This window comes from Rhinolophus ferrumequinum, chromosome X (assembly GCF_004115265.2).
Source record: "Rhinolophus ferrumequinum isolate MPI-CBG mRhiFer1 chromosome X, mRhiFer1_v1.p, whole genome shotgun sequence".
NCBI lineage: Eukaryota > Metazoa > Chordata > Mammalia > Chiroptera > Rhinolophidae > Rhinolophus > Rhinolophus ferrumequinum.
This window is the reverse complement of record NC_046284.1, coordinates 52118947-52191035: the sequence shown is the minus strand read 5'-3', so window position 1 is coordinate 52191035 and position 72089 is coordinate 52118947. Positions and strand designations below refer to the sequence as shown.

The 72089-nt window shown below is 40.6% G+C and overlaps 2 protein-coding genes across 5 annotated transcripts; both read left to right on the top strand.

Moving 5' to 3' along the window:
* Positions 1-13955: 13955 nt before the first annotated feature.
* ARMCX5 (armadillo repeat containing X-linked 5) lies at positions 13956-17520 on the top strand. The gene is made up of 2 exons (XM_033103713.1): positions 13956-15661; positions 17384-17520. Exons 1-2 carry the CDS (start codon positions 14204-14206, stop codon positions 17405-17407), a joined length of 1482 nt encoding a protein of 493 aa, XP_032959604.1. The 5' UTR covers positions 13956-14203; the 3' UTR covers positions 17408-17520.
* Positions 17420-59635, top strand: GPRASP1 (G protein-coupled receptor associated sorting protein 1). 4 transcript variants are annotated; one of them, XM_033103575.1, is made up of 4 exons: positions 17420-17547; positions 53883-53950; positions 54285-54361; positions 54669-59635. In XM_033103575.1, exon 4 carries the CDS (start codon positions 54974-54976, stop codon positions 59273-59275), a length of 4302 nt encoding a protein of 1433 aa, XP_032959466.1. In that variant the 5' UTR covers positions 17420-17547; positions 53883-53950; positions 54285-54361; positions 54669-54973; the 3' UTR covers positions 59276-59635. The 4 variants fall into 4 exon arrangements, with proteins under 4 accessions (XP_032959466.1, XP_032959455.1, XP_032959476.1 ...); XM_033103564.1 differs by lacking the exon at positions 54285-54361; XM_033103585.1 differs by lacking the exons at positions 17420-17547; positions 54285-54361 and adding an exon at positions 53034-53311.
* Positions 59636-72089: the final 12454 nt, after the last annotated feature.

The window sequence follows — 72089 nt, the reverse complement described above, 5'->3', positions numbered from 1 at the left end:
CCAATTTACAAATGACTGGAAAATTGTATTTTAAAATTTCCATTTGTTATTGTCTTGAACATCTTTCTTTATCAATAAACATTAAACTCCCTTGTTCTTTTGAACATTTCTATTTTTATGTTTTGAATTCTAGTGGTCATGAATGCTAGTAATAGACGTTTTGGTTTTTAACAGGTCTTTCTTCCTTATTACACATAGTGTTCATTCTGGTACATGTGTCCCAGCAAAAAAGTGGTATAGATTTAGCGGTGGCATAGTGGTGACATGGTCAGCATGTCTGTACTGTGGCACTAATGGAGATAACCTGTTCTTCCAATCCAGGTGCCCTCAGGACAAAGAATAGAACTAAACCACAGCAGATCACATCTTCACTATGTTTAAGGTGAGGGCTGGATATCAAGTGGGTTAAAGATGGATGTTTATGGGTCTTTGGAAAGGCCACGAAGGTGGAGGCTAGTGCCCTGGGAATGAAACTCAGAGAACTGGCTCTTCTGACATCCCGACTTCTCCCCTCCAGACCAATAGCCAGATCCCAGTGGAGGCCTTCAAACAAATCCCCTAAAAACAGTCCTTGGATGTCATCTTTGTCTTTATCTACATCGTCTTGGTTTCTCTTTTCTCCAGCCTAAGGCCATACCCATGACTGGGGTTGGAGGCCTGGCTGATGGAGAAGCTGAAGTTATCTAACTAAGTGAGGGTCAGTTGTTCGGTTTATTTTCTCCACTCATGATTGCTATTTATTTTCATAATAAAGAGTGATGTTACACATTGTATGTTGTGTGTCTTGGATCACTCTTCCCCTGCCCAACCATGAGCTAATGGGTCCAGGAATGAAAGCCCTTGCGCTCTCTAACCCACAACTCCCCCATTCACCCTGGCAGTCTCTAGCAGATACATCAGGCTTGACTCATAGATAGTTTGTCAATAAATTCTGATGAAAAGGGATACACGTTGCTTCCAGGGATATTGGCCTTTAGAGACTGTGTGACTCAATCAGATGTTCTACCTGGAGGCCTGCAGAAGCAGGTATGGGACCTGGCACAAAGGGGCTTAGCCAGGGCTGCCTAATACAACATGTAGGAACCTTTAATACATTACGTTAAGTGAATGAAGTAAATCACAAAGGACCACATATTGTATGAGTCCATTTATATGAAACATTCAGAAAATGAAAATCTATAGATATAGAAAGCAGATTAGTGTCTTCAAGGGGCTGGAGCAAAGGGGAAATAGAGCATGACTGCTCAATAGATATAGGGTCTCCTTCTGGGGTGATAAAAGTGTTCTGGAGCTAGATAGTAATGATGCTTGTACCCTCATTAATGCCATTGCATAATTAGAAATATTCCAACAACAGGGCCTCTCTCACTGTCTTCACTAAATGGTGGCCCAGCTTGGAGTCCAGGAGTTGGAGCATTTCTAAAAACATGCGGATTCTAAAGAAAAGAATAAGTGAATGAACTAATCAGAAACTGTTTGGGAGACAATGAGGAAAAACTGAGGGTTGCTAGATGGGCGGGGGGAGTGGGGGGTGGGGGGGAGGGTGAGGGGATTGGAGGGCAGTCGGTGACCACAGGATGGCCACGGGGTTTGAAAATTAATCTGGGGAACGTAATTTGGTGGTTACCAGAGCGTAAGGGGGTTGGGGGGTGGGGGATGAGGGTGAGGGGGATCAAATGTACGGTGATGGAAGGGGAGCTGACTCTGGGTGGTGAACACACAGTGTGATTTATGGATGATGTGATTCAGAATTGCACAACTGAAATCTATGTAATTCTACTAACAATTGTCACCCCAATAAATTAAAAAATAAAAAAAAAAAAAAGAAGTTACTTTAGGAAATTCAAATAAACTATAATAAAAGAAAAAATAATGGAAAAAAAAAAAACATGTGGTATAAACGTTTAAAATATCCTTTGATTCTAAGGCATTAAATTGAAATTTATATGTAGATACTTAATACAAACATGAGCTTCAAAATCAAAAAGCACAAAAGTTCATACACATAAGTCTCCAAGTCTCCTTTCCATCTTTGCCAATTGGTTAGTCTTCAAAAAAGGCTGCCAGTTACTTGTTGATATTAACAGAGATATTCAATATCTAGATATATGTAATAAAGTATTATTAAGTAAATGAAAGCACACTAAACATTGTTCTTCACCTTGCCTTCTTCACCTGAAATGTGTTTTGGAGATCATTCCATATCAGTATATATATATATATATGTGTATATATACACATACATATATATATACACATATATATATACACACACACAGGGTCTGATGATTAAGTTCAAGAACTCATCCTAGAAAAAGTGCTACATACCACATTGCTGAATATCACTATGGTCACCTTCAAAGTACTCCCTTTAGGAAGCTATGTATTGAAGCCATCGCCTACTCCACCCTTCAAAGCAATTTTGGAACTCTTTCTGGAATAGCCATCAGAGCTGTCGTCGTATTAATCTTGATGTCCTGAATGCATCAAAATGGCTTTCTTTCAATATTTCCTTTATTTTCAGGTAAAGAAAGAAGTCATTGGAGACCAGATCAGGTGACTAGGGAGGGTGTTCCAATACAGTTATTTGTTTAATGGCTAAAAACTCCCTCACAGACAGTGCTGTGAGAGCTGTGCATTGTCGTGATGCAAAAGCCATGAATTGTTGGCGAAAAGTTCAGGTTGTCTAACTTGTTCTCGCAGCCTTTTCAGCACTTCCAAAGAGTAAACTTGGTTAACTGTTTGTCCGGTTGGTACAAGCTCATAATAAATAATCCCTCTGATATCAAGAAAGGTTAGCAACATCGTTGCAACAAGTTCGTGAACTTAATTGTCAGACCTTCGTATACCTGCTCTTTCTTTTTAACAGCTGAATATTTCATTGAGATACACCATAATTTATTTAACCTGCCCCATCAATGATTAGAGTCTTTCTAATCATTCACTATTAAAAATATTCTGTAGAGAATAGCCTCGTATACACAGCATTTTGCAATCTCAAAATATTACTTTAGCTTAGATCCTTAAAGTACAATTGCTGCTTAATGGCTTTGTGCATTTGTACTTTGATAAATATTGCCAAATAACCTTCATAAAGAGTGTAACAATATATATTCCCAGTAACAATGTATAAGAATCCTAGTTTTCCCACCTCTTTACTAATACAATTTTTTTTCAAATTTTTTGTTCTTTGCCAATATGATAGATGAGAAACAATATATCATTGTAATTATAATTTGCACTTCTGTTATTATCGGTGAGATGAAACTTTTTCTCAAACATTTAAGCAACGTTGGGTGACGTCATAAAAATGGCAGCATGAGGTGAGCCTCTGGAAATCTTCCCTGGAATTTACAACAAATTGAACAACTATAACTCCACAAAGGACTCCCTGCACAGCAGACAGAAAAGATGAAGAGGCTCACTACTGAATTCACCTAAAGGTGGGAAAATTGTGCCAGCAGGGGAGGAGGGAAGGGAGAAGTGCGGAGATGGAGCCACGCGGGCCCAGGATGCATACCTAGTTCGGTGCTCTGAGCTGACCACATCCCAGAACTATCGCAGTTCTGGGAGAGGAAAGAACTCGGACTGCTAAGGCTCTGTTTCTGGCCCACAGGGCTGAGGGGACAGCATATAACATGACTGAACTGAACGCTCACGGCAGAGACCTTGGCGCAAAGTTGAGGGAGGAAGGCTGAAAACGGTGGTTTAAGCCCTCACTGCTGAGCAGAGAATGGAAGCCTTAGGCACTGAGCCTAGCCACCCCCTCCTTACCCTCCCAGAGCTCACCCTGTCCCCACCTGCCAAGAGCTAGAAGCAGAACAGTAGCAGTGTCAGATATGAAGAACAGAATATTTGTAGTTCTGAGAACTGTGGTCCATAGACACGGACTCGCAACCCAACTAGTTCTGGCAAAGGGGAGGGAACCGTGGAAACAAGACTGGCTGTGGTGGTGGTCGATGCCATTGCTCTGAGCCACCTCTCACAACCCACCCCGCCCCTGTTCCCACTTATCTGTATGGATCCCTGCAGGATTAAACAGAACTGCTGAAACACGCGGACTCTGAATCTGGTGCAAGAAGAGCTTTGGAAATTCAAAAGCTCTCTGCATCCCCACATGGACACGGTGCCCTATGACCCAGGCGAACTGTTCATAGAGGAGAAGCCCGCCTTCCAGGGAATCCCCCCATTGTGTGAGAAGCTGGAATAGTGCAGACAGAACATAACACCACAGTGTGAGACAGAATAAAAGGCTTCAGTAGGGAAGAAAATAAAACATTCTACAAACACCTACTGGAAAACAAAAGAAAGACATCTTCCTATCAGCCTGTTGCAGAAACCACTCCTGCAGATGTCTAGGAAAAGAAATAATAAATCATTAATTGCCATGAATAACCAAGGTAACAAGACAGCTCAGATACAATATGAAAAGTCTCCAGAAAATGAACTTAAATATATGGAAATATGTGATTTAAATGGCAGAGAATTCAAGATTGCAGTTCTGAAAAAACTCAACGAGATGCAAGAAAACACAGACAGGCAGTGTAATGAACTCAGAAACAGAATCAAAATGAACATTTTACGAAAGAGATTGAAATTTTCAAAAAGAACGAAATAGAATTTCTGGAGATTAAGAACTCAATAGAATAAATGAAGAATGAAATAGCCCACATAGGTAGTAGAGTTGACCAGATGGAGGAAAGAATCGGTGACATCAAAGATAGAAAACTGGAAATTATACAGATGGAAGAAGAAAGAGACTTGAGACTTAAAAGAAATGAAAGAACGCTACAAGAACTTTCTGACTCCATCACAAAGACCAATATAAGAATAATACAGATGCCTGATCACTGCACTGTACACCTGAAGATGAAGCTGAACAATAATGAATGTCAACTACAAGTTTATACATATATGTGTGTATATATATATATATATATATATATATATATATATATATATATATATATATATATAATATATATATATATATATAGTTACAAGACGCAGAGTACAGCATTAGGAATAGAGAAGTGGAAATGTAATGGCCGTGTGCGATGTCAGAGGGATACTGGATGTGGGAGGGGGGTTGACACAGTGTGAGGGATATACATGATAAATGTCTAACTATTACATTGTTTTGGGTACCTGAAACTAATTTAAAAAAAAAATAAATAAAGGAATAATGGGCATACCAGAAGGGGAAGAAGGAGAGAAGGGAACAGAGAATATATTCAAACAAATTGTCGATGAGAACTTCCCAAACTTGTGGACAGAATTGGATCCTCGAATCCAAGAAGCAAATAGAACACCTAATTACCTCAATCCCAACAGGCCTTCTCCAAGGCACATTGTATTGAAGCTGTCTAAAATCAACAACAAAGAAAGAATCCTCAAGGCAGCCAGGGAAAAGAAGACGGTAACCTACAAAGGAAAGCCCATTAGATTATCATCAGATTTTTCAGCAAAAACTTTAAAAGCCAGGAGGGAGTGGAACCAAATATTGAAACTATCGAAAGAGAGAAATTATGAGCCCACAATAATATATCCAGTAAAGATATCCTTTAGATATGAAAGAGGAATAAAGACCTTTCCAGACATACAGAAGCTGAGGGAATTTTCTATTACATGACCTGCACTACAAGAAATACTAAAGGAGGCTATTTGACCACCGTGAACAGGTACAATATCTGGCAACCAAAACATAAAAAGGGAGAGAGTAAATGTAATGGCTCTGTGCGATGTCAGAGGGATAGTGGATGAAGGGAGGAAGGATCACACAGTGTGAGGGATATAACCAATAAACGTCTAAGTATTACTTTGTCTTGTGCACCTGAAACTAATAAAAAAAAAAAAAACAAAGAAAAAAGAAGGGGGGGTGAGAGTAAAGGCATGAACAGGAACATGGGAATGGAGAAAGTAAGCATGCTGAAGAATATGGAATATTCTAAATATCAAAATTTCTTTTACTTCAACTTACGGGTAACCACTCAAGAAAAATCCAGAATTGACATATATACTGTAATAAAAGAAGAAACAGAGGGAAACACCATAGAATACCACAACACAGAAATAATAGACAACAACAAAAAGGCAAAGGAACAATGGAGACACAGCCTTACCAGAAAACTAAAGATAGAATGACAGGAAATCCTCACATATCAATAATCACCTTAAATGTAAGTGGACGGAACTCATCAATAAAAAGGCACAGAGTAGCAAACTGAATCAAAAAACTAAACCCAACCATATGCTGTCTCCAAGAGACACATCTCAGCTACAAGGACAAGCATAGACTCAAAGTGAAAGGGTGGAAATTGACACTCAAAGCAAATGGTACCCAGAGAAAATCAGGTGTAGCCATAATGATATCAGATGAAACAGACTTCAGGGTGAAAAAGATAACAAGAGACAAAGATGGACATTTCATAATGGTAAAGGGGACTATACAACAAGAAGACATAACAGTCATCAATATTTATGCCCCCAATCAGGGAGCACTGAAATATACCAAGTAACTACTAACAGAACTAAAGGGAGAAATTGACCAAAACACAATTATACTAGGGGACTTAAATACATCACTGACAGCTATGGATAGATCATCCAAACAGAAAATAAATAATGAAATAGCAGCCCTAAATGACACATTAGATGAAATGGACATAATTGACATTTATGGAGCACTTCATCCTAAAACATCAGACTATACATGCTTTTCTAGTGTACATGGAACATTCTCAAAGATAGACCATATATTGGGACATAAAATCAGCCTCAGCAAATTTAAGAGGATCGAAATCATACCAAGCATATTCTCTGATCACAAGGCTTTGAAATTGGATATCAACTGCAAAAAGAAAGCAGGAAAAAACACAAATATGTGGAGATTAAACAACATACTTTTAAAGAACGACCAGGTCAAAGAAGAAATTAGACGAGATATCAAAAGATACATAGAAACAAATGACAATGAAAATACATCCTACCAAAATTTTGGGGATGCAGCGAAAGCAGTTTTAAGAGGGAAATTTATATCATTACAGGCCTATCTCAAGAAACAAGAAAAATCCCAAATAAATAACCTCATGTTACACCTTAAAGAACTAGAAAAAAGAAGAACAAATGAAACCCAAGGTCAGCAGAAGAAAGGAAATAACAAAAATCAGAGCAGAACTAAATGAAATAGAGAACAAAAAGACAATAGAAAAAATTAATGTCACAAAGAGCTGGTTCTTTGAAAAGATTAACAAAATTGACAAACCCTTGGCTAGACTCACTAAGATAAAAAGAGAGAAGACACTAATTAACAAAATCAGAAATGAGAAAGGGGAAGTTACCACGGACACCACAGAAATACAAAGGATGATCCAAAAATACTGTGATGGCCTATATGCCACCAAATTCAATCACCTAGAAGAAATGGACAAGTTCTTAGAAACATATAGCCTTCCTAGGCTGAACCATGAAGAACTGGAAAATCTAAACAGACCGATCACCAGTAACAAAATTGAATCAGTCATCCAAAACCTGCCCAAAAGCAAAAGTCCGGGACCACATGGCTTCACTGGTGAATTCTACCAAACCTTCAAAGAGGATCTAATACCAAGCCTGCTCAAACTCTTCCAAAAAATTGAAGAAGTGACAGTACTGCCTAACTCATTTTATGAGGCCTACAGTACCCTGATACCAAAACCTGGTAAGGACAACACAAAAAAATAAAACTGCAGACCAATATCTCTGATGAATACAGATGCAAAAATCCTAAACAAAATTCTAGCAAATTGAATACAACAATGCATTAATAAGATTACTCATCACGACCAAGTGGGGTTCATCCCCGGGGCACAAGGATGATTCAACATCCGCAAATCCATCAATGTGATACATCGCATAAAGAAAATAAAGGACAAAAATCATATGATTTTATTAATTGATGCAGAAAAAGCATTTGACAAAATACAACATCTATTTATGATTAAAACACTTAATAAAATAGGTATAGAAGGAAAATACCTTAACATAATAAAGGCCATATATGACAAGCCCTCAGCTAATCTCATAATTAATGGTGAAAAACTGAATCCCTTGGCTCTACATTCAGGAACACGACAGGGCTGTCCCTATCACCTCTGCTTTTCAACATGGTGTTGGAAGTCTTTGCCAGAGCAATCAGGCAAACAAAAGAGATAAAAGGCATCCAAATTGGGAATGAAGATCTTAAATTGTCACTCTTTGTAGATGACATGATGCTATATATAGAAAACCCTAAAGATTCCACCAAAAAGCTATTAGAAACAATCAACGAATACAGTAAATTTGCTGGCTACAAAATCAACGTACAAAAGTCCATTGCATTCCTATATACTAACAATGAAATCTCAGAAAAAGAAATACAAAAAACAATTCCTTTTGCAATTGGAGCAAATAGAATAAAATACCTAGGAATTAATTTAACCAAGGATGTGAAAGACCTACATGCTGAAAACTATAAGACATTTTTAAAAGAAATTGAAGAAGACACAAAGAAATGGAAAGACATTCCGTGCTCATGGATTGGAAGAATCAACATAGTTTAAATGGCCATATTACCCAAAGCAATCTGCAGTGTGCAGGTTCCTCAAAAAATTACGAATAGAATTACCATATAACCCAGCAATCCCTCTCCTGGGTATCTACCAAAAAAATCTGAAAACATTTATCCATAAAGACACATGTGCTCCAATGTTCATTGCAGCTTTGTTTACAGTGGCCAAGACATGGAAACAAGCAAAATGTCCTTCGATAGGTGAATGGATAAAGAAGTTATGGTATATATACACAATGGAATACTGTTCGGTGGTCAGAAAAGATGAAATAGGACCATTTGTGACAACATGGATGGATCTTGAGATTATAATGCTATGTGAAAGAAGTCAGACAGAAAAAGCTGAGAACCATATGATTTCACTGATATGTGGTATATAAACCAAAAACAACAAAAGAACAAGACAAACAAATGAGAAACAAAAACTCATAGAGACAGACAATAGTTTAGTGATTACCAGAGGGTAAGGGGGGAGGGGTGTGGTAGATGAGGGTAAAGGGGATCAAATATATCGTGATGGAAGGAGAACTGATTCTGGATGGTGAACACACAATAGGATTTATAGATGATATAAAACAGAATTGAAGTCTATGTAACTTTACTAACAATTGTCACCCCAGTAAACTTTAATTGAAAAAAAAGTAAAAATCATTGATTTGTGTTTTTTATGAACAATCCGTTCATATATTGCCTATTTTTCTGTGAGACTGTTGGTCATTGGTCTTTTCTTTATGAATTCATAGGGATTTGCTGTATATTAAGAAGCTTAGTAGGGCATAGTTTTAAGCATGAATATAAGACAGAAAAAGAAAAAAACTAACAAATCACTAATATCACATCCAATTACATGTTTCCCCCAAAATGTTCATTACAATATGAGACATTAAAATACCCCAGGTGTCTTTCCAAAATACATTTTTAAAAATTCTTTGCTTCCCTCCTTCATTGACAAATGATATAGAGAGCATCTCCAGCAAGGCAGACTCTAGGCTAAGGCCTGGGGTTACAGACTTCAAGGACAAAGACACATCTATAAATAGGTATTGATCTGCAACCAATAGAAGGTCCATGGAATTCTCATGACTCAATGGCTGCTCACTTCCTTCAACTATTGATTGACTCCTTTATCTTCTATGTGTTGCACTAAGGAAACTGTGGTGAACAAGATTAAGGGGCTCTTCCTTCATGGAACTTAGTCTAATTCGAACTCCCTCCTGCTACTCCTTGAAATGAAAGGTCAAAAATTTTATATATTCAGGAGGAAAGAGCATGTGCAATCATTAGGCAGGATGTAGGTGGTGAGAGAAAAGGAGTCAGGAGAACAGCTGGTATCTTCCTTGAGCAGTGTGAGGGTAGTGTCCCTTTCCTTAGAGAGGGCAGTGGAAAAGGAGTCAGAACCCAACCAACCTGATGCTTGACACTTGGCTGTGAAGCGACAGAGAGGGAGGATTGTATGACCTGCTGCAGGTCCTGAAAGCGAAATGTCCTCTTTTGGGGGCAACTGTGGGGACAGCAAAATGGCAAATGTTGAGTGAGAATAAAAGCTGTGTGGCAGAAAGAATTATTCTGGGCTCAGGGCAGTGGATTGGTTCCTCAGGTTAAAGGTCTAGGTCTGCCCTCCTATAGAGGAGGGTCAGTGGTGAGACCTCCATTGGAGCCCCCTCCCACCTTCCTCCCCTCTGTGGCCCCATGAACAATGAAAAAAGAACTTGGGAACGCCACCCATGAACATCCAAAGCAGTCTGACCTTAAACTTCCTTTCCTCTCTCAGCCTGCTTTCCTGACAATTCCTCTATCCAGCGGAAGATATGGTGAGTGGGTCAGGCCTAGAAGGGGCCCACAATGGGATAAAGGGATAGTTTGGCATTTAATCCATTCTCATTTCAGTAGGTACTTAACTCTGTTCCACTTTAGGTGACAAATAAGTAAACTATGCGATGTGGGGCGGGTCGGGGGTTGGTGGTAGTACAGCCACAAAGTTATTTGAGTGTTAATCCTCTTCCATGAGTACAGAATTATTTTCCTCATCCCCACACTCAGGCCCCTGCAAAAAATATCGTGGGCATCAGGAGGAGAGGCAGGGCATAAGAATGGGCCATGTACACACGAGGATATTTTGGTATTTATATGCTTCTCTCTGTCCATTTCTACTTTCCATATATCCGTATCCCACCTTTATCTTAGACTATTTCTGTGCAGGAAATTTGGTAGGCAATAGGGCGAGAAACTTAGAGGAGAGGAACAAGAAAAGACTAAGGTGTTTAATACTGATAAACGTATCAGACCAGAGGAGCTTTCAAGACGCCCTGCCCCGCCCCTCCCCATTTCCCGTAGAAAATTGAGTACTTGGAGGTGCGGCTTGGCGGGGCTTCTCTCATAGAGCGGCACACAGTTTTTGGAACAGGTTAGAATTCATCCTCCTGTCTCAGTCTCCAGCCTCTCTCTCAACCTTCTTGTTTCGGCCCCCTCCTCCAACCCAACCATTTCGGCGGGTTTAGGGCTTAGGGTTTTGGTGCTGTGAATGTGTATATACGACACTTTGGTATCCGTCCGCCTCGTGAGGCTACGGCTAATTCACTGACACCACCGCCTGAAAGCCGCGTACATTGTAGTTCGTGGGGGAAAATGTAGCAGCTCCTAAAAGAGGGGAAATATTACCGACACCATTTAATGTAAGCCTGCTTCTCTCCATCCAGCTCTGCTGTGTTTATATCCAGATTCCGCCCCTGCCCATTCCAATACCAAAACAGCCAGGGTGGGCGGGGCATAGCTCACCGACTAAGGGAGAAGTCGCGCTCTGCAGAGCTTGGTATCAGTCCGCGTCCTTCAGGCCGGATCCCCTTAAACTACACTAGCTCCTCCCGCAGTCGATTTTGGGATTGGGGACGTGGCAAGGCAGAGTCTGCGGAAAAAGGTAGCTGTTAATTTAGTCATTAGGAGCGGGTCCCTGAGAGACCTGGGTACGGGAAGGAAAAGGGAACAGCAAAAAGTGACGATTGTTTGTAATTATGGCCCTTAATCTGATAAAGTAGGTATCTCGCCACAGGTGCCAGGCCAATCCCCAAACACAGTCGCCGCCATTGTCTCGTGTCCTTGTGTCCATCTGACTGTCTATCCCTTTTTCTATAGGGCACGGCACTCCTTGAGGCAATGAAATGAGAAAACTGCCCCTGATCAAAGCAGAACAGGTCAGTGAGAAGGCGGACGTCGTTTGGGAGGGTGGATATGAGTATCAGAGATGAATGTGGGATATGTGACCTGGTCATGGGGTGCGCGGGCGGTGAGAGAGACCGACGGAGGTAAATTTGAGTGACACACAATGATAAATGTCTGTCTATTGCTAGCTTGATTTCCAGACCTTCGCCCCACCTCCTACCATGTTTGGGAAGGAAAAGGAGTGCAATAGCAGCTTCTATGGGAGAAATGGCGAATTATATAGTAGGAGGAGGATCTGCTGCTCTCTGTGAGAACGATTGCCTGGGGAGCCCTAGGAGGGAGAGAGTGTGAAAGCTGGTTTAAGTGTTTGATAATCAAGGCCCTGAATTATTAATAGAAAAGGGTCTCATGTCCTGGTTTAGAGTCTGACTACTAATAACCAAGTCTCTCCCACTGTCTTTTCATTTGGTTTTTGGGTATGTATCTTGTGTATATGTGTAGGTCTGCTCCGAAGATTTTAGTACTCCACGCTCTGTAAGGGTTTGTAGGGGGCAGCGGACATCAAAGGGAGGGGATAAGAAAAAGAATATCAGCCTAATTTTTGTAGAGTGGACACTGCTTGGAGGTGGTAGATGGCTAAGACTAGAGCAGGTAGGGGTCTAGGGAAAACTCCAGATCTCTTTTACGCCAGCTTTCCAAACAGTCCCGTTATACTCCCGTTGTACTGCAGAAAATAATAGGCTTTGGGGAGAGTAAGGAAACATAAGAACTTAGATGAAATTTGTAAATGATACTTTTCATTGATTTCCCAGCCAATTTCTATGGCTTGTCTGAGCATTCCATCCATACTGACACCACCACTAACATGCAGAGATGTTTGAGTTGTCTCTGTAGGGGAATGGGCAGACTGTGGGAATGGAGCAGAGGAGATTGGAGATTGGGGTGAAAGGGAGGTAGAAAATTTTGGCCAACAGGTATCCATATCCAAAAGGGATCAGTGTCCTAGGTGCTGCTCTCTTTACCAAGGACTCAGTCTCCATTGTCTCCTGTGTCTCTATTTATTTATCTCTGGGTTTGTGAATCTCTGTGTTCTCTAGTTCTGTTGAACTCTCAGTTGATGTGCAGGTTTATAAATGGTAACCCAACTTGAAGCCAGGAAATGATGAAGAAAAATGCCTGCCCTGTGTATGTTATGATTGGTGTGAAGGTAGAGGGACAGGGAATGATTGAAACTAGAGAATTATATCCCTTGCCGATTTCCTAATCCCTGTTCTGTCCCCTGCTGATTTACTTGGGAGTCTTCATAAGCATTGGGGGTATAGAAGAGTAATATCTGTTCTTCTCACTTCCCACTTGATTGTCCTATCTGTATGCTTCACCCTAGCCCAGTTTTGTAAGGAAATGGCAAGACAGTAACTGAAGAGAAAAATGTGGGCAGCAGAGAGGAAGAGGAGCAGCCCTGAAGTGGGGCAATGGGGAGGTGGAGGAGGGAAACACTAGACAAACTATAAATATAGGGAACAGGGACCAAGGTGTCTACCAATAGATCAGTTTCCATAACCTCCTGTTTGTTTATTTCTTCATAGATCTGCCCTGTAGTTGTGCTGTAGGGCTTGTCATCATTGGAAGCAAGGAAAGGAGGATCAGTGCAGGCTGCTATGGGTGTAGAGACTTCCTCAGTAATCCTATAGGATGAGGTAGTCAAGTTCTGCTTGGGTCCATTAGGAATAAAGAGCAAGTCTAGGGATTCCTCAGTCTCTTTCACTCCCATCCAGTTTTCGCATTCTCCACACTCCTGTTTTGTGTCTGGAAAGAAGATAAGTAGCACCGCTGTTGTAAGGAATATAAAATTAAGGGAGAGATTGCTAATTATGTACTTCTTCCACTTAGCACTGAATTTCCATACTCTCTTGTCTCTCTGTGATAATCAAAATGAGGAAAAAAAATGGAAGAGACTCAAAGCCCCATTTCCTTCCTCTACCCCTAGGTCCAACTTCAGTGGCAGATCTGGTGGCCTTGAAGTGGCTGAAGATCACCGCCCTCCACAGGGCTGTGCTCAGGCACACAGCCATCCTTCCCTTCCCCGAGTGACCTTCCTCTGCACGTTGTTTATATCATTGGCAGAGCCTGTAGTTGGAAAGGGGGCTGAGTGACTACTGGACTTTGTATGAAAACACCAAACTGGAACAGACCTTGGGCCAAGACTGTGATGGGTGGGGTATATAAATTGACCTTGCTTTTAATTTGGTTCATTACTGGCTCCAAGGTTAAGGCAAGGGCAGAGGAGGGGCTGGAGCTGGCCTGAAAGCTGGAATCAGTGGCCCTGCCAACACTAGAACCAAGGCTAAGATCCAGACCAAGGCACTGGCTGAGGGAGAACTGAAAACAGGACCAGTGATCCAGGCCAATGCTTGGGATGTAGCAGTGACGAGGACACAAACAGTGACCTACACTGAGGCCATGGCTATGATAAGGGAAGTGAGCAAGATGGAAGCTAAGACTAAAACTAGAATCATGGCTGAAACTAAGGCAAAACCTCTGGCAGAACCTGGTATAGTGCCTCATAACAATTCAAAGGCCATCCCTACATCAAGGGTCAGTGCTGTGACCAAGTGTGAAGTCAAGGCTGATGCTGGAAGTGAAACCAATATCAGGTCCTTTGCCAAAGCTGATAATAAGGCCAGTATTGGATCTAGGCCCCAGAGAAGGAGAGAGGCCAGCATCAAGTTCCGTACTGGGGACAGAGCTGATATTACAATCGAGTCTAGTGATGAGAATGAAGAAAGTATCTGCTCCTGGTTTTGGACTGGAGAAGAGCCTAGTTTAGGGTCCTGGTTCTGGCCTGAGGAAGAGACCCCTTATCAAGTCTATAAGCCTCCACCTAAGATCCAGGAAAAGCCTGAGCCCACACCCAAACCCGAACTTACTATAAAGCAAAAAGCAGCAGCATGGTCAAGGGCCAGGTATAGTGTCCTAGTCCCAATAGAGGGAGAGGAGCAATCCTTGCCGCCAGAAGGGAATTGGACTCTGGTTGAGACCTTGATTGAAACTCCTCTGGGGATTCGGCCTCTGACCAAGATCCCACCCTATAATGGGCCTTACTTCCAGACCTTAGCTGAGATCAAAGAACAGGTTAGGTATAGGGAAAAGTATGGGCCCAATCCAAAAGCCTGCCGCTGCAAATCACGTGTCTTTAGTTTAGAACCTAAAGAGTTCGATAAATTAGTTGCCCTACTTAAGTTAACTAAGGATCCTTTCATTCACGAAATAGCTAAGATGATAATGGGAATCAGTCCTGCTTATCCATTTACCCAAGATATAATTCATGATGTAGGTATTACTGTCATGATTGAAAACTTGGTCAATAATCCCAACGTTAAAGAACACCCTAAAGCTTTAAATATGGTGGATGATAATTCTGAGTCTTCTGAAGAATCAAAAACAGGAGAGTCACACATACATCAGGTTTGTAAGGACATAATCACTTATCCTTTGAACTCCCCTGTGCAACTTGCTGGACTAAAATTATTAGAGCATTTGAGTGTGAAATTTGAGGATCACCATACAATTGCCAATTATATTCCAGATTTCCTCACCTTGTTAAACAAGGGAAGTGTCAAAACCAAGTTTTATGTTTTAAAAGTATTTTTGCGCTTGTCTAAAAATCAAGCCAATACAAGAGAACTGATCAGTGCCAAAGTACTGTCATCATTGGTTGCACCTTTTAATAAGAATGAGTCAAAGGCCAATATTCTTAATATCATTGAAATATTTGAGAATATAAATTTCCAATTCAAAAAGAAGGTGAAGCTATTTACCAAGGAAGAGTTCACTAAATCTGAGCTTATTTCCATATTCCAGGAAGCAAAAGAGTTTGGTCAGAAACTCCAAGACTTAGCAGAGCACAGTGATCCTGAGGTGAGAGATAAAGTTACACGATTAATACTCAAACTCTGAATAACCGAATGTTCTCACAAAGCCTTGAACAATTTTTGGTGTTGTAATATGAATCCAGTGCATATTGTAAGTTATTATATTTATGTCATCTGTGTTGATTGAAGGAGGCAATTTTATGGATACCAAATGGTCTTGAGAGCTTGAATATTTGTTGATTTTTATTGTGCTATATAAATTGAGATAATTTTAGTATTTTTGTAATAACATGACCTGATAATGAAACTACTCATCCTGAGTAAGCTATTCATTCTTCTGTGCTTTATATTGACATAAATGTATTCATTTGAGACTCCATTTACATGTTAATAAAGTTGCATGCTAAAACTGGTGAAAACAGTGTCCTAGTTCTTCAGTTGAAGTCTAATTCGAGGAATAAGCACAAACAACACAAAGATGACAAACAGCACTGTCTGTATGGAGTTATAAACAAAACAAGTTCACATTGACAGATCCTTTAGTTTCATGTTCAAAGAGTAGAATCACTCTGTTTACAAGAAGACATGACTATGCTACTAGTTGATATCTGGACAGATCTGGAGAAGGGGATGAAGACACAGTCTTGGGAAAAAGGGAACCCAGACACTTCCATTCCGATCTGAGTTCCAGAAGTTGTGCTCAGCCTTTCATATAGGATATCTCATCAGGATACCTTAAACTTGTTAACCCCCAAGAGGATTCCTGATTCTCACCCCCATTCAACAAAGCCACGTTAAGTGTGGTTCTAAAACAACCTAGCCTCACTATGCCCTCAACATCCAGCTACCCCATCTAGAAGTACCAGGTTTACTGCTTCATCTGAGGCTCCCTCCCCTGATAGTCCTGGGCCTCAGAGGAGGATCCTTCTGGAGACCAACTACAGAAACTGCTTCATGGATAGTCTCATTTGTCCTGCCTCAGTGACTTTACTCTCATCTTTGCTTTTATTTGCTGACCAATGCTTTGGCCTTGGTGATTTGCACCTGTCTTTGGTGGCAGCGCCTGTTTTTACCGACCCTTTTTGGTCAGAGTTCAGCTCTGGGAGACAGCCACAGGATACCAAAGTCCTTTAGCAGTGTGTGGTTAGGAAGAAATGAATTCCCCTAATCCTACTGTCCTGTCTACTTATTTGTACAGTTTACAGAGCTGAAGCTACATTGTCTATACCTCAGCTCCTCCTGTTTAGACTTCTGGCTGGGGGTTTGAGGCATAGAATGCCAGAGTATAGATTGGGATCTGGGGTCACCTCTGCCTCTTCCACCCTCTGCCTCTTTTACTGCCCAGAATTTGGAAATACATATATTAGGATCAGTGTACAAATACTGGACTTTCTATTGAACTTTCTCTTTTAACGTTTTATGTATAACACTTAGCATTTTATGTATACATATATTAGGATCAGTGTACAAATACTGGACTTTCTATTGAACTTTCTCTTTTAACGTTTTATATATTAGGGGGAAGGCCTAAACTGAAAAATCTCAAAAAGGTGTCATGTACCCCTAGTTTCAGCAGCTATCCCTAGTTTAATTTCTATTAAGGTTAGATCTGAACTTACATTTCATATATCTAGGAGTTAAAAATGAAGGACAACTAGCCACGCTTGTGCATTAAGGGTGAAAAAAAAGCAGATAAGCTTTTTGCAACATGCAGTTGCAACTTTGATGATTTTAAAAGTTCTTTATAACTTGTTTTTTTAATCCACAGAACTCCCATAGCCTGGAATTCTAGCTGTGGTTACTGCTTTCACAGTTGGGTGCCTTCAAAATACAATTGGACCAGACCCTTTGGAAATATTCTGTGTCTCAAATGCCCTGTGGAGCACACAACCAGTTGATGGCTACAGAATTTTCCATCAGCTAAAGAGAAGGGTGAGTGTGGGATATGCAGGTCTTTGTATCAAAACAAGAAACTGATGGTCTCTTCTTGGGTCAGAATTATGGGAGACAGAGTCATTTTCCAAATTGTTCCTGGGGTGTGTTTGAAGTCAAAACTTCATCTCTTGTTTCATCTCCTTTCTTGGAAAAATAACTCAGGCAAGCCCATTTAGTATCAAGGCTGATCCAGACATTACTTGTCTTAAAATGTTGCTACCTGGGGGTAAAAATCAGTGTGGGTTTCTCATCTTTCCTGCCATGAAGTAAAGCAAGTAATCTTCCAGCACAGCTGGACTATTAGCACCCACTGGCCTTTTACCATGCCCTTAATTTTAAAAGAGGAGCTTTCAGTGGGAATTCATCTATAAAATATCACCAAATTCCTGGCAAGGTTTTCAAAGCTCTGTATCCTTCAGCACCTTTCCATTTTTTTTCTCATTATATCCCACCAAGTAACCTATATTCAAGCAACACTGGACTATTTCTTGATTATTTCATGCACTTACATCCTTTTGTGCATTTTTTCATGCTGTTCACTCATGCTGTAATGCCTTTATAACCCTTTTCCTGCCTGTGGGAAACCTATTCATTATTTTAGGCTCAGCTCAATTGCCAGGTCCTTTCAAAGTCTTCCCTGACACCCTTATCCTCCCTGTCCCCATGTTAGAATTAATAGCTCCTTCTGCATTTCCAGAGTTTTTTTTATTTGTGCCTCTATTCTAGCATTTGTATCTTTATACCATGCCTTGGAGCCTTATGAGTAAGTTGGAGCTTGTGTTTAGGAACAGTGAGCGTAGAGGGGGAAGCTCGAGTTTGAGAGTGTCTGACTCCAATGCCTGAACGATTTATTATGTATAGTTACAATAATTACTAACATTTATACATTTATTGAATTGCTTCCTCTGTACCAGATACTATTCTATGTACTTTACTTGTATTAACTCATTTAATTGCTAAAACATTCCTATGGATTAGGTACCGTTATCCACATTTTACATGTGAGAAAGCTGAGAAACCAAGCTCATTGATTTGGTTAGTAGCAAAGCTGAGATTCAAACCTTTGCAGTTTGAATCTGGAGCTAGCATATATGAACACTTTGTAACTCTGTACCCCTACGCAGCATCTGGTAAAGTACATTGCCCATCCCAAACTTAAATTTGTGTGTTGTTAGACACACCTGTCCCTTATCTTTTCTGCTTCTTCCCTTTGTGTAGGCCACTTCCTTCTTTACCTCCATTCCCCACTCAACTAAGCATTCATGGTCCATCACTTTCAACATGCTTTTGAATTTTTTTTAACTGTGGTAAAATATGTATAATATAAAAGTTGTCATTTTAATGATTTTTAAGTGTACAATTCAGTGACGTTAATTGCATTGACAATGTTGTGCAGCCATCACTACTATCTATTTCAAAAACTTTCATCATCTGAAAGAGAAGCTGGGTAACCATTAAGCAATAACTCCCCATCCCCCCCTTCCTCCAACCCTCAGTAATCCCCAGTCTACTTTTTGTCTCTATGACTACTCGTATGTCTATTCTAAATATTTCTTATAAGTGGAATCGTACAATATTTATCCTTTTGTGTCTGGTTTATATCACTTAGCATAACATTTTCAAAGTTTATCCATGTTGTAAAGCATGTATCAGAACTTTATTCCTTTTAATGTCTGAGTAATATTCCATTGTGTGTTTGTGCACGCACGCGTGCACACACACATTTTGTTTACCCATTTATCTGCTGATGGACACTTGATTTAGTTCCACTTTTTTACTATTATGAATAATACTATAATGAACATTGATGTACAAGTATTTGTTCAAGTCCCTGCTTTCAATTCTTTGAATAAACCTAGAAGCAGAATTGCTGGGCCATATGGTAATTCTATGTTTAGCTTTTTGAGGAACTGCCAAACTGTTTTTTACAGAAGCTGTACCTTGTTATAGTTCTACCAGCAACATACAAAGGTTGCAGTTTGTCCACATCCTCGCCAATACTTATGTTCCATTTTTAATAGCTATCTTAGGTGTGAAGTGGTATCTCATCGTGATTTTGATTTGCATTTCCCTAATGACTGTGGTATTGAGCATTTTTTTCATATGCTTATTGGTCATTTACATACCTTCTTTGGAGTAATGTCTATTCAAGTTCTTTGCTGATTTTTTAATTGGGTTGTCTTCTGCTTGTTGCATTGTAGTGGTTCTTGATGTATTCTGGATACAAGTCATTTATCAGCTACATAATTTACAAATATTTTTTTCCTCTGTAGGTTTTTTTTTTAATGTTCATGATGTGTTTTGACACACAAAAGTTTTTGATTTTTATGATGTCCTATTTATCTATCTTTTTCTTTAGTTGCTTGTGCTTTTGGTGTCATATTTAAGAATCCATTGCCAAATCCAAGACCAGGAAGATTTGCCCCTGTTTTCTTCTAAGAGGTTTGTAGTTTTAACTTAGGTCTAGGTCATTGATCAATTTGGAGATAATTTTTGTATATGGTATGAGAAAAGGGTCTAACTTCATATTTTACATATAGGAATCCAGTTGTCTGAGCACCTTTTGTTGAATAGTCCATTCTTTCCCCATTAAATGGACTTGTCATCCTTGTCAAAATCAATTGGCCAGACATGTTGGTTTATTTCTAAACTCTCAATTCCATTGCATTCATTTCTATGAATATCTTTATACCAATACCACAGGGTTTTGATTACTATAGCTTTGTAGTAAGTTTAGAAATCAGGAACTGTATGTGCTCCAACTTTGTCTTTTTCAAGATTGTTTTTGTTAGTCTGAGTCCCTTTCAATTTTATATGAATTTTAGGATCAGCTTTTCCATTTATACAAAAAAAATGCCATTGGGATTTTCATAGGGATTGCATTGAATCCATAGATTGTTTTGGGGGTATTGCCATCCCAACAATATTAAGTCTTCCAATCTACGAACACAGATTTATGTAAATTTATGTAAATCTTTAATTTATTTTAGCAATATTATGTAGTTTGTGTGCAAGTCTTTCACTTCCTTGGTTAAATGTATTCATACATGTTTTATTCTTTTAGATACAATTCTAAGTAGAATTGCTTTCTTAGTTTTCTTTCCAGATTATTCATCATTGGTATAAAGAAACATAACTGATTTTTGTGTGTTGATCTGTAACTTTGCTGAATTTGCTTATTAACTCTAATGGCTTTTTTTGTGGATTTTTTGGAAATTTCTATATATAGGATCATGTCACTATAAGTAGAAATACTTTTCTTTCTTCCTTTCCTATTTGGATACCTTTTATTTCTTTTTCCTGTCTTATTGCTGTGGCTAGAACTTTCCGAAGAATGTTGAATAACAGTGGTGAAAATGGTCATGCTTGTCTTGTTCCTGACCTTAGGGGGAGAGCTTTCAGTGTTTTACTATTGAGTATGATGTTAGTTATGGGCTTTACTTTTTTTTTATTAAAGTTTATTGGGGTGTTAATTGTTAATAAAATTACTTAGGTTTCAGGTACACGATTCATAAATGCCTTTATTATATTAAGAAGTTCCCTTCTCTGTCTAATTTTCTGAATGTTTTTATCATTAAAGAGTATCAGATTTTAACATATGCCCTTTATTGTATCAAATGAGGTTATCATGTGGGGATTTTTGTTGTTGTTGTTCTGTTAAAGTGGTATTTTACATTCATTAACTTCCATATGTTGACTACCCTTGCGTTCCTGGGATAAATCCCACTTGATCATGGTGTATAATTTTATTATTATACTATTGGATTTGGTGTGCTAGTATTTTGTTGAGCATTTTACATCTATAATCGTAAGAGATTTTGGTCTCTAATGTTCTTTCCTTGTGGTATCTTTATCTGGCTTTGGTATCAGGGTAATGCTGGCTTCATAGAATTAATGAAGAAATACTCCCTCATCTATTTTTTTTGAAAAGTTTGAGGATTGGTGTTAATTCTTCTCTAAATGTTTAGTAGAATTCTTCAGTGAAGCCATTTGGTCCTGGCATTTCTTTGTTGTGAAGTTTTTGATTACTGATTCAGTACCTTTACTATTCATGGATCTGTTGAAATTTTCTATTTTTTTTGAGTCAGTTTGGATAATTTGTGTGCTTTTATGAATTTGTGAAATGATTACCACAATGAAGTTAGTTAACACCTCCATCCCTCACATGATTACCATTTGTGTGTATGTGTGTGTGTGGTGAATAGTGTTTAAAATTTACTCTCTTAACATTCAACTATATAATGCAGTATTGTTAATTATAGTCAGCATGCTTGGTGGACACACAATGTGATATATAGATGATGTATAGATGATGTATTGATGTTACAGAATTGTACACCTGAAACCTATGTAACTTTACTAACAATTGTCACTCCAATAAACTTTAATTAAAAAATAATTATAGTCACTATGCTGTACATTAGAGCCTCAGAAATTAATTATCTTAAAGTTGGAAGTTTGTACATTTTAGCCATCATCTCCCCATTTCACCCACCCCCAACCCCAGGCAGCGACCATTCTACTCTCTATTTCCATGAGTTCAGTTTTTTTTTAGATTCCACATATAAGTGAGAACATACACTATTTGTCTTTCTCTGTCTGATTCATTTCACTTTGCATATTGCACTCAAGGTCCAGCCCTATTGTCCTAAAAGGCATGCTTTCCATGTTTATGGCTGAGTAATATTTCATTGTATATATACCATATTTTTTTATCCATTGATTCATTGATGGACACTCAGATTGTTTCCATGTCTTGGCTATTGTGAATAATTCTGCAGTGAACATTGAGCTACAGTTGTATCTTCAAGATAGTGATTTCATTTCCTTCAGATGTATACCCAGAAGTGGAATTGATGGATCATATAATAGTTCTATTTTTAATTTTTTGAGGAACCTCCATACAGCTTTCCGTTATGGCTGAACCAATAAACTTTTCCAAAAACACTGCACAAGGTTTATCGTTACAAGTTACCCCTTTCGACACGCTTTTGTTACATCCCATAAATTTTGGTATATTGTGTTGCCATCTTTGTTTCAGATATTTTTTTTTTATTTCCTTGTTGATTTCATCTTTGATCCATTGGTTATTCAGGAGTGTGTTGCTTTATTTCACATATTTGTGAATTTTCAAATTTCCTTTTTGTTATCCTCAGCTTGAAGAATTCCTTTCATCATTTATTCTACCATGTTTCCCCAAAAATAAGACCTAGTCAGACAATCAGCTCTAACGTGTCTTTTGGAGCAAAAATTAATATAAGACCCGGTATTATATTATATTATATTATATTATATTATATTATATTATATTATATTATTATTATATTATGTTGTCACGCAGCAGCCTAACCATCTGTCCCCTCGTGCCTATCACTAAAGAAAGAAGAGTCTGTGAGACTGTTCCTTTCAGGGACTTTGCTTCACCTTTGTGCTTACACTTCATGTCTCTCTGTTTGGCCCCCAAAAGATGGTTGGTCAGCCAATGACGGGTAAGATTCCTCACGGGAGGAACAACCCAAGCCAGGCAGAACCATGTGGAGACCACCAGGAGAACTCACGGGGCCGATAGCGGTGGGCACAGCCCCCACCTTCCCCCGGCTAAGGAGAGCTTCTGGCTATGTGGCTATATTCCTTCCTACAACCTGCTTGGGAAGTGAGCCAATGATGTAATAACATCAGTTCTCCTTCCATTCTTAACAATAAGTTTTAGCATAAAGGATTTGTTCCTGGGGAGGCACATATCATAATTGTTAAGACATCATGGGACTTTCTATTCCAGCTGTTTGCAGGCAAGGGCGATTGATTTGAATCAGTTTTCTGGTATGATGTATGAAACTCACAGACCGTGGAGAAAACAATGCTACTTCCTTGTGTGTTCATCAATAAAAGCCAGAAGGCAGCCCGATTCGGGGCTCTCAGTCCTTTGAGGCTGGGAGACCCTTGGCCCCCTGTTTCATAACTTTCTTGATTTCTGTTTCTTAACCCTTTGCCGCCCCTTCTCGTTCTCTCACTGTCCGTGTTGCGCTGGACGTGACATATTATATTATATTATATTATATTATATTATATTATATTATATTATATTATACCTGGTCTTATAGTATATTATATTATAGTATATATTATAGTATCTTATATTATAGTAAATTAAGTAAATTATATTATAGTAAAATAAGACCAGGTCTTATATTAATTTTTGCTTCAAAATATGCATTAGAGCTGATGGTCCAGCTAGGTCTTATTTTCGGGGAAACACAGTAAATTTAACAGTTTATTTTCTAAAAATATATTCAACACATTTTTTTGTTAATGCATTTATTTGCAATTACTTGTGTCTTATTATTACCAACCCAACTGAGGACCTGCAGCTGTGGCAACAGACTCTATAAGGATGAAATTCCATTTTCTCAGATAAGAAATTATTTTCTCTGTCTCTAAAATGAGATTTAAAGGATTTTCAAACATGTCTAGACCTGGTTAGTATTAATTTCATTTTGGGGGGTTGACTTATTCACCAGAGAAGAAAGTTAAGCATACAGAACTCTATGATCTAAGTTGAAAAGAGAGAAATAGCTGTGAGTACAATCATGTAATCTGATTTCCAGATGTTAGTACTACATTCTATGCTACATCAGATTCCGCACTCTGATTGCACTATAGTGACCCTAAGCAGTGTATGTGTTAAATTAGGAATTCTATGTCATTAGCTTTTATTCTCCAACAAAGATTTATTTCAGTGAGATAACACAGTTGAAGTAGCTTCATGTTCTCTGAAGCATCTTAGACAAGAAATACTAGTCCAGAGCTAATGATTCATCAGTTAGCCAGTGACCAAGTGCAAAAATACTCCTAGAGGAAGGGTACTTTATCATCCTTCAATTCTCCTAAACAGATAATTTCTTCTGAGTCAAAATAGTCTTGTGTGTAAAACAAATAATTATGTGAATGTCCTCCCTTGGTGTATAAGTCCCAATTAGATAAGAAACAAGAGAAAATGGCTCAAAAGTTGTGCCTATTTCATTTGAGACTCCTGCTAAAGTAGTGTGATTTTTCTGTTATATCAAGAACAATGGTAGGGACTTTTAAGATTTATATAAATCCATTATTTATATAAGATTTATATAAGTCATTATTTAGTTGTAAAGTCTTGATATATAACATTAAAATTTTCAAAGATAGCCTAGATGAACAACTCTTTTAAGTGATAAGCTTTACAATTAATTCCCTCTCCCTTTCTCTTCATTCTACAAGAAGCAGCCCTATGGCTCCATTGTGCAGAAAAATATTTTCTTTTGGGGATTTTTGTGGCCACCCCTCAGAGACAGAATACACTATAAGCCAAAATTTGGTTCAGATGTCTAGACTGATGATGTCTTTCTCTCTCTCTCTCTCTCTCTCTCTCTCTCTCTCTCTCTCTCTCTCTCTCTCTCACACACACACACACACACACACACACACACACACACACACCAAGACAGTATGAGAAGTGTCATTATTCACATAATGAGGCTTTCTGGGGATAGCAGGGTAACTCCCAGACAGGTACAAAAATGACTGCAGAGAGTAGGACAAAGACATGACCTTGGGGTTTTATGGTGGCTAGGAGATAGGTCTAGGGTGAGGGTTCCTGCTTGTGGTTTGAACTCCCCACCAGTGCCTAAGGAGAGAGCACCTTGGTCTCCTGATCATCTTGCCCAGACGTTGAGCAAAAGGAGAAATTATCAATTTATTTATATGTGGGGCAGAGGAGAAGCAGGGGGTGTGGCTTAAAAGTTGTTAATAGTCGAAGATCAAGAAATGGAGTCAACCTCTTTATTACAGGGACTATAAAATATCTGCTTCATTTACCAGTCGTAACCAAAAGCATATACAGATAGTTTTCCATTGTGATTGAAGCAAAAAGTCAGTTTTGGTTGATCAAATGTCTCTGAAATGTATAGTTTGTTTTCACATCCTTATCCCAAAAGTTAAATCTACCAGAATATCCTAGAGTTGCAAGGATTCAATAAACTAATTTTATGGATATATTGAGTAACTTTAAACTTTAAACAAAGGGTTGGCTCTATTATATTAATAAGAGAATTTGATGATTAATAAAATGAATAACGTATTTTCCTTCAGTGCTTCTGATAGCAAAAACAATAAGCTTACTCAATTTGACTTTAAAATTAACAACATGCTTCAAATTGATAGAGACAGTTTTGAGGACCTTTGTGCTCGCTCACTTAGCCTCCTAATGGCTCATCATCCCCTGCCCTCTGGGATGAACCTTCTTTCTTAAATACTCCAAAAATAGCACTCTCTACTTCCTCAAACTCTTCCGGCTCCTCTGGGGGTCCAGGAGTCTCTATCTATGTCTCCTACTCTCTTAAGCTTCTTCCCTGCTGGCCACTCCTCCTGTTATGTTTGTGAGCTCCAAACGTTTGCAGCCTGCCTCTCTTTGATTGGCACTGGCAACAGCATCTTGGTCCCAGATCCAGTCCACTTGGTTATGGCCTCTGCTTCCTACCCCACTGCTTGTCTTGTCTTTCTACCCGGGCCCAGTCTGACTCCTCAGACTCTGGATTTATCTGGTCTTGAAACTGCCAAAGACTGATACTAATGGAAAGGAGAGGTCTCTCTACTTTCTTCTAAAGGATCATGGTGAACAATTTGAGCAATCTCTCCAGGGATTGGACTTTAGGGCTATAATGGATAGGATGCTCTCTGAGGTCTGGGCAGATAATCGGAGGTGGGAAGGCTATAGCAAAGGTGGTTAGCAAAGAGATATAATGTCCATCCAAAAGTCCAGAGTAACCACCACCCTGAAAATTGGCTATGCCAGGCAGCCAGACAGGGACGGTACAAGGGAAAAAGGAAAAGGACGGGACCTGGGGTCCCACCTCCCCAGAAAACTAGGAGGAGAGAAAGACAGAGGGATCCCAACTCCCACCAGGGGGGGTTTAGGGTGTTAAAGCAGTGGTAATGTATACATAATTCTGTAGCTTCAGGGGGACAGGAACAGGCCTGTCCCACGGACTGAGGCCGGGTTTGCTCTGCCTCTGTAGGTATCTCAGAAACGAGGGATAGAGAAAGGGGACTCCCTTCTCCCTTGCCTCTCACTCTGTCTTTTCTTGTAGGTGGGTAATCAGAACTCCATCCCTTGGAATTCTCCTCTTGGCTGCATTCTACAAAACTGGAACAAGTTTGACCCCCAGACATTAAAGAAGAAAAGGTTCATCTTTTTCTACAGTACAGCTTGGCCCCAATACAAATTAGAGGATGGGGAAAGCTGGCCAAAAATGGTAGCCTCAATTGTAATACCATCCTCCAGTTAGATCTCTTCTGTCGCAGATTAGACAAATGGATGAAAGAACTGTATGTCCAGGCCTTCATGGCCCTCAGAGATAACCCAGACCTATGCTGCACCTGTAAACTTTTTTCCTTTGGTTCTGGCCCTAGTGACCCACCTGTCCCAGGGTCCTGAACTCAGGGACAGGCCCGCGGATATTCTTGAACCACCTTACTCTGGGTGACAGGAAGAAGCAGCTCCTCCTAGCTGCTCTCCCCAAACCTTGTAGTACCTTCATCTCCTTACTCAGGACCACTTTCTACCCCAAAGATCTGCCTCATCCAGGAGATGTGTGTAGGCCTAATAGGCTATCCTAAGAGGGTACAGGTCCACTTTTCCATTCAGGACTATCTCCAGATTAAATTAGACCTAGGGAGCAATTCAAAGGACCCTTAAAAGTATATCGACAGTATAGAGACTCACTCTAACCTTTGACCTCACCCGAAGAGATGTTAATGTTATCATAGGACACTCTCAAAGGCAGAAAGGGAGACTATTGTAGAGCCACCTGTTACACTAACAGTCTCTTTATGACTGACCCTAACTACCCAATAGGAGCTACAGCCATGCCCAGCACTGACCCCAACAGGGACTATAACACTACAAAAGGAACATAAATCACCTAGTTCTTTGTTTGACTGAGAGTATGAAGCAGAGCAAGATTAAGCTGGCCAACCACTACAACCTAGCCACTATAGATCAGGGTTCTACTGAAAACCCCTCAGCCTTCTTTGAACAACTCAGAGAGGCCCTTACTAAACACACTCATATAAGCCCTGATTCTCCAGAAGGGGAATTAATGCTCAAGGACTAGTTCATCACCCAGTCTGCCCCTGACATAAGGAGAAAGCTACAGAAACTAACAATAGGCCCCAACACCCAGCTAGGGGAGCTTCTCAAGGTTGTCTCTTCAGTCTTTTACAATAGAGATCAGGAGGAGGAAGAGAGAGCCAGGGAAAGAGAACGGGAAAAAGAAAACCAAAAAGTTAAGAGACAGCCTCAATTATTAGCTGCTTTACAAGTCTGACAGCCAACTCCAGGTTGCCCAGAGAACAAGGCCCCAGGAAAATGTCACAACTGCGGAAAGCCTGGACAATGGAAAAGTGAATACCCAAAGGAGAGGAAACCGTGGACACCATGCCCCAAATGTAAAGAGTACAGCCATTGGGTAAAAAACTGCCCGGAGGACTGACGGGCCCTCTGGTCAGGCCCCCAACCCATCGTGGCCTTGAACTGAATGAGCCCTATGTCCCCTCTGGCTCCTGAAATGAGTACCATCATCAAGGGAACAGCGTCCAGGGTGACATTGGGTGGCTGGTAGGATGATAAATTTCTTTCTTGATATGGGAGCCACTTATTCCAGGCTTTCTTTCTCTGGTACTCTCTCTCTTAAGTCTTATCAGATAGTTGGGGTAGAGGGAGGTTTACCCCTCCTTTGTGTTGCTCATGGGGAGAAATTCTATTCTCTCACTCATTTCTAGTTGTGCCCTAATGTCCCAGTCCCCTTTCGGGCCAGGACATCCTCCAGAGAGTAGGAGCACACCTGATTTTTAAAAACCCTTTCCCCCACCTACTTGCATTACTCTTTAAGGTGAGACCCCCTGCTCCAGAGGAATATGAATGGTTAAATCAGGTAGACTCAGGAGTTTGGGCAACAGAGACCCCGGGAAGAGCAAAGAATGCCACCCCAGTAAAGATTCAACTTAAAGATTCTTCTTTCTTCCCCCATCAGTGGCAATACCCGTTAAAACCAGAAGCAAAGTCTAGCTTACAATCCCTTATTGACAAATTTCTCAAGCATAGCTTGTTAAAGCCTTGCTCATCTCCCTGCAATACCCTAATCCTTCCTGTATGGAAGAGCTCGGGGGAATATAGTCTAGTCCAGGACCTAATAATTATAAATGAGGCAGTAATACTCCTCTATCCTATGGTCCCAAATCCATATACGATTCTAGGGGAGATACCTCCAGAAACTGAATGGTTTTCAGTCCTGGATTTAAAGGATGCCTTCATTTGCATGCCATCCTCCCAGTTTCTCTTTGCCTTTGAATGGGATGGAGGTGGGCCCCGCCAGCAGCTCACCTGGACTGTCCTCTTATAAGGGTTCCAAGACAGCCCTCACCTCTTTGCCCAGGCCCTGGCTAGGGACCTAGCTTGTCTATCTCTTAAATGGGGAAAACTCATCTAATATGTAGATGATTTGCTCATTTGCTCCCCCACCTAAGAATTAGCACAACAGCACATTATAAAAACCTTAAATTTTGTAACTGAACAAGGATACAAGGTATCCAGACCAAAGGCCCAGTTACTTAGTCAACAGGTCCAATACCTAGGACTAATCCTTATCCCGGGAGAATGAAGATTGTCTCCTGATAGGGTAAGGGCAATTAATCATCTGCCCCTCCCACAAGAAAGAGACAGCTTAGAACATTCCTTGGACTTTCGGGGTACTGCAAGCTCTGGCTAATAGGTTATGGGCTCAGGGTTTGGCCTATACAGAGCCTTGAAGAGAGTGGGGTAGCAAGTTTCCCTTTGCCTGGGGCCAGAACAAGAGCAAGTCTTTGAGCAGTTAATGAAAGATCTTGCTTGGGCACCAGCCTTAGGATTGCTTCAGCCCGAGAAACCCTAGTGGCTGTATGTTACTGAAAAATTGGGTGCTAACCCAAGAATTGGGTCCTACTCAATGCCCAGTCGGATACTTATCCAAGAGACTAGACGCAGTGGCACAAGGTTGGCCAGGTTGCCTATGGGCTGTAGTGGCTTCTAGCAGAAGAGGCATCTAAAATCACCCTAAGGCAGACCTTGGAGATCCTTACCTCCCACCAGGTGGCCATCTTACTAGCCCTCAAGGGCTCCCACTGGATGACAGACAGTACTGTATTAAAATATCGGGTCCTGCTGTTAGAAAGTCCTGACATCACCATCCGAAGGTGTACCACCCTTAACCCTGCCACCCTGCTACCCTGCTCAGAGGATGACGCTCCTATACATTCCTGTGGAGAAACCATTAACCTAACCTATGCCAGCAGGAGAGACTTAAAAGATCAGCCTCTAGAGAAACCAGATGAAACTTAGTTTACTGATGGAAGGAGTTAGACATGCTGGATATGCTATAGTCTCCCCATTCAAAACCATAGAGGCCAAGACATTATCACCTGAGACCTCTGCACAATTGGCTGAACTAACCGCCCTAACCAGGGCCCTGCAACTAGGGGAAAAAAAAGATCAATATCTACACAGACTCAAAATATGCTTTCCTAGTGCTTCATGCTCATGCCACTATTTGGAAAGAAAGGGGTTTTCTCACAGCCAGGGATACTCCCATAAAATATGGGCAGCAGATATTATCACTTTTGGAAGCTATACACCTACCTAAGGAAGTTGCAGTAATCCATTTCCAAGGACATCAAAAGGGACAGGATGAAATAACCCAAGGAAATTATGAGGCCGATCAGGCAGCCAAGTCCACTGTCCTCTTTAAAGAGGTTTATAGGGGCCCTCATCCCTTCCCTGCTATGCCCCCTTCCTCCCCCTTCTCATTCCCCAGAGGAGAGGGACTGGGCCATCCAAAAGGGATACACTCTTAATCCTCAGGGTGATATGAACTACATCAAAAACTATACCTACCCCAGTCCCTCCAATGGAAAATTATTAAAGGACTCCATGATTCTTGTCATTTTAGATGAAATAATATGCACCAAATTTACAGGAGGATTTTTACTGGAAAGGATATATAAGATGGTTGACGAGATATGTTGTGCCTATTTGTTTTGTACTTGCAACAACCCTCAAGGGAATAGGCCACCCCCACTCATACAACCCATCCAGTGTCGGGGAAGCCACCCAGGGGAGGATTGGCAATTAGATTTTACTCCCATGCAAAGGATTTAAATACCTCCTAGTATTTATTGATACTTTCACTGGGTGGATTGAGGCATTCCCCACCTGAACTGAAAAGGCCCAAGAGGTTTCTAAACAAATTCTGAAGGAAATCATTCCCAGGTTTGGACTGCCCTGATCCTTACAGAGTGATAATGGGCCATCTTTTACCTGACACATTACCCAGCAAATAGCTAAAGCCCTAGGAATAAGATATTTCTTACATCCCTCAAGGAGATCTCAGTGTTCCAGCAAGATAGAGCAAACCAAACCCTAAAGACCACCCTAAGGAAGCTCTGTAAAGAAACCTCTCAGCCATGGCTTGACCCCTTAATGGTATCTCCACTGCAGGTTCGATTATGCCCTCAGAAATCCCTGCAACTAAGTCCCTATGGGGCTTTATATGGGAGACCCTTTCTCTCATCTGACATACTCTTAGACTCAAACCTTCCTCAATATGTAGTCTCCTGAGGACAGTTCCAGGAAGCCCTTAGAGCCTACGGGCAGAAGGCCCTGCCCCTGCCTGCTGGTCAGGACCAACCATCATCAATATATTACCCACCTGGTAGCAGGATACTCATCAAGCCTTGGAAGGATGGCAGCCCCGCATTCCAATTGAGCCCAACTTGGAAGGGCTCCTTTACTACACTACTTTCTCCCCCTACAGCTGTCAAGGTGCCAGGGATCTCTAGAAGGATACATCACTCCCAGATAAAGCCATGGACAGATGATATAAGAGAAAACCTACTGCCTGAATCACAGTACTCTCGTGAGCCCCTAGAAGACCTTAAGTTACTACTCAAGAAATTACCAGATAAGTGCTAATGACCATACCCATAGAATTACTTTTTGTTACCTTTCTCTTGAACCTCATTTTAGCTTTAATGTTTCTCTTCACTTGTGCCCCCCTGGAATCATCATCAACTGCCGCTTCTTCTGCAACCATAGCCAACAGTCCAATGAAGACCCTGTACTTACTATATCTTACTATCCCCACCCTCTAGCTATCCCCCGTCTCTATTGCCCTCCTCTTCTTCCCCTTTACAGGCAGCTCTCAAGTTTTTCAATTTAACCAATTCTAATTATGCCCCAGAATGTTGGGTTTGTATCCATGCCCAGGGGATGGAAACCTCGGCTTGGCCCACTTCCATGAAAGAGTGGGGACTAACCCATGGATCCATGTACTACACCACTTCCAGGAGATACCAAGACATTTACATTGGCAGAGGGACCAAACAGAACTATTCAGAACAAATTATAGGGGTTATATATCAAGGGGTCTGACTTAACACTCAGGCCCCTCTTTGTTTAAGCTCCTCACCTTTTAGTTTCGGAACACCAGTGGGGTCGCTCTCCCCTTCACTCTGCAATCTCACAGTTCATATACATCTAGATAACCACAGCTTAGACCCTTTTCTCTAACCCCACCCCATAGGCATAAGCAGGCTAAACTCTCCTCCTAATATGTCCTTATGGAGCCAATATAACCATTCTCGTTTTTGTCACAGGAGACAGGATGCTCACATTTAGCCTTACTTGCAAATTCCAATTGTGGAACCATCGGAACAGATAACTATTCTGTCATCTACTCTGATTAGCCAAATCGAACCCTAATCGACATCACCAGGAGGTTACTGTTCTGGGAAGGCTCTAATAACAGAATATATAATGACACCGTATACTTTGGGCCCCTTATGGCTGTGTCTTTTGCTGCCAGTTATTTCTGGAAATATACAGATCAAACTAATCACACCTCTCAGGAGTACTACCACATATCAAGATGGCTTCCCCTAGGAGAGTCATTTACTTTTTCTGTGGGTCTTCCACATATACCTGCCTTCCTACCAATTGGACTGGATTAAGTATATAAGCACCTTTGCTTACATATTTCCCAAAATCACTTTCATCTCCAAGGATCAACCCATCTCTATACCAGTTTATACAAATCCATGCCAACAGAGAAAAAGCACCCCCCTCCATACTTGTTCCTTTACTCACCACACTTGGCTCAATGGCCATGGCAGGAAGCAGGGCAGCCAGAATCACCAAAGCAGTCTCCATGAACCATGTTTATTCAAATCTTTCCCTTGAGTTAGCAGGGTTAACCAATAGATCATAATCTCCCTATCAGTATTACAAGGACAGATCAACTCACTAGCTGCAGTAATTCTTCAAAACAGAAGAGGCTTAGATATTCTTACTGCCTCACAAGGGGGAATATATGCTGTGTTGCAGGAACAATGTTATTTTGGGGTTAACCAACCAGGACAAATTAACGCACACATCCAACACTACCTACACAAGGCAAAATAATACTCAGGCAACCCAGGGAGGGCTAACCTGGGAGGGGACATGGTCCTGGTTCTTCTGGCTTTTGCCCTTATAGGCCCTCTTTTAGGAATTCTTCTTATGCTTCTTTTCGGTCCCTGCTTGTTGAATATACTGACACATTGTGTCACCTCCTGCCTAGGGTCCATCAAACTCCAAATGGCCACGCAGCCGCTCCCCTATCCAACAATATCTTATGCCACTCTTCAAAGGACTGACTCCTCAGATCTGTACCAGTCCCTCTCGATGCCATCACTCGCCAATTCCATGCCCCACCTGCAAAAAGCACTGAGGCAGCACCTCCTCCATCCTGACAGAGAACAAGAGGATGAGACCCTGACCACAACATCACCCCCTCTCATCAAGAAGTAGATACAGAACAGACTCACTGCCACCTTCCTAAAAGATTTCAGGGTCTCAGACTCTTGAGGGGGGAATAATAGAGTAGGCAGGAATGCAGAGATGAGCAGGAGGAGGAGGAACTAGCCCCAGCCAAAACTGCCCTCAGAGACCACCCCATTTGAGAGCATGTGCACAAGCATAGAGGCCAAGCCCACAAGACAATCTGCATTGCAATTTGTCCCCCTCCCCCACCCCTTAGTGGGCTTTAAAATGAATTCTGGAAAATTGGAAGCTTGCACTTGTGCTCTAGAACTAGGAAATATATGGTTAGAAAAAGGGAAGGTGCTGGAGAAGGAGGGGAAATATCATACCCACAAGAATAAAAGCCATCACCCAGTGTAAGGAAAGGCTGCTACCCACCCTCAGGTCAGCCCTCTCCATGTATCGGTGTGTACTTGCCTCGCTAATAAAACTTTTTGCCGCTTTGGCCTACCTGACTCTATCTCTTGACTGAATTCTTTTCTTGAAGGAGACAAGAACTGAGGAAAAACCGCCTTTCCTGGTGACAAAATGTTACCATCAATAAAGTAAAAAAACAACTCATGAAAGAGAGGTCATAAAAATGGCAGAGTGAGTCGAACCTCTTGAAATCTTCCCTGGAATTTACAACAAATTGAACAACTATAACTCCACAAAGGACACTCTGCGCAGCAGACAGGCAAGACTAAGAGGCGCACTACTGAAATTAATTAAAGGTGGGCAAATTTTGTAAGTAGGGGAGGTGGGAAGGAAGAAGTGTGGAGACAGGGACACGTGGGTGCAGGACGCAGACCTAGCTCGGAACTCCGAGGTCACTTCATTCCAGAACTATCACAGAAGTGACAGAGGGAAGAACTCGGAATGCTAGGATTCCACTTATGGCCCACAGGGATAAGGGGACAGCATATAACAAAACTGAAACCAGTGTTCACGGCAGAGACCTCAGAGCAAAGACTGAGGGAAGAAGCGCTTACTGGTGAGCTGAGAATGGAAGTCTTAGGCTCTGACCTAGCCAACGCCTCCCTACCCTTCCAAACGCCCCACCCACACCTGCACAGTGCTAGAAGTGGAACAGTAGCAGTGTCAGATCAAAAGAACAGAATATTTGCAGTTCTGAGACCTGTGGTCTACAGACACAGACTCGCAGCACAGTTGGTTCTGGCAAAGGGGAGGGAGCTGTGGAAGCAGGACTCACTGTGGTGGTGGTTGCTGCCATTGTTAAGAGGCCACCTATCACAACCCACCTGGCACCTATCCCCACTTATCTGGGCAGATCCCTGCAGGAGAAAACAGAGCTGTTGAAACACAGAGGCTCGGAATCTGGTACAGGAAGAGCTTTGGAACTTCAGATGTTCTTCACATCCCCACACGGAGGTGACGCCCTATGACTCAGGCTAACTGTTCACAGAGGAGAAGCCCACCTTCCAAGGAATCACCACATTGTGTGAGAAGCCAGAATAGTGCACAGAAAATGTAACACTACAGTGAGAGAGAATAAAAGGCTGCAGTCGGAGAGAAAATAAAATATTCTACTGACACCTACTGAAAAACAAAAGAAAGAACTCTATCAACCTGTTGCAGTCCCACTCCCATAGATGTTTAGAAAGAGAAATAATAAATCATTAATAGCCATGAATAACCAAAGTAACAAGACAGCTCAGAGAGAAAATGAAAAGTCTCTAGAAAATGAACTTAAAGACATGGAAATATATGACTTAAATGACAGAGAATTCAAGATTGCAGTTCTGAAAAAACTCAAAAAGATGCAAGAAAACACAGGCAGTTTAATGAACTCAGAAACAAAATCACAAAACAAAATGAACATTTTACCAAAGGGATTGATATTTTTTAAAAGAACCAAATAGAATTTCTGGAGATTAATAACTCAACAATTAACTGAAGAATGAAATAGCCAGCTTAGGTAGTAGAGTTGACCAGATGGATGATAGAATCAGTGATATGGAAGATAGAAATCTGGAAATGACATGGATGGAAGAAGAAAGAGACTTGAGACTTAAAAGAAATGAAAGAACTCTACAAGAACTTTCTGACTCCATCAGAAAGAGCAATATAAGAATAATGGGCATACCAGAATGAGAATAAAGAGAGAAGGGAACAGAGAGCATATTCCAACAAATAGTTGAGAACTTCTTAAACTTGTAGAAAGAACTGGATCCTCGAATCCAAGAAGCAAATAGAACACCTAATTACCTCAACTGCAATAGTCCTTCTCCAAGGCACATTACATTGAAACTGTCAAAAATTAACAACAAAGAAAGAATCCTCAAGGCACCCAGGGAAATGAAAATGGTAACCTACAAAGGAAAGCCCATTAGATTATCATCAGATTTTTCAACAGAAAACTGAAAGCCAGGAGGGAGTGTAATGAAAGATTCAAACTATTGAAAGGGAGAAATTATGAGCCAAGAATAATATATCCAGCAAAGATATCCTTTAGAGATGAAGGAGGAGTAAAGACCTTTCCAGACATACGGAAGCTGAGGGAATTTTCTAATACACGACTTGCACTACAAGCAATACTAAAGGAGACTATTCGACATCCATCAACAGGGACAATTTGTGGCAACCAAAACATAAAAAGGGACAGAGTAAAGGCGTGAACCGGAATATGGAAATGGAGAAAGTAAGCGTGCTGAAGAAAATGGAATACTCTAAATATCAAACTTTCTTTTTCATAAACATAAGGGTAATACTGAAGGTGGCTATTTGATCAGCATCAATAGGGATAATTGGTGACAACAAAAACATAAAAGGGGGAGAGTAAAGACCAGACTGGAATATGGAAATGGAAAAAGTAAGCATGCTAAAGAAAATGGCATACTCTAAATATGAAACTTTCTTTTACATAAACTTAATGGTAACCACTCACAAAAAAAAAAAAATCCAGAACTGAAAAATAAAACATAATAAAACAAGAAATGGGGGGAAAATCATAGAATACCACTGCACAGAAATAATAGACAACAACAAAAAGGCAAAGAACAATGGAGACACAGTTGTACCAGTAAACCAAAGATAGAATGATCGGAAATCCTCACATATCAATAATCACCTTAAATGTAAATGGACTGAACTCACCTATAAAAAGGCACAGAGTAGCAGATTGGATCAAAACACTAAACCCAACCATATGCAGTCTCCAAGAGACACATCTACAAGGACACAGCTACAAGGACAAGCATAGACTCAAAGTGAAAGTGTGGAAATTGACACTCCAAGCAAATGGTACCCAGAGAAAATCAGGTGTAGCCATAATGATATCAGATGAAACAGACTTCAGGGTGAAAAAGATAACAAGAGACAAAGATGGACATTTCATAATGGTAAAGGGGACTATGCAACAAGAAGACATAACAGTCATCGATATTTATGCCCCCAGTAAGGGAGCACTGAAATATACCAAGCAATTACTAACAGGGAGAAATTGACCAAAACACCATTATAGTAGGGGACATAATATATCACTGACAGCTATGGATAGATCATTCAACAAGAAAATAAAAAAGAAATCTCACCCTAAATGAACATATTAGATGAAACGGATATAATTGAAATTTAAGAGCAATTCATCTTAGAATTTCAGACTATACATTTTTTTTCCAGTGTACATGGAACATTCTCAAGGATAGACCATCTGTTGGGACATAAAACTAGCCTCAGTGAATTTAAGAAGATTGAAATCATACCAAGCATATTTTCTGATCACAAGGGGCTTTGAAATTGGATATAAACTACAAAAAGAAAGCAGGAAAAACCAGAAATATGTTGAGCTTAAACAGCATAATTTTAAAGAACAACCTGGTCAAAGAAGAAATAAGAGATTAAAAGATACGTAGAGGAGGAGTGATGTCATCAAAGTGGCGGCGTGAGGTAAGCCTTGGTAAAGCTCCCCTGGAATTTACAACTAATCGAACAACAATAACTCCACAAAGGACTCCCTACACAGCAGACAGGCAAGACGAAGAGGCCCACTACTGAATTCACCTAAAGGTGGGCGAATCGCAGGAACGGGGGAGGAGGGAAGGGAAGTGCTAAGACGGAGCTGCACGGGCGCAGGACGCAGACCTAACTCAGTGCTCCGAGCTCGCTGCATCCCGGAACAACCGCAGCTGGAGAGGGAAGAACTCGGCCTGCTAGGGCTCCCCTTATGGCCCACAGCGCTGAGGGGGGCAGCATATAACAGGGCTGAACCCAATGCTCACGGCAGAGACCTCGGAGAAAAGACTGAGGGAAGAAGGCTGAAAACGGTGGTTTACGCCCTCACTGCTGAGCAGAGAACGGAAGCCTTAGGCACTGAGACTAGCCGCCCCCTCCATATCCTCCCAGAGCTCGCCCCACCCCCACCTGCCCGGTGCTAGAAGCGGAAGAGTAGCAGTGTCAGATCAAAAGAACAGAATATTTGCTGTTCTGAGAACTGTGGACCGCAGACACAGATTCGCAGCCCAACTAGTTCCCACAAAGGGGAGGGAGCTGTGATAGCAGGACCGGCTGTGGTGGTGGTCACTGCCATTGCTCTGGGTCACCTCTCACAACTCACCCCACCCATGGCCCCACCTATCTGGGTGGATCCCTGCAGGAGTAAACAGAATGGCTGAAACAGACGGGCTCTGAAATGGGTGCAGGAAGAGCTTTGGAATTTCAAAAGCTCTCCGCATACCCACCGGGACACTGCGCTCTGTGACCCAGGCGAACTATTAACAGAGGAGAAGCCCATCTCCCAGGGAATCCCCCCATTGTGTGAGAAGCTGGAATAGTGCAGAGAAAACATAGCACTACCATGTGAGAGAGAAAAAAAAGGCTGCAGTCGGAGAGAAAATAAAACATTCAACCAACGTGTTGCAGAAGCCACTCCTGTAGACGTCTAGGAAGATAAATAATAAATCACTAATTGTCATGAATAACCAAGGCAACAAGACAACTCAGAAAGAAATTGAAAAGTCTCCAGAAAAGGAACTTAAAGATATGGAAATATGTGATTTAAATGACAGACAATTCAAGATTGCAGTTCTGAAACAACTCAACGACATGCAAGAAAACACACAAAGGCAGTTTAGTGAACTCAGAAACACAATCAAAGAACAACATGAGCATTTTATGAAAGAGATTGAAATTTTCAAAAAGAACCAAATAGAATTTCTGGAGATTAAGAACTCAGTAGAAGAAATTAAGAATGAAATAACCAGCTTAGGTAGTAGAGTTGACCAGATGGAGGAAAGAATCAGTGACATGGAAGATAGAAACCTGGAAATTACAAAGATGGAAGAAGAAAGAGACTTGAGACTTAAAAGAAATGAAAGAACTCTACAGGTACTTTCTGACTCCATCAGAAAGAGTAATATAAGAATAATGGGCATACCAGAAGGAGAAGAAAGAGAGAAGGGAACAGAGAATATATTCAGACAAATTGTTGATGAGAGCTTCCCAAACTTGTGCACAGAACTGGATCCTCGAATCCAAGAAGCAAATAGAACACCTAATTACCTCAATCCCAACAGGCCTTCTCCTAGGCACATTGTATTGAAGCTGTCTAAAATCAACAACAAAGAAAGAATCCTCAAGGCAGCCAGGGAAAAGATACAAAGGAAATCCCATTAGATTATCAGATTTTTCAGCAGAAACTCTACAAGCCAGGAGGGAATGGAACCAAATATTCAAACTATTTGAAAGAGAGAAATTATGCGCCATGAATAATGTATCCAGCAAAGATATCCTTTAGATATGAAGGAGGAATAAAGATCTTTCCAGGCATACAAAAGCTGAGGGAATTTTCTAACACACGACCTGCACTACAAGAAATACTAAAGGAGGCTATTCGACCACCATCAACAGGGACAATTTGTGGTAACCAAAACATAAAATGGGGGAGAGTAAAGGACTGAACAGGAATAAGGGAATGGAGAAAGTGAGCATGCTGAAGAAAATGGAATATTCTAAATATCAAAGTTGCTTTTACATAAACTTACGGGTAACCACTCAAAAAAAAAATCCAGAACTGAAATATATACTGTAATAAAAGAAGAAACAGAGGGAAACATCATAGAATACCACCACACAGAAACAATATACAACAAAAGGGCAAAGGAACAATGGAGACACAGCATTACCAGAAAACTAAAGATAGAATGACAGGAAATCCTCACATATCAATAATCACCCTAAACGTAAATGGACTGAACTCACCAATAAAAAGGCACAGAGTAGCAGATTGGATAAAAAAACTAAACCCAACCACATGCTGTCTCCAAGAGACACATCTCAGCTACAAGGACAAGCATAGACTCAAAGTGAAAGGGTGGAAATTGACACTCCAAGCAAATGATGCTTAAAATAAGTTAAATTATCACTCTTTGCAGATGACATGATACTATATATAGAAAACCCTAAAGACTCCACCAGAATGCTATTAGAAACAATCAACGAATACAGTAAAATTGCTGGCTACAAAATCAATGTACAAAAGTCCATTGCATTCCTATATACTAACAATGAAATCTCAGAAAAAGAAATACAAAAAACAATTCCTTTTGCAATTGCAGCAAAAAGAATAAAATACCTAGGAATAAACTTAACCAAGGATATGAAGGACCTATATGCTGAAAACTACAAGACATTTTTAAAAGAATTTGAAGAAGACACCAAGAAATGGAAAGACATTCTGTGCTCATGGATTGGAAGAATCAACATAGTTAAAATGGCCTTATTACCCAAAGCAATATACAGATTTCATGCAATCCCCATCAAAATCCCAATGGCATTTTTTAAAGAAATAGAACAAAAAAATCATCAGATTTGTTTGGAACCACAAAAGACCCCAAATAGCCAAAGCAATCTAAGAAAAAAGAACAATACTTGGAGGTATCACACTCCCTGAGTTTAGCTTGTACTACAGGGCTACAATAATCAAAACAGCATGGTATTGGCAGAAAAACAGACACATAGACCAATGGAATAGAATTGAGAATGCAGAAAAAAAAACACATAAATATGGACAGATAATTCTTGACAAAGAAGCAAAAAACAAACAATGGAGAAAAGACAGCCTCTTCAATAAATGGTGCTGGGAGAATTGGATAGCCACGTGGAAAAGAATGAAACTGGACTGCTATCTGTCACTAGGTACAAAAATTCATTCAAAATGGATAAAAGATTTAAGCATAAGACCTGACACAATAAACTACATAGAAGAAAACATAGGTACTAAACTTATGGGCCTTGGGTTCAAAGAGCATTTTATGAATTTGACTCCAGAGACAATGGAAGTAAAAGCTAAAATAAACGAATGGGAGTATATGAAACTTAAAAGCTTCTCCACAGCAAAAGAAACCATCGACAAAATAAAGAGGCAACCAACTGAATGGGAGAAGATTTTTGCAAACAGTGCCTCCGTTAAGGGGCTAATATCCAAAATATACGAGGAACTCATACAACTCAACAACGGAAAAACAAACAACCCTATTGAAAAATGGGCAGACCTGAGGGGACATTTCTCCAAAGAGGACATACAAATGGCCAATAGACATATGAAAAAATGCTCAACATGACTAATCATCAGGGAAATGCAAATAAAAACCACAATGAAGTATCACTTCACCCCAGTTACAATGGCTATCATCAACAAGACAAGTAGTAACAAGTGTTGGAGAGGCTGTGGAGAGAAAGGAACCCTCATACACTGTTGGTGGGAATGTAGACTGATGCAGCTGCTATGGAAGGCAGTGTGTACATTCCTCAAAAAATTAAGAATAGAATTACCATGTGACCCTGCAATCCCTCTCCTAGCTATCTACCAAAAATTCTGAAAGCATTTATCTATAAAAAGATATGTGTTCTCCAATGTTCATTACAGCTTTATTTACAGTGGCCAAGACATGGAAACCACCAAAATATCCTTTGATAGATGAATAGATAAAGAAGTTGTAGTATATATACACAATGGAATACTATTTGACAATAAGAAAAGATGAAATAGTACCATTTGTGACAACATGGATGGATCTTGAGATTATAATGCTAAGCAAATAAGTCAGGCAGAAAAAGCATAGAACCATATCATTTCACTGATATGTTGTATATACATCTGAAAACAACAAAATAACAAGACAAACACTGGAAGAAACAAAAACTCATAGACATAGACAATAGTTTAGGGGTTACCAGAGGGCAAGGGGGGAGGGAGGGTAATCGGGGTCTAATATATGGTGATGAAAAGAGAACTGACTCTGATTGGTGAACACACAATATGAGATATAGATAGATGATGTATTACAGAATTTTACACCTGAAATCTTTGTAAGTTTACTAACAATTGTCACCCCTATAAACTTTAATTAAAAAAAGGAACTCACAGCCAAGGAGAAAATATTTGTAAATCATGTATATGATGTGGGTCTAATATCCAGAATATATGATGAACTCATCAGTCAATAAAAATGCAAATAAAATAATTAAAAAAGCAAAGTTTTTTAACATATTAAGTTTATTGGGGTGACATTGGTTAATAAAATTATATAAGTTTAAGTGTACAATTCTATAATATATCATCTATATATTGAATTGTTTAAGAGACATTTCTCCAAAGAAGATATACAAATGGCCAATAAGCACTTGAAAAGATGCTCAACGTCATTAGTGTTTAGAGAAATGCAAATCAAAGCCAGAATGATACCACTTCACACACACTAGACAGCTATACAGTGGTACCTCGGTTTTCAAATGTAATCCACGAGTTCTGAAACATTCAAAAACAGCTGACAGCTAGGCCTTGGAATCTTGCACTCACCGGAAGCCATGTGACCTGTTCGACTTCTGAGTCGTTTTCGAAAATTGAAGCATTTACTTCCAGGTTTACGGTGTTCATAAACCAAAATGTTGGTCAATGGAGATGTTTGAAAACCAAGGTACTACTGTAATTCTTTAAAAAATGGATAATAGCAAGTGTTTGCAAGGATGTAGAGAAATGGGAACCCTTCTACATTGCTGGTGGGAATGTAAAAAGATGTAGCCACTATGCAAAAACAATTTGGCAGTTTCCCTAGTGTACCATTGTGATTCACTTCTTGTTACTTATTTTTTTAAGGTTTTTTTCTTAGTGACTACTCCCTGCGGTTTGTAATTAATATCTTAAATATATAACACCCAAGTTTGAATTAATATCAACTTAGTTTCAATAGTATACAAAACTCGGCTCCTTTACAACTCCATTTCCCTCTTTATGTTGTTATTGTCACAAATTAGATCTTTATACATCATGCATCTATTACATTGATTTCGAATTATATTTTTATGTATTTGGTTATTAAAGTACACTAGGAAGAACAAAGAATAATGAACCCAAAATGCTGTAATGCTGGCTTTAAAAAGTTATTTGACTTTATGTTTTAGTGCAGTTTAAGGTTTACAGAAAATTAAGCAGAAAGCACAGAGAGCTCCCATATATACTACTTCTCCTCCACCAGCCCCCTTCACTGAACTCAGTTTCCCATATTATTTGAATCTTGGATTAGTGTTGTAGATTTGTTACAATTGATGAATAAATACTTATATATTATTATTAACTGAAGTCCTTAGTTTACATCAGGGTTCACCCTTTGTGTTTTACATTTGTTTTTCTTTCAATTATGGTAAAGTACACATAACATAAAATGTACCATTTTGAAAAATTTTATGTGTACAATTCAGTGGCATTAAGTACATTCACATTGTATTTCAACCGTCCATGTCCAGAATTTTTTATCATCTCAAACTGAAACTCCGTATCCATTGACTAGTAACTTCTCATTCTTCCAGTCAGCCCCTTGTGAACACTATTGTGTTTTCTACCGCTACAAATTTGACAACTTTAGAAACGTCATATAAGTGAAATCATGCAGTCTTTGTTATTTTGTGTCTGGCTGTTTCACATAGCATAATGTTTTCAAAGATCATCTTTGTTGTAGCATGTATCAAAATTTCATTTCTTTTTAAGACTGAACATTTTGTTGTTTATATATACCATATTTTGTTTATCCATTCATCTTATCCATCAATGGACATTTTGGTTGCTTCCACATTTTGGCTATTGTGAATACTGCTGCTAAGAACATTGTTTGTACAAATATCTGTTTGAGTCCCTGCTTTCAATTATTTTGGGTATATAGCTAGAAGTGTTACATCGTACGGTAATTCTGTTTAATTTTTTTTTGAGGAGCTGCTATACTGTTTTCCAAAGCAGCTGCACCATTTTTTACATTCCCAGTAGCAATGTACACAGGTTTTAATTTATCTACATCCTTGCTAACACTTGTTATTTTCTGTGTTTTGATGATACCTATCTCAATGTGTATGAAATGGTATCTCATTGTTTTGCTTTGTATTTCCCTAATACTGAACTTATTTTCATGTGCTTATTTTCATTTTACTGGCTATTTGTATGTCTTTGAAAAAATGTCTATTCAAGGCCTTTGCCCTTAAAAATAAAGCTTTAAAAATAGGGTTGTAAATATTAGCAAACAGAATTCAGCAATACATTAAAAAGATCATTCACCACGATCAAGTGGGATTCATCCCTGGTATGCAGGGGTGGTTCAACATCCGCAAATCTATTAATGTGATACACCACATTAACAAAATGAAAAATAAAACTCACATGATCATATCAATAGATGCAGAAAAAGCATTTGATAAAATCCAACAGCCATTTATGATAAAAACCCTTAAGAAAGTGGGAATAGAGGGATCTTATCTCAACATAATAAAGGCCATATATGACAAACCCACAGCTAACATCATACTCAATGGGGAAAAGCTAAAACCATTCCCCCTAAGATCAGGAACAAGGCAAGGATGCCCATTATCTCCGCTTCTATTCAACATAGTTCTGGAAGTTCTTGCCACAGCAATCAGACAAGAAAAAGAAATAAAAGGCATCCAGATTGGTAAGGAGGAAGTAAAGTTATCATTGTATGCAGATGATATGATACTATATATAGAGAACCCTAAAGACTCCACCAAGAAGCTATTAGAGCTGATAGATGAATTTAGTAAAGTGGCAGGATACAAAATTAATATTCAGAAATCAGTTGCATTTGTATATACCAATAATAAAACATCAGAAGGAGAAATTAAAAAAACAATCCCATTTACAATCGCTCCAAAGACTATAAAATACCTGGGAATAAATTTAACCAAAGAAGTAAAAGATCTATACTCAGAAAATTATAAGACACTGATGAAAGGAATGAAGGAAGATATAAATAGATGGAAACACATATCATGTTCATGGATAGGAAGAATTAATATAGTTAAAATGTCCATACTGCCTAAGGCAATATACATATTCAATGCAATTCCTATCAAACTGCCAACGTCGTTTTTCACAGAAATAGAACATATAATCCTAAAATTTATATGGGACCATAAAAGACCCCGAATAGCAAAGGCAATCTTGAGAAATAAGAACAAAGTGGGAGGTATAACAATACCTGACTTCAAATTATACTACAAGGCTACAGTAATCAAAACAGCATGGTACTGGCATAAAAACAGACACATAGATCAATGGAACAGAATAGAGAGTCCAGAAATAAATCCACGCCTATATGGCCATTTAATCTACGACAATGGAAGCAAGAATGTACGATGGAGTAATGACAGTCTATTCAATAAATGGTTCTGGGAAACCTGGACAGACACATGCAAAAAAATGAAGTTGGACCACCTCCTTACACCATATACAAAAATAAATTCAAAATGGCTTAAAGACTTAAATGTAAGGTCTGAAACCATAAAATACCTAGAAGAAAATATAGGAAGAAACTTCTCAGACATTACCCGGAGTAAGATTTTTACTGATATACACCCTCGCGCGAGGGAACTAAGAGAAAGAATAAACATGTGGGATTATATCAAACTAAAAAGTTTTTTCACAGCAAAGGAAACCATCAATAAAACAAGAAGGGATCCTACTGAATGGGAAAAGATATTTGCCAGTGATATATCTGATAAGGGATTAATATCACAAATCTATGGAAAACTTACTCAACCCAACTGCAAAAAAACAAACGATCCAATTAAAAAATGGGCAGAGGACTTGAAGAGACATTTTTCTGAAAAGGACATACAGATGGCAAACAGACATATGAAGAAATGCTCAACCTCGCTAACCATCAGAGAAATGCAAATAAAAACCACAATGAGATACCACCTCACCCCAGTCAGAATGGCTATCATCAATAAATCAACAAACAACAAGTGCTGGCGCGGATGTGGAGAAAAGGGAACGCTTGTGCACTGTTGGTGGGATTGCAGACTGGTGCAGCCGCTATGGAAAACAGTATGGAGGTATCTCAAAATTCTGAAAATGGAACTACCTTATGATCCAGTAATTCCACTCCTAGGTATCTATCCGGAGAAATCCAGAACTTCAATTCAAAAATCTCTATGCACTCCTATGTTTATTGCAGCACTATACACAATAGCTAAGACATGGAAACAACCAAAATGCCCATCGGTAGATGACTGGATTAAGAAACTGTGGTACATTTATACAATGGAGTATTATGCAGCCATAAGGAAGAAAGAAATCTTACCATTTGCAACAACATGGATGGATCTAGAGAACATTATGTTAAGTGAAATAAGTCAGACAGAGAAAGATAAGTTCCATATGATCTCACTTATTTGCGGATTCTAAAGAAAAGAATAAGTGAATGAACTAATCAGAAACTGTTTGGGAGACAATGAGGAAAAACTGAGGGTTGCTAGATGGGCGGGGGGAGTGGGGGGTGGGGGGGAAGGTGAGGGGATTGGAGGGCAGTCGGTGACCACAGGATGGCCACGGGGTTTGAAAATTAATCTGGGGAACGTAATTTGGTGGTTACCAGAGCGTAAGGGGGTTGGGGGGTGGGGGATGAGGGTGAGGGGGATCAAATGTACGGTGATGGAAGGGGAGCTGACTCTGGGTGGTGAACACACAGTGTGATTTATGGATGATGTGATTCAGAATTGCACAACTGAAATCTATGTAATTCTACTAACAATTGTCACCCCAATAAATTAAAAAATAAAAATAAAAAAAAAAATTCAACATCTATTTATGATAAAACTCAGCAAAATGAGTATAGAAAGAACTTACTTCCAAATAACAAAAGACACATCTATGACAAGCCCACAGCTAATAAATATATCATACTCAAGAGTAAAAATCTAAAAGATTTTTCTCTAAAATTAGGAACAAAACAAGGATATTTAATCTCACCCTTTCTATTCGACAGAGAGTATTGCAAGTCCTAGTCAGAGTGATTAGGCAAGAAAAAAATTAAATGCATCTAATTGGAAAGGAAGAAGTAAAACTGTCACTATTTGCAGATGACATAATGTTATGCGTAGAACACCTTAAAGACTCCACCAAAAAACTATTAGAACTTATCAACAAATTTAGTAAAGTTACAGGATACAAAACAATATACAAAAATTAGTTGCATTTCTAAATACTAAGAGCAAACTATCAGAAAGAGAAATTAAGAAAACAATGTCGTTTACAATTGCATCAAGAATAAAATACCAAAGAATATATTTAACAAAAGAGGTAAAAGACCTGTACACTAAAAATTATAAGACATTGATGAAAGAAGTTGAAGACAAATAAATGGAAAGATATTCTGAGCTCATAGACTAGAAGAATTACTGTGAAAATGTCCATACTACCCAGAGCAATTTACAGATTCAATGCAATCACAATGAAAATTCAAAAGGCATGTTTCACAGAAAGAAAACAAGGAATTCTAAAATTTGTGTGGAACCACAGAAGATTCCAAAGAGCTAAAGCGATCTTAGGAAAGAAGAAAAAAGCTGAAGGCATAGCACTCCATCATTTCAAACTATATTACAAATCTATGGTAATTAAAACAGTGTGGTATTAGCATAAAGGCAGATGCATAAAATGCAACAGAACAGAGATCTCTGAAATAAACCCATGCCTATGTGGTCAATTAATTTACAACAAAGGAACCAAGAATATACAATGGAAAAAGGACAGTCCCTTCAATAAATGGTGCTGGGAAAACTGAACATCCACAGGCAAAAGAATAACAACTATCTTACATCATACACAAAAATTAACTGAAAATGGATTAAAGAATTGAATGTAAGTCCTGAAACCACAAAACTTCTAGTAGAAAACCGAGGCAGTAACCTCCTTGACATCTTGACATCGGTCCTGGTGAAGATTTTTTGGATTTGACACAAAAACAAAGGCAATGAAAGCAAAAATTAACATGTAGGGCTTCATCAAACTGAAAAACCTGCACAGCAAAGAAAATCATTAACAAAATGAAAAAGCAGCCTATGAAATGGGAGAAAATATTTGCATATTACATATCTGATAAGGAACTAATATCCAAAATATATAAAGAGCACATACAACACAATAAGAAAGAAACAAACAATCTGATTAAAAATTGGGCAGAGGATCTGAGCAGACATTTTCCCAAAGACATCACAAATGGCCAACAGGTACATGAAAAGATGCTCGACAGCACTAATCATCAAGGAAATGCAAATCAAAACCACAATGAGATAATACCACACACCTGTTAAAGTGGCTATTATCAAAAAGATAAGAAATAACATGTGTTGGAAAGAATGTGTAGAAAAGGGAACCCTTGTGCACTATTGGCAATTTAAATTGGTGCAGCCACTCTGGAAAACAGTAGAGAGGTCCCTAAAAAAAAATGAAAAACAGACTACCATATGATCCAGAAACTCTGGGTATTTAACTGAAGAAAATGAAAACACTAACTCACAAAGATATTTACACCCCTACGTTTATTATAAAATTATTTAAAATAGCCAAAATATGGAAGCAACATAAGTGTCCATTGATCAATGAATGGATAAAGAAAATGTGGTCTATACATACGATATTATTCACCCATTAAAAAAAGGAAATCCTGCCTTTTGCGACAACATGGATGGCTCTTGAGGGTATTTTGCTACATGAAGTAAGTCAGAGAAAGATAAATGCCATATGATCTTACTTATTTGTGAAATATAAAAAGAAAAAACAAACTCGTAAATACAGAAAATAGATGGTGGTTTCCAGAGGGAAGGAGTGGGAGAGGTGGAGTCAAATGGGTGAAAGACATCAAATGTATAAATTCCAGTAATAAAATAAGTCCTGGAGATATAACATACAGCATGGTGACTACAGTTAATAATATTGTATTGTATATTTGAATGTTGCTAAGAGAGTAGATATTAAAATTTCACGTCACAAGAAAATAAATTTGTAACTATGTTGGTGATGTATGTTAACTAGACTTATTGTGGTAATCATTTTTAAATATATTTATATCAAATCATTATGTTATACACCTGATACTAAATAATGTTATATGTCATTTATATCTCCATAAAAAGACATAAAAAAGAATAAAAGCTATAAAGTAAAAAAAAAAAAAAAAAGGGTTGTTTGGTCTTTTGTTGCTTTTGAGTTATACTTCTTTATATATTCTTGATATTAACACCTTGCCATATATATGATTTGCAAGTATGTTCTTCTATTCTATGGGACTGCCTTTTCAGTTTCTTGAGAGGGTCTTTTGATGCACAGAGTTTTTAATTTTGATGAAATCTAATTATGTTTTTGGTATCATATCCAAGAAATCATTGCCAAACCCAATGCCATGAAGTTCTTCTCTATGTTTTCTAAGAGTTTCAAAGTTTTAGCTCTTAAGTTTGTCTTTGATTCATTTTGAGTTAATTTTTGTATATGGTGTAAGGTTAGGGTCCAAATTCATTCTTTTGCATGTGGATATCCAGTTTTCCCAACACCATTTCTCAAAAAAATATTTGTTCCCCATTGAATGGTCTTGATACTCTTGTCAAAAACCATTTAGCCATATATGCAAGGGTTTATTTCTGGGCTATCTATTCTATTTCACTGGTTTATTGTCTGTCTTTATGCCAGTACCATAATGTTTAGATTACCATGGTTGTAGCAAGCTTTGTGTGTCATTGTGATTTGTAAGAAATATATATTTGGTCATTCAGTTGACCAAAATATACTTCTGGTATACATTTTGCCTTTGTCCACAGTTCCTGGTTCACAGCTCCCAAAACCCATAAAATTTCCTGAGTGATGAGAGTAATGGGAGCTTCTTTTCTCATAGTATTTGGTTTCTTGTCTTCAGTTCCTGAAATTTACTTCAGTGCCATTAAGGTGAAATGGGTGTCTTGTTAATCATAACAAGCCCCTTTCCACCATAACTGGGTTTATGTTAATGAGGTGACTTTTGAAAAGCATCTAAAGATGGTAGTTTGTTGCCAGGGGAACCAACCTGGTGATTAGAGAGTTGTAACTTTTAGTCCAACCACCCCACCTCCACCTCCTGGGAAAGGAAAGGGACTGGAGGTTGAATAAACTGCCAATCATGAATGATTTAATCAATCATGCCTATATCATAAAGCCTCCATAAAAACCCAAAAGGACAAGTGTTGGGAGCTTCCACGTTCATGAACACATGGAGATTCTGGGAGAGTGGAGCACTGAGAGAAAACATGGAGGCTCTACACCCTTTACCCATACCTTGGTATATATCTTCCTGTATCTCTTCCACCTGGCTGTTCCTGAGTTACAGACTTTGATAATAAACCTGTAGTCTCATAAGTAAGATGTTTCTCTAAGCTCAGTGAGCTACTAGCAAATTAATCAGACCTAAGGAGGGGTCATTGGAACTTCACATCTATAGCCAGTCAGTCAGAAGCACAGATGTAACCTGGACTTGAGATTGGCATCTGATGATCTGGAGCAGTCTTGTAGACTGAGATCTTCAACTATGGGATCTGGTCCTGCCTCCAGGTAGGTAGTGTAAGAATTGAGTTTAATTGTAGGACACCTAGGTGGTGTCCAAGAATTGAATTTTAAGTTAGATTTTTCTATTTCTGCAAAATATATTTTGAGATTTTGATAGAAATTGCATTGGATCGTATAGATTGCTTTTGGTGGTATTGACATCTTAAATATTAAAGATTCCAATTAATGAATGCAAGATGTGTTTCTATACAGTTAGGTCTTTTAAAATTTACCTCAGCAATGTTTTGTAGATTTCAGTGTCTACAAAAGTCTTTCAAGTCTTTGGCCTACTTGGTTAAGTGTATACTTAATTATTTTATTCTTTTGATGCTATTGTAAGTGAAATGGCTTTCTTAATTTCTTTTTAGATCGTTCATTGTTATTGTATAGAAATGCAACCCATTTTTGCATGTTGATTTTGAATCCTGCAACTTTGCTGAACTTGCTTATTAGACCTAAGAAGATTTTTTTGTGGAAAAAAAAATGTTATGTCATCTGTGAGCACAGATAATCTTACTTCTTCCATTCCAATTTAGATGCCTTTTATTTCTTTTCCTTGCTTCATTGCTCTAGCTGAAACTTCCAATATGACATTGAACATATGGGGAATTTGGACATCCTTGTCTTGTTCTCTATCTTAAGGGAAAAGCTTTCAGTCTTTCACTATATTGCGTGTCTCTTGGTCTTGCCTGTGTGCTGCACAGGGAGTCCTTTGTGGAATTATAGTTGTTCAATTTGTTGTAAATTCCAGGGGAGATTTCAAGAGGCTCACCTCACGCCACCATTTCTAGGGCGTCATCGCATTCTTCCCTTTCTTATATGAGGAAACTGTCCTTGGCATTCTCAAATCTTGGCACTTTAGATTTTTAAACTAAATCATGATCTGAAACCACTCATTGTACCAGAATCAAAAAGACTCCACTAGCATTTCATCTTTGATCTGGAGGTTAGGATGGATGACATGAATGATAGGTCTTAAATATTTTTTCCTTGAACTTAGTATCTGACAGCCCTTTCCTTTTTATTTACCTATGTTTGATTAGATAAACATTCCTGTGGTTCTAATTTTAAAAGTTTAAAAGATCATCTCCTTCCCACTCTTTCTCCCAGTCACCTTACTTCCCTGGAATCAACTAATGTATCAGTTTTAGTATCCTTCCAGAGATTCTCACCTTTTCACACAAATGTTACCCTAGCATATTTATTGCTTTGTACCATTATTTTTTACTTAGAAATATGCTTTTGTGATTTTCCCATATCAGTTCATGAACATATTACTAATTTCTAAAAAAAAAAAAAAAAAAAAAAAGCAAAAATAAAAAATAAACCCCACCAGGTCTGTCTTGGGGAAATCAATGCATGATGGGGTCTTCTCCAAAGAATTACTGGGCAAACTTGGTAGGTGTGTATGGCAAGTGGCCTACAGCTAAGCTGCTCCTAATCCCTGCCATAGTTCCACACTGCCAAAAGTCGTGAGAGCTTGGATGGGACTGCAAGACAAGACTTGAAACTCAGAGCAGAGGAAGAGGAACCAGGATGGGGCCCTACCTGGTGCCTGACACTTGGCTGTGGGGTGACAGACAGCTAGGATTGTATGACCCGTGGTGAGAGTCCTGAGAGAAAAGGTCCTCTTTCTTGGGCAACTGTGGGGACCGCAAAATGGCAACAACGTGTGTTAGCATTTCGAATGAGAAAAAAGCAGTGTGGCAGCAAGAATGAATCTGGGCGCAGAGCAGTGGATTCTCTCCCAGGGTTAGAGGTCTAGGTCTGCCTTTAGAAGAGGGGCAGTGGTGAGGCCTCCATGGCAGCCCTCTCCCCACTTTTTCTCCTCCCTGGCCCCCTGAACAATGAAAGAACTGGAGCTGGGGGGCACCTCAGGGTTGGTCTGGCCTTAAATGGCCTCTTCCCTGCTAGGCAGCATTCTCCCAGCCCCTCTCCCATCAAGATCCATGGAGGTGGGCAGAACCCAGCACTCTGAGGGTTCTCACACACCTAAGGGCGGTTTGTATCCACTCGCTGCTGCTTCTAGCATGGCTGCTCCCCACCTGCAGGTCATGCATCCACCACCCCCGCCTGCTAGTCCCATAGATTGTAGGGCCGGAAACATTGTGTGTGTGTGTGTGTGTGTGTGTGTGTGTGTGTGTGTGTGTGTGGTCGCCCGGCAGGAGGCTGCGGAGGTCTACAAAGGCGGGCTGGAGTTAACCTGCCCCTCCGGCTGGGCTCCTGCCGGCCCTACACCCTCCAGGTCGGAATTGCAAGTCGCCAGGAGGGGAGGGGGCGTCAAGCCCATTCCTGCGATTTCCCTCTGCCCCGCTTTCCCGACACCCTCGCGACCAGCGGGTAGTGCATAATCGTGCGCAGCCCCTGCCGGGTTTGGTGCAGCGGCGCGGGGGAGCGGGACCCTCTTTGAAATTTATTGCGCAAAGTAAGACCGTGGCAATCGGAGTGAGGAAGTCAGAGAGGAGGGGAGGCCGACCACCCGGGCCCTGAGCCTGGAAAGGCAAGTGGGGGTGCCTGGGGGACGGGGGGGTGTGGCCCCCCACTCTCAGTCAGCTTACAACCCTCGCCAAGCCCCTGGCAGCCTGGCGAGGAGGCGGAGGCGGAGATCCAGTCGGAGCCGGTCCAAGAGAGAGGTATGTTGCGCCGGGTGATCCCTGAGAGGAGACTAGCGAGGACGGGAGGGACTCTTGCGCGGAGGCTGTGGTGGCGACGGGCGTGGGCCGTGTTCAGGGCCCAGGTGTTGCCTGAGAGGCTCCCTGGGCTCCTGGGGAAGCGATCCACGCCCGCCTCTCCCCAACCAGCTTTCGCGAAGATGGCTGTGAGGCTGGTGCGGGAAAAATGACGGAGCCCGGACCTGAGCTGGGGGGCGCAGGGGCGGAGACGGTTTCTCCGGGCCCTGATTCTGGAAAGAGCCTGCTGGGCCCTGTGTCCTGGGGGCTGTCCCTTCCCACAGTCGCTTCGTTGATGCTAAAATCTCTCCTGTGTGCGCGGTAGGTTGGCGATTTCAGGCAGCGGGGTGCATCTGCCAAGGAGCAGCTTGACAAAAAGTTGGAGCGGGAAAATAGCCTGGATTTCTGCAGGTGTGTGGGGGTGGGGAGTGGGCAGCTGCCATTGACTGGAGACCCGAATTGGGGGATGACTGAGACCGTAGCAGGCCAAGCATCCAGGAATAAATCCTAAAATTTCCCTCTGTACTTGTATGCATTTTCCTCACATTCCTTGCTAACGTCCCCCAATTTGGAGTCATAAAAAGATGGGTTTTGGATGGGGAGGTGAGAAGGTTGTCATAATTTAAAGTTCCACGGTATAAACTGTTTTCTAGAATATGCTGGGTGCTTTCCCCAATTTATGTTGTGCAGCACCTTCTGAATTGGGGTAAGGAGCAATCTAAAGAGTGTTTTGTGAAGAGGAGGAGTTGATATCCAGAAACCTAAACAAAGAGCCTAAATGTTAAGAGACAGATAGTATGGATCCTTGTATTCTTGGTTTTAGTCTGTCTACCAAGTGCTTAGTTGTTACCATGGTCTTCTGACTGTCTTCTTTTTGTCTGTTTGTCCCTAGGCTTACTTTAAGGCTGGTCACTTCTGCAAAGAAGGAAAGTTGGAAGAGACTGGCTCAATTCTCTGGAGGTTGGTGTGAAAGGAGAAATGCAGGGGATAGCAACAGAGTAAGATCATGGCAGGTCTTTGATCCACCTCTCTTGCTCTCTACCAGATTTGCACACTGCCACAATATTCCTTGTCCATTTCCTGCAGGAGATATTACAAATATTGGGGTAGATGTGGATTGGGCTGTGAATAGGAGGAGAAGACCTGAGATCAGGGACCAGGATACAGGAAACATTAGACAAATTGGCCTCTTAAATAGAAAGAGAGATATTTGCATCAGGGGTCAGGGTGTCTGCCTGTCAACCAAGCACTCAAACTCCATTTTCTCCTGTACGTTTGCTTGTCCATGGAACAGCCTGCTGTCTGCTCTAGGACGTAATTGGTACCCCTGGAACAAAGCACGGAGTGGGAAATTGCACCACATTAGAGAAGGTTGGTATATGATGGGTAAAACTTTGGGTCGGATAGTGGAGACCAATGCAGTCACAACAGTGATTAGGGTCTAGTCTCAGGACTCCTCAACCTCTCTTATTGCCAACATACTTTCCCACAAATCTCACACCTGTTTGGTGGCAGGCCAAATGGTGTGGCAGTTGTGGGCAAAATGAGTGTGACGGAGGGACTTTCTAATGGCCCAACAGCTCCACCAGGAATTCAAGGTCCAGTCTCTGTGTGAGTCTCTACATGGAGTGACACAGTTCCAAGAGGCTCAAGGCCCCATGTCCTTCTCTCTCCCTAGATCCACCTCCAGTGGCATCTCTGGTGGTGCTGGAATTGCTGCTGACCACCACCCTCAACAGGTCTGCACCCACTTGGGAACCATCCATCCTCCCCCTGCTTGGTTGTGCCTCTTTGGCACTCTGTCTGTGATATTGGCTGAGGCTGGTCTTGGGAAGGAGGCTGGTTGGCTGCTGGACTGGTGATTGACTCTCTTCCAATTGTATCGCTTGAATCACTGGAAGATCAGTGTGAAGATACAGAATTGTGGTAGAGGCGGGGACTGTGTTACTGGTATTTAACTGCCTCTTCTCTGTAACTGGTATTATGACTGGGGCTGAGATTGAGCCTGGTGCCCAGACCAAGGCTGAAAAGAAGGCTAGAGAAGAGGTTGCAGGTGGGGCTGAGAGAGAGAATGAAGTCCCGATGGTGGTCAGACCCAAGGTTAGGACCCAGGCTCAGGTAATGCCTGGGGCATGGCCTGAAACTGCATCCAAGGCTATGAATGGCGCAAGACCCAAAACTGAGTCCAAGGCCATGAATGGGGCAAGGCCCAAAACTGAGTCTAAGGCTATGAATGGGGCAAGGCCCAAAACTGATTCCCATGCAATGCCTGAAGTGAGGCCCAATTTTGAAGCCATGGCAGTAGGTGGCACATGGCCCAAAACTGAGGCCATAGCAATAGGTAGAGCACATGCTAAGACGGAGGCCAAGGCAATTCCTTGGGCAAGGTTCACAGATGAAGCCCATGCGTGGTCCCAGACAGAGTTTGATGCTAAGGGAATGTTCAAGACAGAGGGAGTGTCTCAGAGTAATGCCATAGCCTGGCCACTGGTCAGTACTGAGTCTGGGTCAGTTGCTAAAACTAAGACCTTGTCTATGGATAGGGAACTTGTCAGTGTGGACACCAAATCCTTTCCTGGCACCAAGTTCAAGTCTATATCAGGACTTCAGCCTTTGTTTAAGTCAGATGAAGAGACCAATACAGGGTCTTGGGGTTGGCCCAGGCCTACAGCCAAACAAGAGGCCTCCCATAATTGTGATTTCAGATGGGTGGGTGGGTCCTCTCTCAGTTCCTCATTTTGGAGTGGAGAAGAGGTCAGTACAAGGTTTCATCGTAGGGATAAGGTAAAGGCTGGGACCAGGTCCAAGCAAATGGCTGAAGGAGAGGCCATGACAAGGACCAAGAGCAATCAGGAACTCTATGTTGTGTCCAGTTCTGGTTCTGAGGATGAATCTATTAAGATATCCTGGTTCTGGGACAGAGAACAGACCAATATCAGGTCCAGGCCCAGTGAAGAGACCAATAGAAGGTCCAGGTTTAGGTCCAAGAAAGAAGTCTCTGAGCTCTGCCCTAGATATAAATGTGAGGACAAAGTGAAGTCCTGGTCTGTGGCTGGAGAGGAGGCCAAATCCAGGTCCAATCCCAGAGCCAGGAAGGGGGTCAATGTTAGGGCCAGGCACAGGGCCAAGCAACAAGCTTCCATTGATTTCTTATCTGGGTCTATAGATGAAGTAAAAGAGTCCTGGTTCTGGCCTGGAGGAAAGGCTAGTAATTTACTTAGTCCCAGCTTCAAGAAAGAAGCCAGAGCCAGAGCAATGGCAAAGGAAGAGGCCAATGCAAAGGCCAAGCAAGAAGCCAGATCGAAGGAGGAATTCCTCAATGGGACCTCGTTTGGGGTTTCAGAAAAGTCTAGCATAGTGGGTGGGGCCAGTGTCAAGTCCAGTTCTCAAGTGGAGGATGAGTCCATTGTTGGCAGTTGGTTCTGGACTCAAGAAGAAGCCAATATGGGGACTGAGGCCAGCAGTAAATCCAGACCAAGGACTGAGGTGGAGCCTATTGGTAATTCCATGCTTGAGAATGGGGAAAAGACCAATATGAAAACTGGGGCTGAGGCCACTTCCAAATCTATGCTAGCAGATGATAAAGAAAAAGTCACTGCCAGTTCCTGCTTCTGGGCTGGAGAAGAAACCAACCCAGAGGCTGAGGAAGACATCATTTTGGGATCTTGGTTTTGGGTTGATGATAAGCCCAGTGTGGAAGCTGGTGTTGGAGCCACCTGTGAGTCCAGGCCAAAGTCTGAGGAAGAAGAGGTCATTAGTCCCTGGTTCTGGGCTAGAGAAGAAGTCGATACAGAGGATGAGTTTGGAGAAAATGCCAGGCCAGGAGCTGAAGGAAAGACAATATTTGGGTCCTGGTTTTGCACTGGGAACCAGGCCCAGATGGATTCTGGGGCTAAAGTCAATCATGGCACCGTGCCAGGGGCTGAGGAAGAGGAGCCTATTATTGGGTCATGGTTCTGGGCTGGAGTAGAAGCTTGTGTGCGGGCTGAAGTCAGCAACAAGTCTAGCCTGGAGGACAAGGAAGAGGGTATTATACCATCATGTTTGGGGACCACAGAAGCGATCAGTATGAAATATCGGACTGGTGCCAGATGCAAATTTATGACAGGGGCTGAAGAGATCAATAATGAGTGTTGCTTCTGGGCAGAAGAAAATCCCTGTGTCTATCCTAACAATGGAGGCAGCTGGATGTCTAGGCCAGAGGAGGAACAGGATGCTGTTGGTTCATGGTTCTGGTCCAGAAAATATTCTAGGCCAGAGACCACTAAAAGGCCTTGGTTATGGGCTGCAGAAGAGGGCAACATAGCTGATGTGACTGGAGAAGAGGCCAACCCACTGAGCAAGGAGGAGACCATGATCATGTCCTGGTTCTGGAAAGGGGATGAAGCCATTATAGAGGCTACAGACAGAGAAGAATCCAGGCCACACAGTGAGGAGGAAGATATTATTGGTTCTTGGTTCTGGGGTGGGGAAGAGGACAAGCTTGAGACAGCAGCTGAGGCTAGAGAAGAGGACAGGGTGGCAGCTGAGGAGGAATCTATTGTTGGGTCTTGGTTCTGGGCTAGGGAAGAGGCCATTAGGAAGGAGACTGTTTTTTGCAGCAAATCAGGTCCAGAAGCTGAAGAGGAGGAAGTCATTGTTGGGTCCTGGTTCTGGGCTGAAGAAGATGCCGGTCTGGAGGCTGGAGCTCGTTTTGAGACCAAGCTTTGGACTGAGGAGGAGGAAATCATGATTGGATCCTGGTTCTGGGCTGGAGAAGACAGTACAGAGGCTGGACTTCAGGTAATAGAAGAGAGCAGATCAAGGACTGAAGAGGAAACCATTTTTGGATCCTGGTTCTGGGCTGCAAAGGAAGTCAGTGTAGAAACAGAGACATGCCATGCATCTAAGCCAGAGGGTGATGAAGACATGATTGTTGAATCCTGGTTGTGGTCTGGAGACAAGGCCATTCATGAGACTGGAAGAGTGGCCACATGTGAATCCAGGGCAGAAAATGAGGAAGGAACAGCTGTTGGGTCCTGGTTTCGAGCTCAAGGTGAAGCCAATAACAGGACTGGCAATAGAACCAACTGTGAGTCCAGGACAGTAGCTGAGGAGGATGAGGCCATAGTGGGGTCCTGGTTCTGGGCAGGAGATGAGGCCCATTTTGAATCAAATCCTCGCCCTGTGTTCAGGGCCATTTGCAGGTCCAGGTGTTCAACTGAGCAGGAACCTGATACTTCATGCAGGCCCCAGAACTGGAAGGAGGTCACTGTTGAGTTCAAACCTGGTCCATGGGGTAGGGTTGGCTTCCCATCCCCAAGCTCCTTTGAGTTAACAAAAGAAGCAGCATTTCTATTCTTTGAAATGTTCAGAGTAAAGCCCAAGCACGTGGAACTGAGCCTAGAAGGGGAAGAGCAGGAATCTCTGCTTCAGCCTGATCAGCCTGATCCTGAATTCCCATTTCAGTATGAACCATCCTACAGGTCAGTCAGGGAAATTCGGGAGTACCTTAGGACCAGGGAGAGTGCAGAGCCTGAGAGTTGGTCCTGCAGCTGCATCCAATGTGAACTTAAAATTGGTTCTGGAGAGTCTGAAGAACTCCTTCTGTTAATGGACAAAATCCAAGATCCTTTTATTCAGGAAATATCTAAAATCGCAATGGGTATGAGAAGTGCTTCTCAATTTACCCGAGATTTCATTCGGGATTCGGGTGTCATCTCACTTATTGAAAACTTGCTCAATTATTCCTCCTCCCGAGTTAGGACACAGTTTTTGGAAAATATGATTCGCATGGCTCCACCATGTCCAAATCTAAACATGATTCAGACATATGTATGTCAAGTGTGTGAGGAAACCCTTGCACAAACCGTGGATTCCCCCGAGCAGCTGCTTGGATTAAAGTTGCTTAGATCCCTCACTACAACTACTGACTATCACACACTGGTTGCCAAGTATATATCCGGGTTTCTCACCCTATTAGCCATGGGCAATACCAAAACAAGGTTTCGTGTTCTGAAAATGCTACTAAATTTGTCTGAAAATCCTATGATGACAAAAGAACTACTCAGTGCTGAAGCAGTGTCAGAATTTATGGGCCTTTTTAAAAGAAAAGAGTCAAATGACAATTTTCAAGTTGTTCTAGCAGTGTTTGAGAATATTGGTAACAATATCAAAAAAGAGGCCTGGTTCACTGATGATGATTTCAGTCTTGAGCCACTTATTTCTGCATTCCATGAAGTTGAGGAATTGGCTAAGGAATTGCAAGGCAAAATAGATGATCAAAACGACCATGAGGCAGACTAAGAAAATTAGTAGGATTAATTACTTGCCTCTGATTGTCCTTATATTCCTGAGTTACAACCCTTGAATGATGCTGTGGATTTCACAGTTGGTTCTTTTATAATGTACATTTTTAATGCTCATTCTAACTTTGCCCAACTCTGTATGATCTGGATCATTTTTCTGACACCAAATGAGAATTCGAACTGAAAACACATTTGTTGATATTTGTATTTTGACCAAATTGTGATTTGTTTTTTAAAGCTTATGGTGAACTGAGCCCTCATAAGTAAGTTACCCTTCTAATTGTTGTTTTAGTATATCGAATGTCTATTTGAGTCTTGTTTGTGTTTTCAATAAAGTTCTGTGTTAAAGTTGGCAAAAATCACCGTTCTCCAGAAGTTAAAATCTAGATGCAAAAGTCACATATGAACACACAGATAATTAATACATGAATAATATACTCCTTCAAAAAGCTTATTCTCATAGCTTTAAACACAAAGGTTACCATGGGCTGCTACTCAGGGCATGTTCAGAGAAAAAGGACCCAATTAAGTTGGGGTCTGAAATGTAGGAAAGCAGTTGGGTGGTATGGAGAAAAGTATGGAGTTGGATAAAGTGTTCCTATGGGAGGTATCTCATCTGCGTGGAGTGGCTGGGTGGAGTGGCACAAGGGATATAGAGGATGAGGTAAGTTTTGAATAGCTAAAATTTTACATTTTGCTGCTCCAAGTATGGGTATTTCTTTGATGCTGCCCAAAAGTTACAAGAATAAGACAGGAAAGCACACAAATTTAACTGAGGAAGACCATTTCTTTATGGTGGTACCCATGGAAAGTGTTGAGGTAATACCATACAGCCCCTAAAAGTCATGATGTGTAAGATTTTTAATTGACTAAGAAAAGCTCTGATGTCTTCTATAGTTGGTGAAATAGAAAGACTGGTATACATGGAAAGCATGATCCCATTATAAAAATAAATGTGCATAAATGGACTGAATTTGTGCAAATTTATATTTATGGAAAATTCTGCAACAATATAAAACATGTCAAAAGAATGAAGAAGTGTGAGAGACTACAACTTCGAAGGACTGGCTTCCTAAATAAAATACATAATTTTTTAAAGGGAATAAACTAAAATTTCCAAAATTTCTGAATTTATGCTACACATTTTACACATTTACAAAAGGAGTAATGTATCTTCAGACAGGAAGAAAAGTCAGGGATAAAGTTGGTTTTGGGAGGGTGGGAGTCCAGGCTAAGGGGAAATACAGTTTTGTGTTTCGGAGAAGAACCAAACATGATAACCCTGTTATTTTTGGTTTGTCTCAGGATGCAGAGTGCTTTTTCTCCTACCCAATTCTCATATCGGTTAATAGCAGTAGGGCAAAGTGTCAGTTTTGCTGTTAATTTTGAAAAGCTAAAATCATGACTCAAATGAATATGCAAAAGATTTTTCAACACAATGAAAAACCACTAAGATTATGAAAGAGGTTGAAGGAGATGTGTGCATACAATATACTCAATATAATCATAATAAGAACAATGTTAAATGTCGTACATATATAGAAGATTAACAAATGTTAGGAAAACATTGCTGGGTTAAATACAAAACTGGTTAATATCTTCAGGGCAATCAATTGTAACCACTGATGTTATGTGTTCTACTGGACATAAGTCATTTCCAGTATCTATTGGACAAAATATCTATACAAGTGAACACCAGCTTCCCAGGATAGAAAATGTGCTGGATCAGTAGAAAGTGAAGCCGAGCACTACACTGAAATAATACCCAGTAACCTGTGCTGTGTTTACCCAAGTTTTGTGTAACTTTTCTGGCAGTGCAGCATGCTTTTTTTCTCCCTTTCTAGTATGCGAGATTTGTGGAAATAGGTCAAAGGAGCAGTTTTGCCTCCCTTCACAAACCACAAGTGTTAACAGGGATCATCCCGGTGCTGGAAATTGGCGTTTCAGCGTTTATTTTGCCCATCAGGGTTTTTGAGGACAGATCGATCCTGGGTGTGTTTTAACATGTCGCCCCGAGTTTTAGACAGAACATTCAAAGTCAGTTCGTCTCCAAACCCCTCATCGAATGTTCCCCCGCCATCGCTGGGCTCCTACAGGGCAAAGGCCAGGCCTCGGGCTGGAAGCGCGGGCTCCCTACCCCGCCTTCCTTCAGCTCCCGGTCTTCGCCACGGTCAGGAGCTGCAGGTTCTGCTAGCAGGCAGCTCAACCTCACAAGCAGAAGTTTCTGTCCCGGGTGCTGCAGGGCTGTGGCAGCCAGGCTGCCCGCGAGGTCACGTGGGCCGACGGTGGGTCACGTGACCACGCCCTCCGTTGGGCGGGCCTCGAGGTGCGTCCCACGCAAAAGAGACGGGAAGGACGTACGCGTGACGACTGGCCCACTGCGGCGGGAGGAGTGGTAGGGTGCTCGGTAGGGTGTGCAGGTGTGAGGTAGCTAGGTAGGGTGCATGTGTGTGTGTGTGTGGGGGGGGGGGGTGTTTCGCCACGCCGCACTAGCCTGGAAACTACTCTCTCGTGCGGCCCGAGCTGCAGCATTTGTTGGTAGAGGAAACAATCCCGCGGCCGGTCGCCAGCGTCTTAGCAGGGTCTGCCTGTTGTCCCGGAGCTCAAGAGGCAGGAAGTCATCCTGAGGGAGGCACACCCGGAGAGAAGCGGCGATCGCTCGCTGGCGGACCAGGTGGGTGCGAGGCCCCGAAATGGCATCCGCGGGACGTGGTGGCTGAGACTAGATCCGGGTGCAGTAAGTGGCTCGGCCCCTCCCGCCCCCTCCTGCCTTCTGAACGCCCCCCACCCGCCCCCGCTCCCCGCTCCCCGCTCCCGGCACAGCGGTCTTTCAGTCTGCGTTTCTAGGTGTGGGTGGGGGAGGTGGACGACACATGGAGGGAGTTGGCTTCAGGGAAGCCCAGAGAGAGGAAGCGGTGAAGTGACCTTCGTGGACGCCCAATTCGTGTAAACCAGTGATGCCACTGGCTCTGGAAAAGCAGGTGTGAGGATGGGACCTTGCGCAACACCCCTGTCCTCCCATCTGTTCGCCACTCACTCTCTACGCGGTCTGTCTGTTCCTGACGATGGGGATGGCTGAGACCGGCTCAGAATTGGGGGAGAAGGGAGGTTTATGTCTGCCTTTTGCTCCGAGGCTCCAGCTGCGAGAGAGGAATGAACCCCAATCTGGGCAGCTCTAGGGAAGAGGGAGGCGGACAGACTCAGGAGGAGGGAACCTAGATGCGGTGGGCCCTTCACGGAGGATTTTTCTTTGGGATACTGCCAGGCTTCTCAACCCCCAAGAGATCTCATTCCAGACATCAGCAGCCTGGGGGTCTGGCCTGGATGTGAGTTTCTGAAAGGGCCCAGTCCCATTGTGGCGTCACCAGCTCCCTCCCATCTAGGGTCACTGCTTCATCTACTCCATCTGAGAGACTCTTTTTCTATTCAGTCTTTGGACTCAGAGGAGGGCCTTTCTAGAACCACATACAGAAACTGCCCTATGAGTGGTCTCACAAGTTCCCCTGTGTGGACCCTTTGCTCTTTTCCTTGGTTTTATATTCTAGCCAATGCTTTATTTAGACTTGGTGATTTGCAGCTGTCCTTAGTGGCACTCTTTTATTTGTGCTGGTCCCTTTTGATTAGAGTTTAGCTCTATGAGACAGCCACAGGACACCAAAGTCCTCTTAGGAGAATATAGTTAGGAAAAATAAATTTTACTAATCCCTCTATTTGCACACTTTACAGATTTGGAGGCAGTTAGAGCTCTTTCTCACTTTTTACAGCTGCATAATACTCCACTACGTCACTACTATAATTTGTTAAATCAATGTCCTATATGGGCTTCCGATGTGCTGTTACAGGTAGGCTGCAAGGAAAACCGTGTGCAAATGTATTGTATGGTTGGATGTATATATTCAGGGTAGATTTCCTAGAAATGGGGATGGTGGGTCAAATGATAAGTGCATGTGTAGTTTTATTAGGTATTCTAAAATATCCCTCCAAAGGTGTATTACAAACTTTCAATCCCACCAGCAATGTATGCGAGTGTCTGTTTCCCCACGGCCTTGCCAATCACATTCTTATTATCTTTTTGATATTTGTAGAATATCTAGTGATGTCATCTTTCTCATTCCTGATAGTAGTAATTGTCTTCTCTTTTGCTTTTCTTTATCATTTTGGCTATAGGCTTATCAGTTTTATTGACCTCGACAAACTAGCTTTTAGTTTTATTGATTTTCTTTATTGTTTTTCTGTTTTCTATTTCATTGATTTTGCTCTTATATTATTATTTCCTTTCTTTTGTTTACTTTGTGTTTGTTACTCTTATATTTCTAGCAACGAGGTGTGATCAAAACATACGGTGAATGTTTAAATTTTAAAAAAAATTATTACAGTAAAAGACACATTGCCATGAATCCTCCTCAAAATACGCACCCCCACTTCAAACACACGTATCCCATCATTCTTGCCACTTTCTGCAGCAGTTCTGGAAGTCTTCTTTTGGGAGTGTCTTTAGTTGCATTGTCATGGCTGCCTCGCTGTCCTGAATCATTTCGACTTTGGGGAAAAGCCAGAGGTTACACAGTACCAGATCCAGTGAATGAGGTGGATGAGGACATACTATAATGTTTTTTATTTGACAGAAACTACCTTATACCAGAAGCAATGTGAGACATGGAGCATTATCACGATGGAAGATGATTTACTGCACCCTTTAAAACACACCGTCTTTCAACCGTAGCTCACACCCAACTGCCTGCGCTGAACAAGTTGAAATTTGTCACACACTGTTACTAAGGTTTGACACGCCACTTCCCGTTTTGAAGATCCTTGCCTTTCCGTTGGATGGCACTCGGCAGCAGCTTTCACCATAGTTTTTGATCACCACAGGAAAGGCTCCGTGGCACATATCACTTCTGGTACAGAAATTTCTGTCAAATAAAACCATTACGGTGTGGCCTCATCTACCTTATTTACTGGATCTGGCACCGTGCAACTTCTGGCTCTTCCCCAAAGTCAAAATGACCACGAAAGGTAAACGTTTTCAATCAATTCAGGACATCAAGGTGGCCACGACAGTGCCACTAAAGACACTCACAAAAGAGGACTTCCAGAACTGCTTCATAAACTGACAAGAATGATGGGATAAGTGTGTTAGAAGCGAGGGGGAGTATTTTGAAGGGGATTAATGGCAATGTTTCTTTTACTGTAATAATTTTTTTTTTTAATTTAAACATTCACCGTAGTTTTCAATCACACCTTGTACTTAAAATAGAAGTTGAAGTCATTGATTTGAGACTTTTCCCCCCAAATATAACTGTTTTAGTACTGTACATTTCCCTCTAATACTGCTTAAGCTGCATCCCACAAATTTTGATGTGTTGTGTTTTCATTTTACTTCAATTAAAATTACATACTAATTTCTCTTTTGGTTTCTTCTTTGATCCAAGAGTTATTTAGAAGTGTGCTATGTAGTTCCCAAGTATTTTGGAGCTTTTCCAGATATGTTTAAGTTATGGATTTCTATAATGCTGATCACAGTTCCATTGTGGTTAGGGAACATACTTTATATAATTTGAATCCTTTTAATTTATTCAGACTTGCTTTGTGGCCCAGGATATGGTCTATCTTGGTAAATATTCCAATTGCACTTGAAGAGAATGTGTATCCTTCTGTGGTGTGAATTGTTCTATAAATGTCAGTTAGGTCTAGTTGGTTTATGATGTTTAGGTCTTCTATTGTATGTCTTTACTTATTTTGTCTCTACTTGCTATTGAGAGAGAGGTACTGAAATCTCTAATTACAATTATGAGTATGCCTATCTCTTGACATTCTATCACAGTATTTTTGTTATTGTTTTTAATATACTGCTAGATTTAACTTGCCAGTTTTTTTCATTCTTCTTCACGAGTGAGATTGGCCTATAATTTTATTTTTTTATGGTCTAGTTTTCTCATTATAGTTTCAAGATTTTATTAACCTCATTAAATAAGTTAAGATAGCATTTGTTCTTTGTCTAGTCTCAGGAAGAGTTTGTATAACGTAGAGGACGACTGTACCTTAAAGATAATTTAGAACTAATCTTTAAAACCTTTTTACCTAATGCCTTTTAGGGCAGCGCATACACATTATATAACTTTGACAGATAAAAAGAGGCTTTTCTTTTTTTTTTCTTTTTAATTTATTGGGGCGACAATTGTTAGTAAAATTACATAGATTTCAGATGTACAATTCTGTATTACATCATCTATAAATCCCATTGTGTGTTCACCACCCAGAGTCAGTTCTCCTTCCATCACCATATATTTGATCCCCTTACCCTCATCTACCACCCCACTACCCCTTACCCACTGGTAACCACTAAACCACAATCTGTGTCTATGAGTGTTTGTTTCTCATTTGTTTGTGTTGTTCTTTTGTTGTTTTTGGTTTACATACCACATATCAGTGAAATCATATGGTTCTCTGATTTTTCTGTCTGACTTATTTCCCTTAGCAATATATTCTCAAGATCCATCCATGTTGTCACAAATGGTCCTATTTTATCTTTTCTTACCGCTGAATAGTATTCCATTGTGTATATATACCACTACTTCTTTATCCATTCATCTATCGAAGGACATTTTGGTTGTTTCCATGTCTTGGCCACCGTAAATCTCCAATGAACATTGGAGCACACGTGTCTTTATGGATAAATGTTTACAGATTTTTTGGATAGACACCCAGGAGAGGGATTGCTGGGTTATATGGTAATTCTATTCATAACTTATTGAGGAACCTCCACACTGCCTTCCATAGCGGCTGCACCAGTCTGCATTCCCACCAACAGTGTATGAGGGTTCCTTTTTCTCCACAGCCTCCCCAACACTTGTTACTATTTGTCTTGTTGATGACAGCCATTCTGACTGGGGTGAGGTGATATCTCACTGTGTTTTTTTGTCGGAACCTGCCGACGAGACGAATGGTCCTGAAGTGGGGAGCGAGGATTGAGAAAAAAGAAGACAAGAGACAAAGATGGGATCGGGAGGGCAAGCAGTTCTCATTAGACTGCTGCACCTGCTTTATTTTACAGCTCTCTTTTATGTGCACAAAGACAGGAAGGTTACATCAGAAGACTGAGATAGTAAATATAAAGTAATCTTGTTGTATTTTAATGTTAGGCCCTGACTTTTCTCCAACCTTTAGATAAATCCCTGTTCCCAGAACAGATGATTTCTACTTGTTTCCTTTGTTTAGATAAGTTCCCCTTGGGAGTTCTCTATTCGTACCTCTTGATTAGACAAGTCCCCCTTTGGCTTATTCTGTTTATTTAAACTCTTTATGTATCAGCTCTGCATCAGCTCCGCTCAGTTTTTATTTGCATTTCTCTGATTATTAGTGATGTTGAGCATTTTTTCATATGTCTATTTGCCATTTGTGTGTTCTCTTTGGAGAAATGTCTCTTCAGGTCGTCTGCCCATTTTCCAATTGGGTTGTTTGTTTTTTTGTTGTTCAGTTTCATGAGTTCCTTGTATATTTTGGATATTAGCCCCTTATCGGGGGCACTGTTTGCAAAAATCTTCTCCCATTCAGTTGGTTGCCTCTTTATTTTGTCGATGGTTTCTTTTGCTGTACAGAAGCTTTTAAGTTTCATATAGTCCCATTCGTTTATGTTAGCTTTTACTTCCATTGCCTTTGGACTCAAATTCATAAAATGCTCTTTGAACCCAAGGTCCATAATTTTAGTACCTATGTTTTCTTCTATGCAGTTTATTCTGTCAGGTCTTATGCTTAAGTCTTTGATCCATTTTGAATTAATTTTGGTACATGGTGACAGATAGCAGTCCAGTTTCATTCTTTTGCACGTGGCTTTCCAATTCTGCCAGCACCATTTATTGAAGAGGCTGTCTTTTCTCCATTGTATGTTTTTTGCTTCTTAGTCAAAATTTCTCTGTCCATATTTATGTGGTTTTAATTCTGAGTACTCAGTTCTATTCCATTAGTCTACGTGTCTGTTTTTCTGCCAATACCATGCTGTATTGATTATTGTTGCCCTGTAGTACAAGCTAAAGTCAGGGAGTGTGATACCTCCAGTATTGTTCTTTTTTCTTAAGATTGCTTTGGCTATTCATGATCTTTTGTGGTTCCAAACAAATCTGATGATTTTTTGTTCTATTTCTTTAAAAAATGCAATTGGGATTTTGATGGAGATTGCATTAAATCTGTATGTTGCTTTGGGTAATATGGCCATTTTAACTATGTTGATTCTTCCAGTCCATGAGCACAGAATGTTTTTCCATTTCTTTGTATCTTCTTCAATTTCTTTTAAAAGTGTCTTGTAGTTATAAGCATGTAGGTCTTTCATATCGTTAGTTAAGTTTATTCCTAGGTATTTTATTCTTTTTGCTGCAATTGCAAAAGGATTTTTTTTATTACTTTTCCTGAGATTTCATAGTTAGTTTATATGAATTCCTAGGTATTTTATTCTTTTTCCCGCACTTGCAAAAGGCGTGTCTTTTTCATTTCTTTTTCTGAGATTTCATTGTTAGCATATAGGAATGCAATGGACTTTTGTACGTTGATTTTGCAGCCGTCAACTTTAGTGTAATCGTTGATATTTTTCTAATAGCTTTTTGATGGAGTCTTTAGGGTTTCTCTGTATACCATCATGACATCTGCAAAGAGTCACAGTCTAACTTCTTCATTCCCAATTTGGATGCCTTTTATTTCATTTTCTTGCCTGATTGCTCTGGCAAAGACTTCCAACACTATGTTGAAAAGCAGAGGTGATAGGGGACAGCCCTGTCGTATTCCTGAACGTAGAGTAAAGGGCTTCAGTTTTTCACCATTAATTATAAAAATAGCTGAGGGCTTGTCATATATGCCCTTTATTATGTTAAGGTATTTTCCTTCTATACCTATTTTATTAAGTGTTTTAATCATAAATGGATGTTGTATCTTGTCAAATGCTTTTTCTGCATCAATTGATATAGTCATATGATTTTTGTCCTTTGTTTTGTTTATGTGATGTATCACATTGATGGATTTGCGGATGTTGAACCAATCTTGTGCCCCGGGGATGAACCCCACTTCGTCATGATGAATGATCTTTTTAATGCATTGTTGTTTTCGATTTGCTAGAATTTTGTTTAGGATTTTTGCATCTGTATTCATCAGAGATATTGGTCTGTAGTTTTCTTGTTTTGTGTTGTCCTTGCCAGGTTTTGGTTTCAGGGTAATGTTGGCCTCATAAAATGAGTTAGGGAGTACTGTCTCTTCTTCAACTTTTTGGAAGAGTTTGAGCAGGATTGGTATTAGATCCTCTTTGAAGGTTTGGTAGAATTCACTAGTGAAGCCATCTGGTCCCGGACTTTTGCTTTTGGGAAGGTTTTGGATGACTGATTCAATTTCATTACTGGAGATCGGTCTGTTTAGATTTTCCAGTTCTTCACGGTTCAGCCTTGGAAGGCTATATGTTTCTGAGAACTTGTCCATTTCTTCTCCGTTATTGAATTTGGTGGCATATAGTCCTTCATAGTATTCTTGGATGATGCTTTGTATTTCTGTGGCGTCCGTGATAACTTCCCCTTTTTCATTTCTGATTTTGTTAATTAGTGTCTTCTCTCTTTTTATCTTAGTGAGTCTAGCCAAAGGTTTGTCAATTTTGTTAATCTTTTTGAAGAACCAGCTCTTTGTCACATTAATTTTTTCTATTGTCTTTTTGTTCTCTATTTCATTTAGTTCTGCTCTGATTTTTGTTATTTCCTTTCTTCTACTGACCTTGGGTTTCACTTGTTCTTCTTTTTCTAGTTCTCTAAGGTGTAACATGAGGTTATTTTTTGGGGAGTTTTCTTGTTTCTTGAGATAGGCCTGTAATGATATAAATTTCCCTCATAAAACTGATTCCGCTGCAGCCCCCAAATTTTGGTAGGATGTATTTTCACTGTCATTTGTTTCTATGTATCTTTTGATCTCTCCTCTAATTTCTTCTTTGACCCAGTCGTTCTTTAAAAGTATGTTGTTTAATCTCCATGTATTTGTGTTTTTTCTCGCGTTCTTCTTGCAGTTGATATCCAATTTCAAAGCCTTGTGATCAGAGAATATGCTTGGTATGATTACAGTCTTCTTAAATTTGCTGAGGCTGATTTTATATGGTCTATCCTTTAGAATGTTCTATGTACACTAGAAAAGAATGTATAGTCTGATGTTTTAGGATGAAGTGCTCTATATATGTCAATTATGTCCATTTCATCGAATGTGTCATTTAGGGCTGGTATTTCGTTATTTATTTTTTGTTTGGATGATCTATCCATAGCTGTCAGTGATGTATTTATGTCCCCTCGTATAAGTGTGTTTTGGTCAATTTCTCCCTTTAGTTCTGTTAGTAGTTGCTTGGTATATTTCAGTGCTCTCTGATTGGGGGCATAAATGTTGATGACTGTTATGTCTTGTTGTTGTATAGTCCCCTTTACCATTATGAAATGTCCATTTTTGTCTCTTGTTTTCTTTTTCACCCAGAAGTCTGGTTCATCTGATATCATTATGGCTACACCTGATTTTTTCTGGGTACCATTTGTTGGAGTGTCAATTTCCACCCTTTCACTTTGAGCACTTTGAGTCTATGCTTGTCCTTGTAGCTGAGATGTGTCTCTTGGAGACAGCATAAGGTTGGGTTTAGTGTTTTGATCCAATCTTCTACTCTGTGCCTTTTTATTGGTGAGTTCATTCCATTTACATTTAAGGTGATTATTGATATGTGAGAATTTCCTGTCATTCTGTCTTTAGTTTTCTGGTAAGGCTGTGTCTCCATTGTTTCTTTGCCTTTTTGTTGTTGTCTGTTATTTCTGTATTGTGGTATTCTATGATGTTTCCCTCTATTCTTTTATTACAGTATACATTTCAGTTCCGGATTTTTTTTTTTTTTTTTGAGTGGTTATCCTTAAGTTTAAGTAAAAGAAAGTTTGATATTTAGAGTATTCCATTTTCTTTAGCACGCTTATTTTCTCCATTCCCATATTCCGGTTCAAGCCTTTACTCTCCCCCTTTTTATGTTTTGGTTGCCACAAATTGTCCCTGTTGATGGTGGTCGAATAGGCTCCTTTAGTATTTCTTGTAGTGCAGGTCGTGTATTAGAAAATTCCTTCAGCTTCTGTATGTCAGGTAAGGTCTTTATTCCTCCTTCATATCTAAAGGATATTTTTGCTGGATACATTATTCTTGGCTCATAATTTCTCTCTTTTAATAATTTGAATATTTGGTTCCACTCCCTCTTGGCTTGTAGAGTTTCTGCTGAAAAATCTGATGACAAGCTAATGGGCTTTCCTTTGTAGGTTACAGTGTTCTTTTCCCTGGCTGCCTTGAGGATTCTTTCTTTGTCATTTATTTTGACAGCTACAATAAAATGTTCCTTGGAGAAGGCCTGTGGGGATTGAGGTAATTAGGTGTTCTATTTGCTTCTTGGATTCGAGGATCCAGTTTTGTACATAAGTTTGGGAAGTTCTCATCAACAATTTGTTTGAATATATTCTCTGTTCCCTTTTCTCTTTCTGCTCCTTCTGGTATGCCCATTATTCTTATGTTGTCCTTTCTGATGGAGTCAGAAAGTTCTTGTAGAGTTCTTTCGTTTATTTTAAGTCTCAAGTCTCTTTCTTCTTCCATCTTTGTAATTTCCAGGTTTCTGTCTTCAGTGTCACTGATTCTTTCCTCCATCTGGTCAACTCTACTACCTATGCTGGTTATTTCATTCTTAATTTTTTCTACTGATTTCTTAATCTCCAGAAATTCCATTTGGTTCTTTTCGAAAATTTCAATTTGTTTCGTAAAATGCTCATGTTGTTCTTTGATTGTGTTTCTGAGTTCATTAAACTGCCTTTCTGTGTTTTCTTGCATCTCGTTGAGTTTTTTCAGAACTGCAATCTTGAATTCTGTGTCGTTTAAGTCTCATATTTCCATATGTTTAAGATCCTTTTCTGGAGACTTTTCACTTTCTTTCTCAGCTGTCTTGTTGCCTTGGTTATTCATGGAAATTAGTGAGTTATTATTAATCTTCCTAGACATCTACAGGACTGGCTTCTGCAATAGGTTGATAGGAAGAGGTCTTTCTTTTGTTTTCCAGTACTTGTTGGGAGAATGTTTTATTTTCTCTCCAACTGCAGCCTTTTTTTTGTCCCTCACATGGTAGTGCTATGTTTTCTCTGCACTATTCCAGCTTCTCACAAAATGGGGAGATTCCCTGGGAGACAGGCTTCTCCTCTGTTAATAGTTCGCTTGGGTCAAAGGGCGCAGTGTCCGTGTGGGTATGCCGAGAGCTTTTGAAGTTCCAAAGTTCTTCCTGCACCAAATTCAGAGCCCGTATGTTTCAGCAGTTCTGTTTACTCCTGCAGGCATCCGCTCAGATAGGTGGGGACAGGGGCGGGGTGAGTTTTGAGAGGTGGCCCAGAGCAATGGCGGCGACCACCACCACAGCTGGTCCTGCTTCCACAGCTCCCTCTCCTCTTCCAGAACTAGTTGGGCTGCGAATCTGTGTCTACGATCCACAGTTCTCAGAATAGCAAATACTCTGTTCTTTTGATCTAACACTGCTACTGTTAACGCTTCTAGCACCGGGCAGGTTGGGGGTAGGGTGAGCTCTGGGAGGGTAGTGAGGTGGCGGCTAGTCTCAGTGCCTAGGGCTTTGGTTCTCTGCTTGGCAGTGACGGCTTAAAGCACCGTTTTCAACCTTCTTCCCTCAGTCTTTTCTCCGAGGTCTCTGCCGTGAGCATTGGGTTCAGCCGGGTTGTATGCTGCCCCCTCTGCCCTGTGGGCCATAAGTGGAGCCTTAGCAGTCTGAGTTCTTCCCTCTCCCACAGGTG

Bases quoted from the DNA above. Each gene is read 5' to 3' on its own strand.
- ARMCX5 (XM_033103713.1), top strand. From the start codon at position 14,204: ATGGCTATGATAAGGGAAGTGAGCAAGATGGAAGCTAAGACTAAAACT. The intron at 15,662-17,383 runs GTGAGAGATAAA...TTTAATCCACAG, and splicing joins CAGAGCACAGTGATCCTGAG to AACTCCCATAGCCTGGAATT.
- GPRASP1 (XM_033103564.1), top strand. From the start codon at position 54,974: ATGACTGGGGCTGAGATTGAGCCTGGTGCCCAGACCAAGGCTGAAAAG.